Genomic DNA, 66,873 nt, shown 5'->3' on the forward strand with positions numbered 1-66,873 from the left:
TGCCACACACTGAACACACAGTTCAACATAAATTCACATAGATCAACACTCTGTCCTTACTGAACTACAACCGGAACACAAACAACTTTCTCATCCTCTCATCCAGCAACATATTGAAAATGTTACTGATGACAAAAGAGAAGATGGTAAATCATGGCAGAATGAAAGGAGGGACTCACCAGACAACTGCGACGCAGACTCTGAAATACAAAAACAATGTCTTGAGACAACATTCTGGGTTTAAATTTTAGGTCGCTACTTATAAAATTTGTATAATGTACAATAACAACATTACAGGTTGCAATGAGCTTGTGATGTGTTCATTTTGCAGGAGATGAAAATAGATGGAGGGAACATGGGGTTAGGGAACATGACACACGTCCCAGTGAAACTAGCATTAGCATTAGCCTGTGACTGTGACTTGTTCGGGTGAAGGAGATTGCTGCTTGGGCCGGATCACCTCCACACGTGGTAACTCAGGCACAATGTTTTAAGCTATTACGCATTTAATTCTGATATTTAGAACTTGATTAATAAGCTTCCTTTTTGTGTGTTTCCTTCATTGCGCTAAATTGGTTTAGTTCCCTGTTCTTGTAAGTTTTTTAACGTTTCTTTTTCTTTTGGGTTCTCTTAATAAAAGAACGGAAGAATTTAGGCAGTTTTATTTTTTGTACTTAACGAAAGAAACTAAATTCCAATAATTCATTACAGAGTTTTATTTTCCTGGTACCCCTACGAAGGAAGCAGAGACTTTGACTGGAGTCCCAGAAAGGTAAAGGTCCCAGCACAGGATGTTTACCTCCTGATGGTCCTCTGGCTGGGTTATGCTAATGTAAAGCTTCATTTTTAATTTTTTTTTAATGTATGTCTTTCATTGTTTTTAAAGCTTTAATGTATTTCATTTATTAACATATTTCTTATGTCTTTGTAAAGTTTTTGTGTTCCTTTAATTTCTGTAAGTTCTTTTTAAAGCACAGTTAATTGCCCTGTGTTTGAGTGGCGCTCTATAAATAGATTTGTGTTGCCTGGCCTTAATGATGTAATCACATTTCATCGTTTTTCTTTAATCCAAACCAGTTTTTCTAGCTCCAGGTGTGTGTGTGTGTGTGTGTGTGTGTGTGTGTGTGTGTGTGTGTGTGTGTGTGTGTGTGTGTGTGTGTGTGTGTGTGTGTGTGTGTGTGTGTGTGTGTGTGTGTGTGTGTGTGTGTGTGTGTGTGTGTGTGTGTGTGTCATAAAGGCGCTATCTAGACCTTTATGTCATCAAGACACATTAACAATAGGGTCCACTCAGACCGGGCATTTACATGCATTTCAGGTGACCACATCACAAGTGACAAGTCCTGAAGATGAGCGTGAACAGGAAGCAAAGCTCTTCCGCTCAAACCACTCCCCGAGGTGCACAGCTGACAACACAGACTTTGAAATTCCTGGGAGGGTGACATCGCAGGAAAATACGTCATACGTAATCGTCATCAGTGCGCTGCATGTTTTTGTTTAAGACCGAGGTGTCCGAACTTTTTTCACCAAGGGCCGCACATAGAAAAATACACTAACAGCCGGGCCATACAGAGAGAGAGAGAGAGACAGAGAGATTTTAGGGGCCTCCCCTGGTAAGATTTTGAAAAAGTAGACCTTGAATTGTGCATTCTAATGCATTCCAGACAAATAAATACTACATTGTGACATGTGATCAATTGTAACCGGTTCATATTGAATGAACCAAACACCAAATATTTTATGGAAGTAGCATACTTGTTCAAAAGCATATAACCGAACCAATATAAAGATGTATGCAATATACACGTATATAATATATACAAAGATGTATACAAAATAAATCCAAAATAGAATTTGACTTCAGGGGCCACACACAGTCCAGTTTCATCTTACTGGTCCCGCCCACTCAAGATGAAACTGGACTTCAGGGGCCACACACAGTCCAGTTTCATCTTGAGTGGGCGGGACCAGTAAAATATTGCTACAATAACCTTTAAATTTACACTTTTAAAAACTTTTGCTTTGTCGTGGCGCACAGTGTATTGTAATGAAATGGTTTATAATTTGCGGAGATGCAGTCTTACCTGGAATCAGCAGAGTCAGCACCACTGTCACACACATCAATCCGTGCGAGGCCATAACTGAAAGTTCAGAGCTGCAGATTTGCTGCTGAATAAATAAGCTTCCAGGACCCGCCCCCCCCCCCCCCCCCCCCCTCCCCACACACAGAGGTGTGGCCACACCTCTGTTCTGTCACCTGTCTTTGTGTGTGTGTGTGTGTGTGTGTGTGTGTGTGTGTGTGTGTGTGTGTGTGTGTGTGTGTGTGTGTGTGACTCATGTTCAGAATTCCCATCAGAGGGAGCGCTACATCTTTAGGTTTCTCTCACTCCTGAAATAAAATAAAATAAAATAAAATAATTTCTCACTTTTGATGGGAGAAAACTTATAATATAACAAACAACTTCATAAAAAATTGGCTTTTAGTTTTATAAAGCCAATATACATAACAAAAGTAAAAAAGCAATATCAGACCAACAAGGAAGCAAAAACTCCTACAACACTTCAAACAGGCACAAGACGACTCCAGAAATAAATAAATACAATCATGAAGACCCTTAACAACAAATAGAGAATGCATTTCCTGACACAAAATAATGAAATGAACACATATGGTGTGAAGGCAATACTAAATAGCCACTAAAGAAATAAAAATTATCATCATTCTGCGGTTTTTGTTTTGAATTCGCAGAAATTGAAAACTTAAACTATCGTAAATGCTCAGTGAAATCTTCCGTACTTTTCCTCTGAGGGTTTCTTTTAGGACGCAGCGATCAAATATGAAATTATATTCATGAAGAAATGGTTATGATAGAATCTCCAGGTCGGATGTAAAACGTTTTAACTTTGCAGGTTGATGATGACCACGATGCCGCAGAGAAGCAGTTTCATCAGGTTCAGCTAGTCAGACTGCCTCTGACTTATTGTTTACTCATTGAAGTAAATGTCATCTACACAGGACAGTTCACCATCAGCAGAGGTAAGATTCCACTCCTGAACATCACAGGAATGCTTCCTGGAAGAATGGCAAAGACAAACAGATGTATTCTAAGCCAGGGGTCTCAGACTCGCGGCCCGGGGGCCAATTGCGGCCCTCGGGTCAATATTTTGTGGCCCTCTGCTTCTAATCAAAGCTTTGTGTTAGTGCGGCCCGCGCATTTTTTTCTCGCACGCATCTGGGGGTTTTATATTTTTTTAACACCTGTGGGCTCCGTAGCTCAGGCTTGCGAGAACAGCGCGAATCACTCAAAAATGTTTGGATGAACGAGTGGAAGTAAAATATCATGTCAACTAATGCTATACTGTTTTATTTAGCCCCAGCCATGTCTTTTTCAAAACCTGTCGTGAAGAGAAAAGTTGGCGATGAGCACAGACAATTTCAGGAGAAGTGGGAGCTGCAATATTTTTTTTGTTGAGCACAGGGGCATCCCAACGTGTCTAATATGCACGGATAAAGTTGCGGTGCACAAGGAGTATAACATTAAACGTCGTTACTCAACTAAACACGCTGAGGAGTATGCAAAATACCTGGGAGATAAGCGAGAGGACCGGGTCGCCAAACTTAAAACATGTCTACTGAGGCGACAAGATTTTTTCAAGAAAGCCAGCAAAGAGAGTGAAGCGGCTGTCAAAGCTAGCTACGTGGTGAGTGAGATGATCGCTAAAGCAGGAAAGCCGTTCAAAGACGGCGAGTTCATCAAACAATGCATGTTACGGGCTGCGAGTATGGTCTGCCCGGAAAAAAAGGCTCAGTTTAGTAACATCAGCTTTTCAGCAACACAGTGGCAGAGCGCATTTCTGATATGTCAGGTAACATTTATGATCAACTGCGTGAGAATGCTAAACATTTCCATTCTTACTCACTCGCTCTTGATGAGAGCACAGACGTCACTGACACGGCGCAGCTCGCAATATATGTCCGTGGTGTTGATAACAATTTCGAAGTTACGGAGGAGTCGCTCACAGTGATTGCAATGCGTGGCCAGACCACCGGTCAGGAGATATTCCGCCAGCTGTGTGATTGCATTGAGGATGCCGGCTTACAATGGAAGTGTTTGGCTGGAATAACTACCGATGGAGCGCCATCAATGACAGGGAGGAAAAACGGACTTGTAGCACTTGTTCGAAGAAAACTGGAAGAGGAGGGTGTGGAAGATGCCATTGCTCTGCACTGCATTATCCATCAGCAGGCCCTTTGCAGCAAAATCCTGAGGTTTGACAATGTGATGTCTGACGTCGTGAAATTCATCAACCATATCAGATCCAGGGCTTTAAAGCACCGGCAGGTCTGCGACTTTTTGGTCGAAATAGAGTCAGAATATGAGGACCTGCTCTACTTCACCGAGGTACGTTGGCTCAGCAGGGGGAAGGTCTTGAAGAGGTTTTTTGAGTTGAGGGCACAAGTGAAAGCCTACATGGAGAAGGATGGGATGACTGTTCCTGTGCTAAGCTTAGCTTTTCTTGTTGACATCACACAGGAGCTGAATGTACTGAACAAGAAGTTACAAGGCCAGGGCCGGCTTGTCAGTGTTGCATATGACAGTGTCAGAGCATTTTCCACAAAACTTGTGTTATGGAAAGCCCGGCTTTCCCAGACAAACCTCTGCCATTTCCCAGCATGCAAGGCACTCATGGATTCAGGCACAACATTCAGTGGTGAGAAGTATGCCGATACTATCGGAAAGCTACAAGAAGAATTTGATCACAGGTTTGCAGACTTCAAGACACACAGAGCCACTTTTCAAATTTTTACTGACCCCTTCTCCTTCGATGTGGAGGATGCCCCCCCCTGTCCTGCTGATGGAGCTAATTGACCTGCAGTGTAATACTGAACTCAAAGCCAAGTTCAGGGAGGTGAGTGGAAAAACAGTGGAGCTTGAACAATTTTAGAGAAAACTGCCCCACACCTTCCCTGAGCTTTCTAGGATGTTCAAGCGGACCATGTGCCTTTTTGGCAGCACCTATCTGTGTGAAAAGCTCTTCTCCACAATGAACTTCAATAAGTCAAAGTTCAGGTCCAGACTTAAAGATGAGCACCTTAAAGCTACACTGAGGGTCTCAGTTGCCTCCTCCCTCAAGCCAAATGTGGCTCAGCTGTGTGAGAGGAAGCGCTGCCAAGTCTCTGGTAGCAAGGAGTAGAAGGAAGTAATGAAGCCTATGTTCTGAAGAACTGTTCGTGTTCTGCATGTTCTGACTTGTTAAGATTGAGAAGATTGGATCAGTTGATCTTTTTTTTTTGGAATACTTGAAGCCTTTTTTGTGATGCAGCCTTTTTTTTGTGATGCGATGTTTCAAGTGAAAACGCTTCGTTTTTGCGTTTTCGTTTCAGAAAGGTTTCGTACTTCCAAGGCAACGTTTTAAATAGGGATGTCCAGAACACACTTTTTGGCCCTCGGTACCGATCTGATTTTTCAGAATTGAGTATCGGCCGAAACCGATGCTTTCCCGACCCGATACTTACATTGCTATTGCAGATATACTCAACAGTCTATTTTTGAAGCAACTAAGATGTCTGAAGCTAAAAGCACTATTGGCAGAAGCTTTGTTTAGCTAGAAATGATTGTAAAACTCACTTATTCAATTAAACTTCTTCTCAGAATGACTTAAGAACTTATTTAAACTTTATTCAGTCATAACAACAAAAAATAAAACAATTACACTCTGCAGTCTTGCATCTCTTATCTATGTTAACCTAAACAACTTCACCTGGATTCTGTGGCAAATAAAAAAAAAATTAAGGTCTATGGTACCGCTCCGCCTGCTTCTAGCTTCTGCAGCTCGACTGGAGCTTGTAGTCCGTGATTGTTGTGGTTATTAGGTGACGTTGCGGACCGCAGTGGGGGGGGGGGGGGGGGGGGGGGGGGCGATTACTTCATCTTTTTGTCCACGGATGATTGTCTTTGCTCGGCGTACTCTGCCGCATGTTTCCTTTTTAGATGTCTTATCAAATTAGTCCAAATGCCTGCTGGCAGCCTAAAGCCGTGATGTGCAGTCTTAGCGTTTCTGCTGTCAAAAGACTTGCGCCCCCCCGTCCCCCCCGTTTACACAGACGGAGTCGGAGGGCTCATTTAAAAAAAGTCCCACCCTGGGAGTCATTTTCAAAAAGTTGCATTTCTGTGGCTCCACGCATTGCAGTCGTGTGAACAGACAGACCAAAGTGCAACGACAGTTTTGTGTTTTCACTTGAAAACATTGTTGTGTAAACGGGGCTTCAATGTGCTTTTAAAAATCACAGATTGTGCATCGACAATAGTGAACCTGATGTTCTCCTCTCGTATGCTCCAAACCTGTAAACACCCCCCACGGCCCTAATTGGTGGAGTGCGGACTGACAGATTGCTCAGTGCCCAGATGTGTTTTTTTTTTTTTATAACTCATCCCTGCTTTAAACTTCTTCACAACTTGCTTTGGTCTTCATGAGGTTCTGTTATGAACATCCAAGGCCGTCGCAGGTCAGCTGGATTTATGCTGCGAGTAGATTGCACACAGGTGGACTCTATTTACTGATTAGGTGACTCCTGAAAGCACGTGGTAGGACTGGATTTTTTTGTTTGCAAAAAAAAAAAAAATAATAAAATGTGAAAACCATGTTTCATTTCGCATTAATTTCACAATTAGGCTTCTTGCTGTGTTGGTGGACAAGTTGATGTATTATTTAACTGCATAAACTTGATCCAAGCAGAGAGCAAAAATGTGACTGTTCCTGTTTTGATTTGTTTTCTCTTCAGTTGAGGAAGTTTTCTATGACAGGAACAGACTCAACAACATGATTCCTGCACCTTGAATGCAGAAGAACAACAAAAACCTGTCTGATGACTCCTCTGGTTTTATCTAGGTTTCTTGGAAGATGTGCGGCTGTTCGAGATTAAACCTCTCCGATGTCACCTGAGACTGTGGAGATAATCTGTGGGAACAAAAACTGTGAAATACAACCCGGGATCCTTTTTTTTTTTCAAATTACAAGCACACTCTGCTCTGTAAAATTCTGGTCCTGTTATATGAGAAAACATTCAACAATAAGCAGCTTGAATTACTTCCCAACGCCATAAAGCTCTGCGATTTCACAGTTCAAAATTTCTGCCTTTGATGCTTTTCCATACGAGCTGCTGTCGTGGTTCCTCCTCGGCTGACGTTCCAAGAGAACCAAGGGAAGTATAAAATGTGAGGTCGGCAGACGGCAGGCCACTGATTGGCCCGGCGCGGGACGACTCAGATGAGTCAGGAGGCCGTCTCGTTCACCCGCCATTTTTTTATGACCCGAGCACAACAAGAACGCTCACAAACAGAAACAGACGCACGGAAATAAACCCGTGCGGCGAGGTGCAGACGTTTCTTCGTCTGGTGGCGACCAGAGGATTGAGGAGCTCGACGGAGCGACCCGCTACGAGTATCGGGAGGTCTCCGAGCCGCGGAAACCACCGGTGTTTCGGATTAAACGGCGTTCGAACCAGGCCTCGAGCCCGCTGGTTCCTCCCGGTCCTTTGATCCTTTACTTGGTTGTCTATAAAGAGTCTCAAGAGGAGAAAGATACATTTGACCATTTATGTAATAAAGAAAGCCCGATGCAATGCGCAGCGCTGGACCCTGGACATGTCTCACGCAGGAGGACAAGCAGAGTGTCCAGCTTCCAATGTTCAGCATTTTTCTTCTGGGTGGGGGCCACCAGGCGTCTGTTGCCAACCAAAATCAGACGTTCTTAATCAATGTGCGTCACGAAAGCTGTGTTCGTGTGTGTGTGTGTGTGTGTGTGTGTGTGTGTGTGTGTGTGTGTGTGTGTGTGTGTGTGTGTGTGTGTGTGTGTGTGTGTGTGTGTGTGTGTGTGTGTGTGTGTGTGCGTGTGCGTGTGTTGTTATCCGGAGTAGGTGTGTCCTAATCTTTTGCTCTTCCATCATATGTCAGGCTGATAGTAGAATAACCTTATCCTTGAATGAGCGGCCAGAATGAACAGCCAGAATGAACAGCCAGAATGAACAGCCAGAATGAACGACCAGAATGAACAGCCTGAATGAACAGTCAGCGTGAACAGCCAGAATGAACAGTCAGAATAAACAGCCAGAATGAACAGTCAGAATAAACAGCCAGAATGAACAGCCAGAATGAACAGTCAGCGTGAACAGCCAGAATGAACAGCCCGAACGAACAGCCCGAATTAACAGTCAGAATGAACAGCCAGAATGTACAGCCAGAATGAACAGCCCGAATGAACAGCCCGAATGAACAGTCAGAATGAACAGCCCGAATGAACGGCCAGAATGAACGGCCAGAATGAACAGCCAGAATTAACAGACAGAATGAACAGCCCGAATGAACAGTCAAGAATGAACAGTCAGATTTTCAATATCTAAGCATATGCGTAAACCATGATCATAGTATTGCCAAAGTGATATCCTTCACAGGTTTCTATGTTTACTGGTGATCGACTTCCTCCAGCGTCTCGTGTCACAGCAGATGTTAAAAACCCGACCAGAATCCGTAGCTGTCCCGGCGAATGCTGTTTAAACACATTTCCATTCAAGTTTAAAGTATCGTTTATATAATCTGAATTTCATCTTTTCAAATGTGTCCATTGTAATGTGCATTTTAACATTTTAAATGTTGCACTGGGGGGGAAAAAAGCCCCTATGAAAATAAAGTAATAAAAATAATAATTTCAAAGTACTTTTAGCTTAAAATAAATGAAAAAAACATCTGCCAAGGGAACAAATTTTTTGCTATATTTTATATTTTACCAGCTTGGTGTCTTATAATAAGGCAAAAATTATAAAAATCGAGATCATATTTCTTGTTCAAATTACTCCTCTGCTTGGAAATTGTATGAAACGTAAAAAACCCAACTAAGTTTCTTCTAAAATACAACTCAAATCAAGACCATTATATTCAAGATGCATTGTCTCAAAACAAATCCCTCCATCTTGCTGGAACATTACTTGTTAGGTGAATTTATCTTAAATCAAGTGGGACGAGACATTTTGACTAAAAACTAGACCTGATAAGATTTTGAGGGTTTTGCTGAGTGTATATTGTCAAACGTGTCAGTTTTACATATGATACAAGGCAACCCTCGTAAACGAGATCTCAGTGGGTCGAACTCCACACAGGTTCGAGCTGTAATGTGAGAAATAGCTCCCCCTGCTGGACCTGCTTCCTCACTACCACCTGAACCATGAAACACCAGCTCAGGTTTTAAATGTCTGTTAATGTCGCTAAACCACTGAAATCCTCAGCCAATTTTATTAAATTTTTTTAATTTAAAAAATCTAATTTAAAAAAAATGGAAGTTTGGTGTCCGACGTGATTTCTGTGTATCTTTTCATCTTCTGTGTGGTTTTTACTCCATTGTGTGACACTGTTTGTATAGTGATTGTGCAATAAAGTCAACATGGCTCACCCGATAATTAACAGGGACGGGAACAGATGTGGAACAAAGAAGAGCTGGATGAAGACAGACATTAAGAAAAATGTAAACAACATAAGTATTATTTGGCTGTTTGTTCAGTGGCTCGCTCACATGCTGCCAGATTTTAGTCCACAGTACAAAGTCGCTTCATACGAATACAAAGTCACTAAATGTGAGTGAACGAGTGTGTGTGTGTGTGTGTGTGTGTGTGTGTGTGTGTGTGTGTGTGTGTGTGTGTGTGTGTGTGTGTGTGTGTGTGTGTGTGTGTGTGTGTGTGTGTGTGTGTGTGTGTGTGTGTGTGTGTGTGTGTGTGTGTGTGTGTGTGTGTGTGTGTGTGTGATTAACAGTCTAAACTGCGTCGGGACTCGTCAGGCAGTGGGAAACTGCGATCTGAGAGGGATCCAGTCACTGTTTACCATTGAGAAACAAGAGATTATCTGAGTTCCGAACTAAATTGAGTCATTAGGCCTGTAATATATATTTGAACAGTATCTAAAGTGCATCGATTAACTTGTAACCGTGACACGTTTACCACTCACACAGGGCGGGACTCTGAAACCTTTATGAACAAAAAAAGCCACTTTTGCAACTTTCCACCAAATTGATTTTTTTCTGGAGCTACAATATTTAATTTTTTGAAAAATTGTATGTAAAATGATGTATAATATATATTAGTGAGAAGGGGTTACCTTTTTTTTTTTTTTTAAATCCATTTAGATGTTTCACTTTTTGTTGTTTTAGTGATTTTATTGTTGTTTTAGCCATTTTTCACGGTTAGAAATTTAAAAATAGTCAGTTTTCCTTTTTGTAGAGACTGATTTGAGGAATTTTAGATTTAATTGTAATTTTTTTTGTGCCGTTTTCTGTTTAAGTTTTTTTTTTTTTAACATATTTTTTGCTCGACCTTTTATCAGCTATTTTTAGCCGGAAGATAAAAGAAGATTTATTTTTAAATGTACAATTTGCAAACAACACGAAGATAACTTTTTATTTTTTTAAACATCATCTTATTTTAGTCTTTATTTTTCAATGCACAATGCCACGAGATAATTAAGATGTAAAAATTCCAGGAAGTGATTGTCTTTGTTCTGTCACTTATCAGAAACGTTCTGGTTCCTCTGGTTTTTCTCTCTCGGTGTGTGTGTGTGTGTGTGTGTGTGTGTGTGTGTGTGTGTGTGTGTGTGTGTGTGTGTGTGTGTGTGTGTGTGTGTGTGTGTGTGTGTGTGTGTGTGTGTGTGTGTGTGTGTGTGTGTGTGAGGATGACAGTGCATTCCTGCATCTTCACCTGACAGTTACATTTTGCACCACTTCCAGGGAACCGGATCATCGAGTTCTTGTCAGGGGGAAAAAAAAATAAAGTTGTTCCTGGAAACAAATAAAATAAAATGAAGTCTCACCTTCAGAAAGCTTTGCTCCGTCACGTAAAATTTAGAAGAAAAGAAATGACGTTTTCCATTTTTAAAACGATAACACAGTTCGCACTGTTGTATATTTATGTGCGAGTTGATTATACATATAAACACTTTTACGATTTACAATATAGACGTTTTAGAGCCAATTTTAGCAGTTTTCACTATTTCGATGCATTTTCAGAGGATTTTGCTGTTTTATCCATTCTGGATTTTTTTTTTTTTTTTCCATTTTAACCATTTCTATTATATATATCTATTTGGTATGTCTTCTCTGTTCACCTTATTTTATTTATTTATTTTCAAGATGATTTAGCAAATTTTGCCTTTTTAGCGATTTTAGCTGTCAGCATTCTTTGTGTTTTTACACCAGTTTAATCTATTTTAGTCGTTTTCACCATTTGACCTATTTCACTGCTTTTACCCCGTGCGAAACGTGCGACACCTCTCAAACAAACGTAAGTGTCCTCAGGGGGACGTCCAGCTCTTTGGTGAAACGCTTAAAATATTATATTTCTGCTCATTTGTAACCTGCTTCCCGCCAGTGACGCTCCATTTTTAATGTTGGACCGGTAACCGAAGTGTTGACCTCTGTTCTACTGAACGTTTCTTCCTGGAGGTTCTGGTTCTGGTCCGATCTTTATCAAACATCCCGTTCATTATTCAGAAGAGTTTCTTAAGACTCATCTCACATTCAAACTGACACGCCCCATCAGCGCCACTTTTTGGTTGTTGTTTTTTTAAAATAATAAACCTTTCTATTGTAGCAGTTCATAATTTAAATATCCTTTATATTTGTTTGTTCTTTTCCAGAAACCAAGATCCGTCTGACACTTTCCAAAATCTGTTTTGTAATTCTTCCTCTGACACTCTCGTACTGGCGGTGTTTCTAAAACTTGTGGCCATTTGTGACGTGACTCAGTCTTAATGTAACTTTACTGCAGGTTGTGTATTAAAGGGCCAGAGGTCAGGGGTCAGAAACGAAGCATCGTTTTCCAAGCTTTGGCACACTTTTTCGTCACACGCTGCCCTGACAGGATTCCCCCGTTTGCACGCGTCATCGTTCTCTGGCAAGTAAGTCGATGACTCAGCTTAATTGTCATTGTTAAATTCAAAGTTAACACCACAACTTCTCCCGTCTTTCTGTTAAACTTGAACGACTTCTGTTGCTCCATGCCCAGGCTATAATTATCTCTTCACTGTTCGCTCTAGATCTCAAACCGTATCACTTGATGTTTATTTAAAAGACAAGATGAAGAAGAGCTGATTAGAAGACGCCGAATACAAGACAAAGTGGTTATTTTCAGACCTAAGTCCCGTTACAGGACTTCAGAGGGTTTGTGTTCAGCAACATATGATTGTTTGTGAAGTTCTGAAGTATCTTAGTCACCTGATACCTGAAGTTGATCTGTGAGCAGTTAGTTTTATTTTAAGTGAAACTGTTTTCAACTCTTCCTCCTTCAGGTATTTCAAACATCGGCTCCTTCAGCGTGTGTGTGTGTGTGTGTGTGTGTGTGTGTGTGTGTGTGTGTGTGTGTGTGTGTGTGTGTGTGTGTGTGTGTGTGTGTGTGTGCGCGCATGCGTGCATGCGTGCGTGCGTGCGTGCGTGCGTGCGTGTGTGTTACCACAGTTACTCCTTTAAAAAGTAACTTAGTTACTTTACAGATTACTTGTATGTAAAAGTAACTAAGTTAGATTACAAGTCAAAAAAATTTTTTAGTGACTTTCAGAAGCTGCCGACAACACAACACCCTCCACCGTTGGTTTTGCCAAAAACTCAGTTCTGATCCCTGCCTGGCCTCCCACGCCGTGTTTACACGGATTTTAACCTTTGACCATGATACTTTGTTGTATTCATATCCGACTCGCACTTTTATTAAACCATTTTCACAATGACTGCTTTTTATTTTACCCGGTGATGTAGTTGTAGTCTGTTTATCACCACTTATCTATTCATTTATTTGCACTGCCCGCTCTATGACACCTCTTTGTTGCCCTTTTAGTTCCTCCTGTTCGTTTCCTTCTCCTTTTCTTCCTCCTCCTCTTCCTCAACCTCTTCGATCCTCTTGCTCACGCTCCCCCTCAGACCAGCTTATGTTCATTCTCTCCTGATGAGTCACTGATAAGAACGTTTCTTGGTCGAATCACATCCATTCTAACTGGAAACAACCCGCCTCTTTTCAAAAAAATCTTCAGGAACTTCAGGTGGTGTAGAAAGAGTTCCCCCATGCTGAATATTTCTCCCTTTTGCGTCTGTTTGTGTCTCTGTCGACCTGCTTGTCAGCATTTTTCCCTCCTGACCTCTTTTTGTTCCTCTTGTTTGATGTTCTTTGTTTGTTCCGTCAGAGAAAAATGGCCGCTGCTCCTTCACCGTCACTTATTTCACAACGTCTGTCAGCCTCCATCGCGTTAACTGAACACATCCACCGGGATACTCCGCGCAGAAACTGGCCCGACGTCTGCGTTCGCCGCGTTTTCTAACCTAAAAGACTCTTTAAGGAACTTTCATTTGTTTTGTACTTTTCCTGTTGCTCTTGTCTCGGACAGTCAATGTAGAGAATGAATAAAAAAATATTATTATCTTTTTTTTTATTTTTTTTAAATAGATTCCATCCAAAGGTTTCTTCTTAGGATTTAACGTGCGGCTGAGTGTGAGACACTCCCCTGAAAACACCGTCAGTACGACTTTACTTCAAGTGGCATTTGAATGGAAATGTATGGAAATGAGTGTTTGTGAAAGAGGATTTGTTTTTGTTGACTGGAGGTGGAGAACATGCTGCCCTGGGGACTTGTGACGTTCACTCACGGCTGCGTCCACGCAACAGCACCCACCGGCCATTACATTATGACCAACTTACCCTGGACACCTCTGGAGATGTGCAGCACCGACACACGACTTCAGCACCTCCACAAGCCATTTCTGCTTCACGACGATCCCCCCAAAAACAAGTCTAATTTTATGTCTGAAAGTAGCCCCAACCCAAATGTTTTCAGAAAGAAGCACTGTAAAATATGTCCATAACTGTAAATGACATCTGAAAATAGTCCAAAACTCAACTGAAGTATTTCAAAAACTGTTTGGAATGTAGTGAAATTCATGTAAATGTAAAAAAAAAAAAAAAAAAGAACAAAAACAGCTCAAATCTTACAAAACATTTCCAAAATTTAAACGAGTAGTCCAAAAGATGTCCATATCGATGAATAAATATCCCAAAACTTATGGGAAACTAAAATATCAGAAAACAGCCTATAACTCATCTCAAAAAGAAAATTAATCCATATAATCCTGCTAAAAACAGGTCTCAATAATATTGTGTTCTAAGCCGATCTTTTCATACTAAACGTCTCTGTTGATTTGTGATTTGGATCAATAATTATCCACCACAGTTAATTATCCTGAACAAAAACCTTTATGAAGATGACTGATTCCTGTTTTCTGAAGGCGTGTTTTAGCTTTTGTGGCAGTGTGTGTGTGTGGAAACTCCACTCGGCGGGTTGTTATGTAAAACTTTGTTGACACTGACAACATAAAGCTAAAATATAAAGCTTTACTTGAGCAGAGTGGTTACTGATTACTTCAGGATTACAGAGAGGCGGGGAAACGCAGCGCTGCCCTCTGGCCTGCCGCTTAAGTGAACTTGAGAACAATGCAAGGTGAGTTTAGGTGTTTCACCTGGCGCTGACGTGAAACAGGTGATTTGTGACGGGAGTGGCGTGCGGCAGGTGACAGAAGGCGTGTCTGTATGTCCAAAGGCAGGGCGGATTCTAGAAGCTTATTTATTCTGCAGCAGACGCAGGGCTGAGCTTTCCAGTCATGGTTTCCTACAGAGTGATGTGTGTGACAGCGGTGCTGACTCTGCTGATTCCAGGTAAGACTGCATCTCCATACCTGGATCATTACCTCACGGGTGTGTGTGTGTGTGTGTGTGTGTGTGTGTGTGTGTGTGTGTGTGTGTGTGTGTGTGTGTGTGTGTGTGTGTGTGTGTGTGTGTGTGTGTGTGTGTGTGTGTGTGTGTGTGTGTGCGTGCTTTTTTTAAAGCAACTACTTATTTTTCTAACTGTCTTTCTGTTGGCGGCTGCCTTTTTTTGTTTTTAAAGAAATTATGAGGCTGTTAAACTCACCGCTGCATCAGATCAGCCTGAAGTAATTTTATTCTTTATTTCAAGTAGAAGTACAGATACTTGTGAAAAACCAATTCTGATTCAATGTCATAAATTCATTCAAGCGGGTTTGGAAATGTACCAAAAATGTGAGTTTTGAACGCCACCGATACTACATCCTTTTAAAGACATTAAAGTTCTGAATGAGGGGGCAGATTGTACTAAATAAACCTAAAGAATAACAGTGTGACTGGACTTTATAAAATACACTATGGGTTCGTCACTTTACGTGATCTGGCCAAGATGCGTCACAGAGGATTCAAACACTCCCCATGATACACCACATTACACATATTCATACCATTTAACCACACTTCACTTTTCATACCACTGATTTCTTTTCTCAACATACTGTGAAGCCGCTATTGTTCTCTATTTGTACTACATTGTATTGGATTCTGCTTGTGTAACACAAGAATTTTGCAAACAATAAGTCTGAACTCATTGATGTGAACATTTTATAATTAACAGTTTAAATTCAGTTTAAAGACTCTTTGTTACACCACAATTATTGAAAGTAAATACACTAACATTGGCCTCCAATTGGGTGTTTGTTTGTTTGTTTAAAATCAGGCACAGTCTGTACACACACACACACACACACACACACACACACACACACACACACACACACACACACACACACACACACACACACACACACACACACACACACACACACACAGCGTCAGTAAACAGTGAAGGCCTAATTTGTATGACCACTGTCATAGAGACTACACAGGCAGTAAAACCAGTCTGATGGGAAAAAGGAAAATCCCACTGTTGCCACAGACATTGAACTCAGCACAGGAATACAAGCACTTATACAATTGCTGTTTCAAGTCTGTTGGTTCTTTTGTGTTTTCAGAGTCTGCGTCGCAACTATCTGGTAAGTCACAGCTTCTTTACCTTCACACACAATATCATTACAATATACTTTATTATATCATATACATTAAACGGTGCGTTTCATGGAGAAATGCCATTGGAAGTCTGTCAAACTTGAGTCATCTTGAATTGCTGAAGTCTCACACCACATGAAAGTTGATGGCGCCACTTTGATGTTGGGTCTATTCAAAGGTTTTGACCTAATGTCTGCTGACTTACAGTCCCTCACTTCTTGTTTTTATGTGTGTTCAGTGTGTGGCAGAGCACCTCGAAACACCAGGATCGTTGGAGGACAGGTGGCCCCTGAAGGCAGCTGGCCCTGGCAGGTCAGTCTGCTCAGGTCTGGGAGCCACTTCTGTGGAGGATCCCTCATTAACAATCAGTGGGTGCTGAGCGCCGCTCACTGCTTCGGGAGGTGCGTAGACTCAGTTCCAGACATCTCCAAAACTAATTACGCATGAAAACATTGAGAGGCTGACAGTCAGGAGTTCTACAAATGGTTTCTGTTTCCTCTGTGACTCTCAGCACCACAGCCGACCAGATAACGGTGTACCTGGGTCGTCAGAGTCAAAGCGGGCCAAACCCCAACGAGGTTTCTCGGAGGGTCTCAGAGATCATAAGTCACCCCAACTACATCACAGAGACCAGTGACAACGACATCGCCCTGCTCAGGCTCTCCTCACCGGTGACCTTCACCGACTACATTGTGCCCGTCTGCCTGGCGGCCTCAGACAGCTCCGTCCACACCGGCGTCAGCACCTGGGTCACCGGCTGGGGCACATTAAGAGAGGACGGTGGGTCAGATGTAAAACGCAGTTACTTCAGTGTGTGAAAAGTTAAGAGGCCCATCCTCTGGCTCCTCTATGGGACGACCATAAGTCAACCCCTGGACAGCCTAAAGATCATCCCTACAGTTGGTCCTGGGTCGACCCCAGGGCTCAGGGCTGCAATCCCAATCAAGGTAGGCCCCTCCCTTTGACTCCTCCCACAATTGGGCAGCTCTGTTCTGGCACATGGTGCCAAGTGAAGAATTCCTTCATCCTCTTCCTAAGATTGGCATGTGTAGTGAGTCTGGATTTGGGGCAATAAACTTTGAACGCAATTTTTTTTGGACCAAGGAGACCATGTGAAAGTGTTGAAATGCTGGATAATATGACTCCTTTAAGATTTCAAAACTGAGAGGCATTATGTAATTCCAGCACTTTGTTTTGGTTGTTAGTGAAGGAGCAATTCTTTAGGTGACTGTTACTGACTGCTTGTTAACGTGTTGCTTATTGATCCGACTTTGTGTTGTTTTAGGTTCTGTTTCTAATGACCTGATGGAGGTGGAGGTGCCGGCTGTCGGGAACAGACAGTGTAATTGTAACTATGGAGTGGGTCGCATCACAGACAACATGATTTGTGCTGGAGAAGCAGGGAGGGACGCCTGTCAGGTAAATGTTGACCAGACCGTTTCATTCTGGAGTGTTTCTCCGGTGCAGGCCCCCGCCCTCACTGACCCCTCATGTTTCTGCTCCATCAGGGGGATTCAGGAGGTCCACTGGTGAGCAAGCAAGGGGATGTTTGGATCAAAATAGGAGTTGTGAGTTTTGGAATCGGTTGTGCCAGACCTGATTTCCCAGGAGTGTACGCCCGAGTGTCCCGCTACATGAGCTGGATCAACAATCAAATCTCCAGCAACCAACCGGGCTACGTCACCTTCACATCCACGGGGACCGACAGTGACCTGAGCGTCACTTGTACAGGCCTCCCACCTCCAGCAACCACCACCCCTACTACCACTACACCCCCACGTGAGCTTATATCTACTTCAACTCTTCTGTATTACATGCAAGTTCACTTCAACTGAATTAGCTTGTCTCAATTAGGAAAATGTCTTCAGTGTTTGGATCTCAGATTATGTCATTCTAAGTTTAATAATCCATCCGTCCATCTATCTTCGATACTCCATCATCACACCACAGGACCAACAGAGAGACAATTACACATATCTACACCAACAGGACATTTACCGATCAGGACTTCACCTGTTTGATAGAGCTGAAAGTTTGAGTCAAGTTGGGTTCCTTTCCCCAAAACAATTAATTCGCTCTCTGTCGATCCCGTCCAGCGGTGGTGTGCGGTCAGGCCCCATTGAACTCTCGTATTGGCGGGGGGGGCTCGGTGGCCTCAGCCGGCATTTGGCCATGGATGGCGAGCCTGCAGAGGAACGGGGCGCACGTGTGCGGTGGAACTCTAGTGTCCGAGAACACCGTGATGAGCGACGCCGGCTGCTTCTCGAGGTGAATCAGAGGGTTTCAACCTTCATGGAAGTGCGTTCAGTCTCTCTTGAGATATTCCACTCACGGCGGTGTCTCGTGTCCCTCAGCTCCACGGTGGCTTCCGAGTGGACCGTGGTGTTGGGTCGACTGCAGCAGAGCGGCTCCAACCCCTTTGAGGTGACGCTGAACGTGGCAAACATCACTCTGAGCAGCCTGAGCAGCTCCAACGTGGCGCTGCTGGGTCTGTCCACCCAGCCCACCCTGACCAACTACATCCAGCCCATCTGCCTGGATGATGGCCGCACCTTTGCTGTGGGAAGCACCTGCTGGGCTGCCGGCTGGAACTCGGGGCGAGGAGGAGGTGAGTCCGGACAGTGACTCTGCTTGATGTCGCCTGCTCTGAGGGAGCATGTGATCCATACCGGTGGAGGTCATTCACCTACACATTACAGTTTCTTCTTCCTCTTCTTCTTCAGCTGAGGAAGTTCTACAGGAGATCCAGACTGCAGTGGCCAACTGTGGGAACGCATCCTCCGCTGACAACATCTGTACCTCCAGCTTCACCCAGGAGCAGGTAAACTATTACTATGATTGTAGTTTTAAATCGTGAAATGAAAAATAAAAATGAAGTCCCCCAGACACTGTATTGACTCAGTTGGTAGACCAGGTAGGTCATCTTCCAAAGGTACGTCCATCTCCATCAAAGTGTCAGAGTGTCATCAGGCAAGAGACCAATCTCTGTTAGGACTGTCTCAGCAGTATGAAGGCCTCTGACACACAGACGAGTTTCAGACCTTCTACACTCTGATGGACTGGTTTTGCATATATTTTTGGACTAGTTTGTGAAAAATTTGTGGACACATTGTAGACTGGCTCGGTACTGATCTTGGACTACATTTGGACAGATCTGAGACTAATCAAGAAACAGAAATGGTTTGAGGTGTTTGACTTAGCATCCAGATTTTCAACATTAGGCCTCTGCGGGATGTACAGGACTAACCAGTCTGATCCACGGAGGCTCACAGCAGTCAGGATTTAAAGGATCTGCAGCTGACATGCTGGTGCAGAAGCACAGAAACACCTTCAGAGGTGTGGTCGAGTTCATGCTTCAACGGGTCAGAGTGGACGACCGTAAACTGAGTTGTCATGACTTGTACCTCACGTAAATGAAAGTTTTTTTCTCTAAAAAGGACCTGAGAATTCGAAGTGTGTGTTTTCTTATTCAGGGCGACGTCGGTGGTCCGTTGATGTGCCAGCAGAGTGGCTCGTGGTTTCAGGCCGCCGTGTTAACCCCTCAAGGCAACAGCTCCAGGGCCGTTCGAGCCGACACGGTGATGGTCTTTGACAGAGTCAACCGCTTCAACAGCTTTCTGATACAGAACCTGGGCACGTTTTTGTCTCCGAGCGCCAGCGGGGGCGCCGCCGCTCATGCTGGCTCCATTTTCTCCGTCCTCTTCAACCTCCTGGTTCTCGTCACGAGTCTCCAGCTGTTTTTGTAGGGACGTCCAGCCTCATTTACATGAAGTGACTTAAACAAAGGAATGTGAGAGACACTACGGCCATCCAACCGGATCCATTGATCTGAAGGGTCTGAACCTTTCAGGACTCCATGTTCTCTCTAACATCAACTCAACCAGAAAGCACTGCGATTCCATCCAACCTGAGAGCTGCATTCGTCTGCATTTAAATTTTTTCCCCATTATTTGTTAATCAAAGTGTAGCTTTGGGATTCTGACCGGAGGTGGTACTTTTTTTATCGTGTGTCATATTTACTTCAACCGAATCTGTAGTTTATGAGTTTTCGTATGAAAATCAGACTGCTCACATTTTATCTCTAACATTTATCAAAAACGTGAAAGGTTTTGTGTCGTGAAACAGCATCACAGTAAATATTCATCAAGTGATTCACTGTTAAACTCTAAGAGGTTTAAGAAGTTATTATTTAAAGGCGTTTTCAGTAACGCTGCGACTTTTTGAAGGAACTAATGTTCGGTAAGAGCGGCGGTCGTTGAGTCGAGGTCCGTCAGGGATAGGTTAGGAACCACTGCTACCGTCTTATGTGAACAAGCTGGTCTTGCTGGCGGTGGCTCCTCTGAGCTGCACTTTCCCTGAAAGATTATTTTTCTAATGAAGGAGTTATAAGCTGATGTTTATTTTTAGATGGAGATTTTAATTGTTAATCAGTGCAGAAAGAATCTGTGTGAAAACTCTATTTTTCTAACTTTTACTCTCCCGAGACGGAGCAGTGGGTCTTTAGCAAAGTGACGTGATGGACGTGAGGAGACGTCTACCTCAAGAACAGGGTGACGAAGATCCACCCGTCCATCGTCTACCTCATCAGAGACCTGCTACCTCCCGAACAACAATCGTATGTCACAGAGCGACTTTGTTCCGTCGCTCTGTGACATACGATTGTTGTTCGGGAGGTAGATGTCTTTACAGGGGACGTAAAATAATCCTGTAAATGTATAAGCTTCACTAAATTAAATGAGAATATTGACTGTTGATTGTTTCCTGAATCGGTGAAATGTACATTTATACTGAAGATGATTTAATTCAATCAAAAAAAATAAAACTAAGTACATGTTGCGTGTGTGTGTGTGTTTGTTTACCTAGAGAAAGCCATACTTGTGCGTCCCAAACAATTACAATAGAACATTATTTTTCTCACAAACAAAACTTCCACGTTTTCTGCCTACATCTTCTTCGCCTGCTGAGCCTCAAACTGTGCTGCAATGTGAGCTCCCTCTAGTGGTGAGAATTAAATATAAACTGTGACTACAACGACTCGAAAACCCTACCTATCAGACATGTTGAAGTTAAAAAGCTCAGAGGAGGAGCAGCTCTATGGCTTCAATGTTTGGTAATTATGGAAATTGACTATTGACGTTGAGAATCTTTAACATGTAGATTCGTAGAGGAAACGACTGTGGGGACGATTCTCAAGACATCAATATTTTCTTTTCGTATAATATGGAGGCGACACATATAATCTCAATAACTGACGGAGAAAGTGTTGAATTAGAGTTGCTTCCATTAATTTTCAAAAATGTATGCTTCTTTGAGTATGTGTTCGCTTTTCCATTAAGATTTCTTCTTTCTTGCTCGAACCAGTTGATTTGCAACCGATTCCTTTTTTGGGATTTCACAAAGATATAATACCAAACAGCTCAGAGGGAGTTCATATCCAAATATTTGTCCTAATTCTTTGCTTAGACTCATCACCCCAGATCTTCATCATGGAGTCAAACTCAAACAGACTTTATAAATTCATGTCACACAACGTAGCAGCTGAATAATAATTCTCAGATTGATGAAATCACACATTCTCTACAAGTCTTTAAACAAATTAAGATATCAAACTACATAGCAAACAGAGATCTCAAACACGTAATGAAAGGTGAGGTACTGGCTTATTTAAACTAACTGTCACACGCAAGGTTCACCACAGCCTTTATTTTCACCATTTTAAGTTGTTTTTATTACATTTACATGATATGTCTTTCAATGAAAAAAGAACACTTCTTCCATTTTTGGCATTATTTCCTTTCATCATCATGATCTAATCTGTGATGTTTAACAATTCAGATTCATAATATAAAAAGCTTTAATCTATAAATGAGTTTAAAAATGCCCGATTTTATATCAACATCAGCTTTTATCTTGTTAAGCCCGGTTTCCACTGGAACAAAATGTGCCAGTACGGTTCGGTACGGTTCGGTACAGTTCGGTACGGTTTGGTACAGTTCGGTATGGTTTGGTACAGTTCAGGTTTTCGTGCGTTCCCACTGACAAAAGTTGTGGATGGTACCAGAATAACAGTACCAAAGGGTTATGATTTTTCGTCACCCTTCCGTCAGGGTACCTAGCACTACCGAGCGGGTCCGATAAGGAGGAACGCAGCCGACTGTTGATTGGGTTGATCTCTCGCCCATCTTTAAGTGGAACTTCTCCTGTGACCTGTTTGTTTGTTTTTTGAGACAGGTGGACGAGGCCTTTGTGGGTACGCTGCTCATGTACTCTCTCTTAGTAAGAAAAAAAATCAAGGAAACATAAACTACCTGTGTAAAAACGATGCCTTTGTCTCTCGTGTCCTGAAATATGTTCCCTCCCCCTTTTTTGGGTCGTAACACGACTGTTGCAACGTCACATATCTGCAGCGCTCACAATCCCACCTACATTTTGACCGCACCCTCTGCGGTGGAAACGCGCAACAGATTTGGGCCTGGGTACGCTAGGTCGAACCATTCCATTCCATCCCGGCACATTTTGCGCTTTGGCTTTACATTAAATAAACATTCAACTCGTTCATACTAAGATGTTTTGTATCTCTACAAAACTGCAAAATGAAAAAGTTAATATTCTAGAATAGTTTGGATCATCTAAAATGAAACCGCACGTAGAAACACAAAAGACTCTCCTGTTATTTACACGATAAAAAAAAAATAAGGCACCACAACATCCTGGCAACGAGGAGGTGATTCTCACTCCGACAGGAGTCGAAGAAAGGAGACTCCTCTCTCACTGTGTAAACTCTGAGAGAATAAAAAGTGTGAAATATAAAAAGGAACACCTTCAGTAGTGAGGAGATGTAATCAAATGTCCCTCCTCTCCTCCCGCCTCTACTTGATGCGGATCTCAAAGCAGAGGCAGTTACAGGACTCACACTCCGGAGGCTGGCAGGTGCAGGCGCAGTCCCACCGGGGACACTGTGGGGAGGAGACAGCAGGACAAGAGGCTCACAGGAAGGAAACAGGGTGGAGTTCACTCGCTCACAGGGAGACAAGATATAGTTTACTCACAGAAGGAGTGGGACAGGATGTAGGCAGGAGGGCGCCGACTGTCGGGATCCTGCAGTCGCACATCTCAGCCAGTCTGAAGCACTGCTCGCACACGGAGATGTTGGGGCAGCAGTCACAGCAGTCTGCAGAGCACTTGTCCTTTTAGGAGACAGAGACACACACATCTTCATCCATCCATACATCCATCCGGGTTCAGAGGTGGATTTCACCAGCTGAAGCGGTTTATGTGACACGGTGAGGGGCTGCAGGGAGGAAATAAGAGTGCCAACCTGCAAACAGTATCTGATCCAGAAACCGATCCCCAGGACTATCATGTACAGGCTCACTGTGATGATCAGAACCGCCGGCAAGGGGATGGACAGCTGCCAGACCGGCTGCAAGTGAAGGAGACACAGTTGACATCAAGCAGAGTCCCTTCTTTTTATAGTCTTTACTCTGGCTCAGTTTTATCATGAAGGAAACTGGAGGAGGTGAAGGAGGAAGAGAGAAGATCAGGAGATGCTAGAGGAGGAACAGTAGGAGGAAGAGAGGAGATATCAACCAAGCAAAAATACTTTGCTTTACCTCCATTGTTTCTTTTCTTTTTCTTTTTTAAAAGGAGTCATCAGCTGTGAAAGAAACAGACAAACATGTTTTCAATGATCGTGGACTTTTCTATCATTGTGTATTTGTCTGATCTGGTTTTATTTCTCTTTATCGATCCCATCTCTTTGCAGCAGATTATACAGTGATCAGGAAATGTTTGAAGCAGTATCTTGTCTTTTTTTAATGTTAGTAAAATACCAGTGTTCACAGATCGTTTACATAGTTGTTTAAACAACATTCAGTGAGTGTAGAGGAGATTCAAGGAAGGCTATGGTTTTACAAAACATTCAGTTTGTGTTTTTGATGTTTTCGTTCATCCATTCCGAAATAAAATACCAGTATTTACCTAAAAAAAAAAAAATGTTTTGTTTTTTATATGAATTAGATACACGGAGCTGTACCTCGCCACTCCGCCGGAGCAGAACCAAACGAATCGGAACCAACACGGAACCATCCGGAGAGAAGTCCGCTTTTACAGCTTCATAAAAAAGACACAAACGAACAGTAACAAAGCGTCTGAATCCGCCATCAAATCAAACGCAGGCGGACGCCATGACAGTAGCTGCGTTACCATGGAAACGGACGGATCACCGGAAGGGGCCTAAAAGGCGAAGGAGAAAACAAAGTAGAAAAGTCCAGAGGATGCGTCTCTCGGCCTCCCCTGTGATCCCAGCGTCTTCCTGGCAACAGACAGTGGTGCCTCGCCCATCCGCTTTGTATGGGAAATCTTCCCGCAGTTTTTCGCGAGCTTTGGACATAAAAACAAATTTTTGATAATTATTTAGTTTAGATTTTTTTAAATGTTATATACAACCTAAATTGCTTATTTAAACTTTTTCACTGCTCTTTATCTTTGTTTCGTTTATTAGGGATGTAAATGTGAATAATTCCCTAATGATAATGTTTTTATTGACTGTGTTGATTTTGGAATAAACCATGTTTGTGATTTTCAACTTCATTAAAGTACATTTACAATCTTCCAATGACTTGTTGTTGTACATCAATTACTGTGTGTTTTTGTTGTTGTGTTGTTTGAAATGTTTTTTTTATAAATCGTTAAATTGAAAAAAAGAAAGAGGTCGGCTATTATTATGACGCGTCATTTCCCCTTAAAGGTACAAGGGCCCGGCGCGCAGTGATGACGTTGGTCCCCAGCTCATGGATGGGTTTGTTTTTATCAAGGCAAGCTAAAAATAATGGAGACGTTTCTAGAGCTACTTCAGATGTTCGGCCTGTTCCAAATATTGCAAATGGCAGGCCGGAGTCAGTTGCAACGTGCAATTCACCACAGGCGGAGACAAAGGCGGATTACGGTCAGAAAAGCGGCGTATTTCGCCGCCGCTGTGATAACCGCGACTCCCCGCAGAGCGATATGGGTTCGCCCTCGATCCCAGCACTGGTGGGACACGGTCGTGCTCCGGACCTTCACCGACGACCAGTGGCGCACACATTTCCGTATGCGACGTGCCACTTTTGATGTCCTCTGCGGCAAACTTCGCCCTCATTTGGAAACAAAGCAAACGCATTTACGCGACTGTGTTCCGCTGGAGAAGAGGGTCGCGGTGGCCGTTTGGTACCTCGCGACTGGCGCCAGCTGCAGCACGCTGTCCGAGTTGTTTGGAATCGGTAAGGCGACCGTGCACAACTGCGTTTGGGAGGTGTGCTTTGCCATAAGGACATTGCAAGGCCACTTCATCAGTCTGCCTAAGGGGGAAAAGCTGCAGGAGATCGTGGATGGGTTCGAGGAGAGCTGGGGTTTCCCTCAGTGCTGCGGAGCAGTGGATGTGTCTCACATCCCAGTGTCTCCTCCCAGCAGCAATGCCAGCGACTACTACAACTGCAAAGGAAGCTACTCCATTATATTGCAAGCTGTAGTGGATCATCTCTCCCGGTGAGTAATATATATCCCACTTCCCCTTGCTATATGTTTCTTGTACTGTCGTGTGAGCAAGTCCCAGTAAGGACTCGTACTTGTGTTGGTGTATTTTTTTCCCCATCTCCAGATTTATCAACATCAACGTGGGGTGGGCTGGCAGCGTCCATGACGCCACCGTGCTTCGAAACTCCACCTTGTTTGAGCTGGCAGAGAGCGGCGACCTTTTCCCGCCGGTGAGCCACTTTAAAAAAAACAAAAAACAAAAAAACACAAGCTCAGTCTTCATGTGATATGTTTTGATTTGTCGATTTAAAAATAAAATTTCTTTGTCTTTCCGTGTAGGATACGCAAACGATTGAGTCGACGCAGGTGCCCCTGATGCTGCTTGGAGATCCCGCGTATCCTCTGCTGAGCTGGCTGATGACGGGATACCAGGACGACGGACGTCTCACCACAGAGCAGAGACGCTTCAACTGCAGACTGAGCCGCGCACGGGCAACAGTGGACTGTGCCTTTGGGCAACTGAAGGGAAGGTGGCGGTGCCTACTGAAGAGGGTGGACGTCGACATCTCCAAGGCCCCCACTATTGTCAGCTGCTGCTGTGTCCTGCACAACCTGTGTGCCCAGAACGGGGATGACTTCATGGACGCGTGGTTGCAGGATGTTGAGGAACTCGTCTCAGTGAGTGAACCCGACGTCCCGACGGATGAGCAAGAGCAACCAGCTGCCGTGAGACAGGCCCTCGTGGAGTACTTCTCCAGACAGAACGATTAGATCAGTCGATACTTTTCATGGCTTACCGCAGTGACAACGTGCATTGTATTTTTGTTAAAAGCTTTTGTCTTTCATTCAACATTTCCAATTAAAAAAAAAAAGTTGTATTCTGAGAAACGGAACAGAATCACTTCCAGGTACGACTTTATAAGCTTTTACAATCCCGTCCCAGCAAATTCAACTGTGAGGATTAAATGTGTGTAGTAGTTCAGTTTTGTATCCCAGCAAAACTTTGTCACTTTTGGCAAAAGTAATAACGCACATATTGATAGTTGCGAAACAGAGTCAGCAAGGTCAATGAAGCTCTTTACAAAGATTTTTTTTTATTTGTGCCTCAACTAAGTCAAAACAACACTCTAGGTATCAAAGTAAAGTTAGAATGGTTGGTCACGTTGCCAAAAAAAAAAAAAGATATACTGAGAACAATGCACACGTCATTGCTGCAGCGTGTCGTCGGACTGGGGCCCTAAACCTGGTGAGGTTATGAATGAAGGTATAGAGTCAAGTTGGGACACGGAGGAAAGAAGGGACTCGGAGGAGAGAGGAGACTCGGAGGGATGAGGGGACACGGCTGCGCTGCAGTGTGGCTGATCGCTGTACTGTTCAAACGACGGCTCAGTAGCCGGGTCAGGCTGAGGCGTCGGCGCCGGCCGGCAGCATGGCGACGTGTGTCCGGGGCAATGCTGGGCGGCTGCGAGGGTCGCTATTTGATTCATCATCATCCCGAAAAGCTCCTTTTCGTGTTGGTGCTGAGCCTTCTGCATCTGCAGCAACGTGGGGTCTTCTGGGCACTGACTGAGGGCCTTGATGAAGGACTCCAGCGTCACCTCAAAGCGCGACTTCTTCTTTCTTGTTCCAGTTGGTCGCTCTGCCGGCCTTTTTCTCCTCTCGGGAGCCGGAGCCGGAGCCGCTAGCTCCACCTCCAACGCACGATCAGAACCTAAACACAGACAAACATCAGCATTCGGGTTCTCAAACTTTTCACCACGCTGTGCGACTGCAGTGTCCTTATGAACGTTACATTACAACAGAGGTGGAAAGTAAACAATTACATTTACTCACGCTACTGTAATTGAGTAGTGTTTTGTGGACTTACCTTTTTAAGTGGTTTTGAAACTCAATATTTCTACTTGAGTACATTTTTATAAAAGTAGTACAGAATTCCGCTCTAGATATACTCATTTGTCAAGCAATGTGTAAGCCCGTCACTTAACAATACAGATGTCCTGTTATGCCAACAGTGAATAACAAGCTTTTATTTTGACATACCCAAATAGGAACACCGTGGCACCGTGATCACTACACTATTAATTTGACAGGTAGAGCACAGTTTCATATCAAAGAATGTCGTTTCTGTCTTAAAAACACAGCGATGGTACCTGAGACTAGAGGTTGGTCTTCTTTGGGTCTTTCAGGGGAAGTCACAGCACTTGCGAGGGTGAACCATTTTGAGTTATTTATTATTATTTACCATATTTATAAGTTATTTATCTTCTTATTTTGGGTTTAATGGCAGTTTGCATCCATAAAGATGCATTACCGCCATTTGCTGGTTCTTTCTATCTACATTGTTTCCCACTGTTCTCGTCGTCCCTGATGATCGATTTCCTCTCTTATCAGCAGGTTTTTTGTCCCTGATGACCATTTCCCATCTTCCTCTTCACTTGGGTTCGACAGCAGTTATTTATTTTATTTACTCATCTTTTTCTTTTATCTTTCGTTCGCCTTAATTTTCTTTTTTTATTATTGTTATTAATGTCATATAGTGTGCTATTTTGTTTGTTATTTTCATTATGTGTGTTCTAGATTTTTATTTATATTCTTCCATCCCATAAAAACTGTTGTTTTGGTGCGGAACAAGTACTTAAACAATTGAACTGCCCATTATACTATGTATAATTGTTGGTTGTGACAAATAATGGACTTGACAGTACAGATGTACAGTTTCACTGCCATTGCAATTTAATTTGTAAAGTTGTTCTTGTCATTAAAAGACAATTACTTTGAGATTTATCTTCTTGCGCACCTCAGGACCGCCCAATCTACATTTTAAATGAACTACTAATTACTTTTACTTGAGTGAATTTCTATGACTGGTGCTTTTACTTGCACTTAAGTTAAATTCTATAATAGAAAATTTTACTTCTGGCAATCATTCCACCACTGCAACACAGCGTACCTTCGGCACGTGCAGGAGATGTGTGCTCGTGCTCGTGCTCCCCGTCAGCAGTGTCCACAGTCGCCTCGACACACGTCGAGTCCGCAGAGTCCAAGATTTCGCCCTCCCCGGGACAGAACGCTGGCCGGTCACGCAGCACCCCGTCCAACTCCTCGAAAAACGGACACGATATCCTTGCCGCTCCCGAGTTGTTCTTGTTGTCCTTGGCCTTCCTGTACAACATCTTCAGATGCTTTATTTTCCTCTGGCATTGCAGCCAGCTTCGACCGTAGCCGTTGTCCTCCATTATTTTGGCGATGTCTTCAAAAACGGCCCGGTTGCGATACGAGTCACCCAGTTTACGCTGGACAGTGTCCTCGGCCCAGGCCGCTATGAGGCACCGCGTCTCCGCAGACCCCCAGGCACGGACGTCTTTTTCCATTGTTAGAATATAGGATATTTGGAAAGACAAACCGCGGAGCGACGCATTCGTTCACAGGAAAACACGACGCGAGCTGATGACGTCCATGCATTTGACCGTGACGTAGCTTCCGGCTACGCCACGGTCCTGGGATGCGTTATTTACACTACAAAGCACATGTAGTCATATGCGACAAGATGCCTGTTCACACTTGTTTTTCATTTCAATTGTAAAGTACTTTTATTTGTCCAATATGCTATATATATATATATATAAAAAGCTGACTTGACGCGCACTACAAGCAAGCAAATAGAATTGAAAAGTATAGAATCTTTGTCATTGTCGGCAGTGCAACATTGAAAAGTGTCAACTGTTAAAATACAGAAAACAAAGGCATAAAAACAGATCCTCGTCACTCACATACACAAGTACATTCCATGGTATAGCAGTAGGAAGTGGTTGTTCTTCCTCAACAGCCTCAGAAAGTGTAGTAGTCTCTGCTGGCCCTTCGTGAGGAGCCCAGTGGCGTTCACTCTCTAGGTCAGGTACTTTGTGTTTTATGTTTATGCCAGGTGTAAACTTAAAAGTCAAATTGGGCCTTACAGCTAACCAGTACGAAGATGTCCACACTTGCAGGTCACATGTAGACTCAACATTCCTAATTTTTAAAAGCCAGCACAAGATTTAGCAGTATGTAATTTGTATTTGCAATATACATTTTGTTCATAGTCACTCTGAAATAGTTTTTTTTCCAGTCATCTTCATTGGAGAAGAAATGCGCAGTGACCAGCCTCACCACAGTACAAATGAAAAAACAATGTCAATATGGTGTAAAGTGAAATCACTCACACGAGAGAAACTTAAACTGCAGGAATTTTATTGAACCAAATGAGAAAAATTTGCAAAACAGACTCTGGACCACCCGCAGTCACAGTGAGCACAGTGTGAACTGGCCATGGCTTCCATTGTTACTGTATCAGCATCGCTAACTTGTTCATAAATTATTGCATTGCAGGAAAATTAGACTTGAAGTGTCCATGACGACAGCGAGGGTTTCGGTGGCAGATTTACAGAAGAGCCGGAGGAGCACCGGAGCGGGACACGTCTCCATAAACTCGGATTCTCTTAACATGCAACTGCCGTCTCCAAACCGGCGGGGGACGCGTCCGACCGCGAGCCGACTTGGCCGGCGTCACAGACCTCGCTCACACCACCGACAATACTTAAAACTGGCAACAAAGAGGTCAAAAACTGCCAAAAACAAACCGATCGGCCGGAGACCAACTCAAACAACAATGACCCGGGCAGAATGAGGGGAGGTAAACAACTTAAAACCTTCCCTCCGACAGCCTGTGCGTCTCCTCCTTGGCGGTAAACACCGTTGACACCCCCTCCGCCCCCGTTCCCCAGGACACCACGCCACTCCAGCGTACGGAGACTCATCGTTTTATTGAAGTACAAAACAAAAAACGTTACATGAAACGGTGCCTCCTTACTGTGGCACAAGACCTAAAAAATAAAAAGGAGATAAACAAAGGGCGGGAGGGAGGGGGGGCATGGAAGGAGGAAGTGTGTGTGTGGGGGATCATCACCACTCGTCCCTGATGGTGTGTGGAGCTGCGGTGGCGTGTCTCTGTGAGAGCGCGCGCGCCCCCTGGTGTGGTCGGGAGTCGGCGGAGTTACAGAGTCCCATGTTTGTTTGAGAGGTAATTCACGTGTTAGCTAAGAGGAGCTGCAGAGGGGGGAGGGGGGGTGGGAGGAGCAACAGCAGCACATAGGAGGAGGAGGAGGGGGGGGGGGGGTTTAATGGCCTTCCAGGAGAGCAGGAGGAGAGGAGAGGGCTGCGAGCAGCTTCTAAAAGCCGTGGACTTTGAGCTGCTCCTCCTTGGCCAGGTCGATCTGCGGAGACACAAACAAGACGCCAGTCAGCGGGGACGACCTCTGACCCCCGGGGCTCTCCGTGCGGCGGCGTGGATACTCACATCGATGAGGAACTGGCAGATATTCTTGCGCTGGTCTCCCTGAAGCTGGATCACTTCACCATACTCTGGGTGCTCAATCACTGTCCCATTGCAGGCAAACTTCTGTGGAGGCCAAAGAGAAACAGTCTGAGTCCCAAAACATCATTAAAGATCAGTCAGAACATGGCCTGCTTAGGCTCTTTTCTGCATAAAGTTCTGGTTCTGTATGAGACCGGGTAATATGGTACAAATCTTCTAAGTCAGGGGTGTCAAATATCCGGCCCATGGACCAGAATTGCCAACAAGATGCAATTTTTCAGATGTGAGAAATTATGACATTGACTGCAATGTATTTATTTGACCACCCGGGGCGCACAAGGGTTTGCATTATGTGGCGAATCAGTTCAGGTGATCGGGGTTACTGCAGGTGTAGCAATGTGTCGACAATTATAATTTGTTATTCCGATATATCTCTATATTTGAGTTCCAACCACATATGGCCAAATGTTTAATGGCATTGAAGATGTAAACAGTTTATTAAATATCCACTGTGATTGATAAGTTGTAAAATTCAAATTCCAGGTTTGTTGTGCATTTAGAAAAGAGTCGTAATGATATTTCAATACTTCGCACCACAACAGATTGAGAGTTCTAGTTATTCATAGATCAAAATGTTATCATTTACTGGTCTGGCCTACCCGAGATCAAATTGCACTGAAGTAAAATTAGTTCGACACCCCTGGTCAAAGCCAAAGGTTGGTGGGTCAACCAATGGCTGTTGATCAGTCATTAGGATATTTAACTTCAGGAGATGGTTTAAATGTTTGGGTGTGGTGTGAACGCATTTAAAGAATAGTAATGAATTTGAGATAAAGAAGTCTTCAATAGCATCTTGTTGCCATCAGCGTTAGTCATTGTCGTCAAACAGTATGAGGACCTGAATCTCCCGTTTGGACACTCGAGTGCCTCATTCTGCCACCGTCGGGATAAAAACATGGAGGCTCCTCTGTCAGGTTGCTTACCTCAGCAGCACAAAACAGTTTATGTTAATGTCCTTATGTTTGACACACTCCTACGTGTGTCAAACTAAGTGGAAATATTTGCACGATGAACAGGTCTGACTTTATTTAACACAACAAGCCAACCATGACTCAGCATTTTAATCCTCCCAATAATCTAACCTCGGCTTACACAGCGAGATTATAGGAGACTGCAGTCTCTACAAGTTGTGAGTCTCCAGGAGTTATTTTACTGACATTCAACAGCCCCAATTGTTTAACTCCATCGATAATTTCGGTATTTGTAATGCTAAATAGTTGAAAGTAGCTAAAAGGTGAGAAAACCTTTCACACTTCTTAAATTATAAAAAGTTGAAGGCAAAGCTTTATAGTGTGCCACTTATCAAACGACATTGTTTCTACTCATGGCTACAGGACTAGAACTTGGAATTTTTAAGATGCACATGACACAAACGAACCAAGTCCTTATTTTGTCGTTCCTACATGAACCTCCTATGCCCGGCAGCGGTACCTTCTTGAAGGCCTTGACTAGCTTCTTCTTGTCATAGTCGGCGGAGATGCCCTGGACAGTGGTGAGGGTCTTCCTGCCGTTCCGCTGTTGGATTCTTATGTGGATGTAGTCCTCTGTCCCGGCTGGGAGGCGGTCATCACCCTTACTTGCATCAGCAAAGGGGTCTGCACATGGGAGGGGAAAAAGAAAAAAAAAAGTTAACATGTTTTAATAAACATATCCACAAAAAATAGGCCAGACTAACACACCCCAGATCACCCGGCCTGACATGCACTAAGTCACAGAACTGTGTGCAAGTGTGGCAGATCACATGATGCATCAAGGTTATGGAAAAAATTAATTAAAACACTTCCAATTATGTTGGGCAAATGCATACAAATCGAGTCACTTTATTAAACATCTTTGGGAATTTAGACATCCTATTTATAGGATACAGAGGGCAGCCACTTTAAGTGGTTCCAGGTAGCTGATGGGGGTCAAAGGTCTTGATCGGAGACCCCCAGTGGTGACCTGTCCACCATGAGATTTGAACCCCCTAACTTCTGATCCCAAGCCAACTTCTCTAGCCTCTAGAGTCTAGGCAACCACTGCATCAATAAACCCAACCATGTATACTTAACAGATTTAAAACTTATGTGCTTTTAATGGACCATATTACAGTGTTAGCATGATGTAATCATACTTTTATGCAACCTCCTCTATGGAAGGCTCCGAAACATTGCCATCAAAAATTGGGTCAATATTTGAGTTGTCCAATATTTGGAAGAAGAAAGCAACTAAATCTCTTGGTATAATTTTAAACTGCACATCCTTTAAAGTGATCTACGAGAGATGTGTTTACCAGGGAAATGGCAAACCGTCAACAGGACTATTCCAAATCGAATAAAACAAATTTAAGGCATTCCCATTAATCTTCACAACAACCTTCCATACGTGTGAAAAATTACATTTAGCGCCATCCCGCCCCATCTGAAGCAGAGTAAACAGATTTTCCCGAGGCCTCTTATCTTTTCTTTGGCAGGCTCGTGTTTCAGGTGAACTGCGCAGACGTCGGCGCTAAATATACGGCTCCATGAGCCGCACTAAGCCCGCGATCAGCCAATAAACAGCAGCGTCATGGCAGACACTTTCCCTCTCGGCAACTCACTCAGCCAGCACTGTGGAGGGGATAACTGAGGGGGAAAATGGCGATCCGAGGAGGAATGGGGGGGCTGAAAAATCTTCAGCGGGTGCGGTCAAATCTGAAGAATGAGCTAACACGCCGGAACCAGTAGCCGACATCGGGCCTAATGGCGGCCGCGTTCACGTTAGCAGAGGCCTGCTAGCTCACTGAAATCACTGCTTCGGAACTGCCACGTCTCTACGAAACACGTATTTAACCACCACACGTGATTTTCTAATGGCTAAATACTTTGGAGAACAATCAACACAAGAAACTACGATTTGATGCGACAGTTCTAAAAAAAATAAACCCGCCCGATTTTTAGCAGTGCTAGTTGGCCCCTCGCCCTTCCCCCACCCTGCGCCGATCACTCACCAAAAGAATTGAGGTTCTGGATACCGGACATACGATAAGATTTGCTTTCCTTTCGGATAATAACTTGGTTAGCGAGCGGTTCGTCGGCTAACTTTTACAGGTTTCGTGTGGTTTCGGGGTGTCGCGGGTTTCACGGGGAGAGGACGACGGTCTGCTCCGGAGGCTCACACAAAATGGAGATGGTCGAGCTCCGGACGGCTGCAAAAGCAAGTCTTTATAGCCCCGCCCCGAAGCTGACGTCATGACGCTGTTGACGTTCAGACGCGCCGCCGCCGGCGACCACGCCCTGCTTTATGTCCGAGACGTTCCAGGAAAGGTAACGTCATCGCGTCAGAGGGTTTCTTATGCTTACAAAACAAGAATGACGTTGTTTATAATTTATTGCGCGATTTATTACGGATTATTTCGTCTTTTTGATAAATAAGGCACCATAAATATCTTGATTATTTAATAATACAGAAAAAAAACAAAAACACAAAGGTCTTTGCTCTTCATTTCAATCTGACATATTCATTTTACTTCATTAAGTTTCTCCATAATCTGTTAAATGGTATTTATTAACATTTATTTCAGGATTCAAACGAAATCCTTTGATGGGAAGATATATATATATTCTGCCCTTTTATTTCTCAACAATTACCTTGTTATAGTTCATTTAAGAGTTACTAAAAGAAGAAATATAATAAAGGGAAAAAAAAGCTTTTTTTTTCTTTTTCAACAAACATTTTACCCAGACAAAGTCATCAGCTGCTTACCAATAGTATAAAATCAGAAAATATATTTATGTATTTAAATGCACAACGAAGCGAAATAAGTTGATATAAAGGGGCTGTAGACGCGAAAGCAGAAGTTTTTTAATCATATGACAATTGTTAACCCTTATGTTCCAAAAATGTAAAAGAAAAACAATGGCTTGAAAAAAGGCACTTAAACTTAATTTTTTCAATAATGTAATATTTTTTGTATTCCATGCTTGTTTTTAAGTTTGACGCTGCTAAGTGAAAGTCTGTGCTGCCAATGGAACATTTAAGTTAATTTAAGTTTTGCGGAGAAAGTCCTGGAAAGAATCCATGTACCTTAGACATGTGGGGAAGCACTTTGATTTAAAATTTTAAAAAATGTACTTCATGATGACGATGATATGACTTAAAATTTTTGTAACTGTCATTTGTTTTGCATTTAAGTTAGCTGTAGACGTTTAAACAGTCAGAAAGTTGTGTAAATTCCCCAAAATAAAGACTGAATTCTTCAGAAAAACATTTCTTAAAGTCAAAATATCAAAGAATAAAAATAATGAGACAATTATCAGGAGCAGTTGGCATACCTCTACACCGAATGTTAGACAAAAGTACTCACAATCTTTCCATGAGTAGAAGTACAGATTCATGAAAACACTAGAAAAAAAGTCTTGATGCAACTTTACCTAAGTGAACGTATTTTAGTACAAATTCTGAAATGTAAAAATGATTTTAGAATAATTTGAATGAAACATTAAAATTATTTTTTTCTGGTGGCGTTGATGGTGCGCGCGCACACACACACACACACACACACACACACACACACCGTCTTCGACATGAAAAGTAGCAGAGTACATTTTTCCTTTTTATTAAAATCAACTGACCTGTCAGATTTATCAAACACAAACATTTCTCAAAAAACAGAAGATACTGTTACAGATCTTTTTCTCAGGGTTTTTGTCCTATGAAATAATCAGCCCAAGGCTGAAGGAACAACATGACATCATGTACACAAAAATGACCATCCCACCAGCAGGAAGCTGAGGCATGGAGCACAAACGTCCTGTTCGAACACCCAGAATGAGAAGAACAAGCAGGGCTGTAATCTATTCTGTGACCCACAGATGATTCAACGTGACCGTGAGCTGCTAAAGAAGACACCACTCTGATTATCTATCAAACTCAGGAATGTAAATACAAGGAACATTTCTTCATCTTCACCGTTTTGTTATAAAAGGTGTTTCACAGAAGAAAGCTTGATGCTGGAACTAATATTGTGTCACTGTTCTGTGTCTAAATCAGGTTTGAAACGGCATAACAAGAATATTCTACTAACTTGGCAAATTAGAATTCATCTCTAAAGAATCATGTTTTCAATCAGGATAGACAATCAATAGACAACCAGGGGTCAGGATAAACTCACTGAACGAGCTCCATTTCACAATTTCACTCACTGGTTGTCAAACTGAGGTCCCGGACCAATCTCAGGTCATCAGAAATGTGCTCATGGACAGACCAGCCAATCAGCTGCTGACATTGGTCGCTATGGTGACAGACTAGATGAAAAGAAGAGCCTCAGAAACTTCGTCTGTGACTCAGTGTTGACAGATTGGAACAAAACTCATCAGATAGAGGGAACTGAGGTGAAATGAGGGGAAGGGCAGTAAAATGTCCTGCAGGGGGACATTGTGGCGGAGACATTGGTCACGGTGAAACCAGAACCATATGCCCCAACCCTGCTCAATTTGCTCCGAACACACCGCTGCCGAGGGGGCGACGAGTCCACGGTGACCATCAGAAACACTGAAAATATACCTGGAAGATTTACATAGTTTTTAACCTTTGAGCACCAAATTAAAAAAAACTTGATATAAGTGCATTATCATTATCAGGTAACATTTGAAGCAGTCTGGACCCTCTTTGATTTGTAATTCTTACAAAAATATACATCACATATAACGTCATATTTCGCAACCAAATCAAAGAGGTACAATATCAACTGCACGGCAAACACTGAATGACATCCGCAACTTTACCAGTTACTCATAAATGCAGGGTGTCTGGGTGTTGCTATGGACAATAAGAACACAGAGTGTCAAGACTCCCAGTACGTATTCTCCTGGGACCTGGAAGTTTTATCGTTGACAGTGAGCGTAATAACAATTCAACTTCAATGTCTGTCCATATAAATGTCTGTGTACTCCTATTGTTATAGCGTGTTGCTCTCGTGTGTGGTTTACTTATTAAATCAAACAGCAGCACCCACTAGTGGCCTTACATGCGAGCTATAGCGGTTTAAGTGTTTCTGCTATTTCCATATGAATACGACATCCTTTTCAAAATGTTGCTGTGCAAATGCAAAACCTTTCTGGAATAAAATAGCAAGAAAAGTTTTCAGTTGAAATGTTTGTGTGAATAGAAAGTTAATATAAAAGGATCAATAAAGTTAATTCCGCTCTACAAGCCACAAACTCTCAGAAGGTATCATATTAAGACCTGCCTGTCACTGCTGCATGAAGATTCACTTCATCTCTTTGATGCCGACTGGCGCTGGCTTTCAAACTTCGATCCTCCTCTGGAGGACGGACTGTAGTACTTGGATTTGGATTTGGATTTGGACCTGGATCTGGAACTGGACCTGGACCGGGACCGGGACCGGGACCTGGATCTGGATCTGGAGTAGCGTGTCCGTCTTCGGGGAGGAGGGCAGCTCCTGCTTGGTCTCACACTGCAGCTGCAAAGAGTCAGGAGACGGCATTACTGTGTCAGACTGATTAACAGAAACATTCAAAGTGTTCTAATGCACATAGACCAGGGGTATTTAATTCCGGGCCTTGAGGGCCAGTGTCCTGCATGTTTTAGGTCTCTCCCAGTTGCAACACACCTGAATGCAATAAGGGGCTTGCAATTGGGCTGTCTCTACAAGCTCATTAGACTGAGGTTTGCTGAAGCTTGGAGAGACCTAAAACGTGCAAGACACCAGCCCTCGAGGCCCATATTTGAAGACTCCTGTCATAGACACAGTGATAAGGAATTTTTAGCCCTCAGATTGCAGTTTTCAATAGTGTCGAAGTACTCGAGTACCCTCGTCTTGGTCTCGAATCCACCTTTTCAAGGTCTTGGTTTTGGAATGCTCTAACCTTGGTCTTATATCAGTCCCGGCCCCCTAAATTCTTGGTCTTGACCCATAAAGTCTTGGTCTTGTCTCGGGGTGCTCTGGTCTTGGTCTTGACTCAGTCTGGGATTACATGGTCTTGACTACAACACCAGCTTGCCTGCAATGATCACCAGGAACACACATATGCCAACACTGTCCTTAAACTATATGAATTATGATGGAGGCCTGAGGCTTCAGTGTACTCCCTGGAGTACCGCACTATTAGTAACAGGAGGCCGATGTCGTACTGAGCCATGTCCACCCGGAGCGTCCGTCCGTCCAGCCGCACTCCGTCCAGATCCTGCATCGCCTCCTCCGCGTCGCGTCTGTTCAAGAAGCGGACGAAGGCGAAGCGGCGGCCCTGGGGCATGTGGATGTCCCCGATGGGGCCGTAACCCCCAAAGACTCGCCGGAGGCTGTCCATCGTGGTGTGCGACGATAAGTTACCCACGATGAGGGAAATCATCTCATCAACCCTCGGAGCATCTCTCCAGGAGCTCATGGTGCTGCAGCCGGGAGGTCCCACTGTGTCCCCCGGACAGCTCCGAGCACCGGCTGGAAACAATCCTCCGAGTCTGTAAACACACACAAATCACCCCAGAGTCATTCAGACTGGACTGAGGGACGTCAGGAGCAACAAAAACCATGAAATAATAGCGACGTCCAACGAAAACAACCTGAAGTTCCCTATCTACCGACCGGAAGCTTTTCTTCTTCTCTTTTGTTATTTTCTGTCTCAGGCTGACAGCTCTCGGTCACAGCGCCCCATATTGGACCGGGCAACACTGACACCCTACTGTTAAAGCGGTGCGGTAACGCCTCCGCCCTGTTGGACCGGGCAACACTGACACCCCACTGTTAAAGCGGTGCGGTAACGCCTCCGCCCTATTGGACCGGGCAACACTGACTTCCGGGAAAATACAAATATTGGGACAGCGGTGTTTTCCCTACACGTTTCAGCGAGATCCTGTATATTGAAGACTTAAGGATAGACATAAGTGGAGAGAAATGAAAAGTTTAAGTCCCAAATGATTAAAACTACCTGAAATCACAAAAGTGTACGTTCATGTCATTCCCACATTAATTTATATTGATTAGCGTTTATTCATTTTACATCACACTCAACGCAGTGAAAACGTTTTTCTGTCACAGTAACACTACACCTAAGTGGTAATTAAATTATTGGGACTAAATGTGGTGTAGTCTTGTGGTGGACAATATAGACTATTGATTTGTAAACTAAACACAAGTTACCTGTTATGCGCTATTTGTTGCACTTTTCTTGCAATATTTTTCCCACAAATGTTTGCACTATTTTTGCACTTGTTCCCACTGTTTTTACACTATTTGTTGATCCATGTTGCTGCATTATGGCTTCGCAAATTTGATTGCACGTTTTCGCACTGTGAGAGGAGCAGATCTTCAATTTTATTGGCCACTGTATGATAATAATAAAGATTCTATTCAATTCTAATCTCCGCCGGAATATCTAAATTCCGAGGATCCCAGAACGCACCACAGACCGCTCGGGTCCGGTCAGCTGACTCTAGACTCACGTGACAGTTTGTTCATGTTTATCGGGTCTCATTCTGGTTCTCCTGCTGCGCCTCCTCCTCCACCTCCTTCTCCTTCACCGAGGCCCACCATGTCAGAGTGACTCCGGGGTCCACAGTGAGGATACAGCCGGCAGAGGAGTCACTATGTGGGGGAAAACACGGTGACTCCGCGCTAAGAGGAGCAGCCGGAGGTTAGCAAACCGGCTACACGACTGTTGGTGAGGTTTTACTTTTTTTTCTTTCACCTAAATATGTTTAATAAACAATACACTTTACTCACTGCTAAAGTTTGTTTTTATGCGATCTGGCGCAGTTTAAATGAATTTATTTAGAATGTCATGAAATCATCTCGAAGCCAAACCACGTTTACAAAACAGCAGATTTAAATTATTTTCCCTCACAGTCAAACATGCCTTCATGACACAACTTCTAAACACTGCTGAATGCCGAACACAATGTTCACTCTGTGATTCGGCACGAATAATACAAACCAAACTACAAAGACTGACAGGAAAATGTGTTCATACTGAGAGATTTCACCCGTTTAGCTCGTTCTCAAGTCAATGAGTACAACTTGTTTTCTAACAGTGACACACAAATACACATGAGCCTCAACATGAAGTAAATTGTCCACTTTAATAAATTTGCAGCATGTATTTAAATTCTATTTTTCTCAGCTGAGGGGTTGATGGGAAGTCTACATTTACAATGTTTAAAACGGCAGGTTTTTGAATGGAGTTTGGTTGAATATAAAAGTGATTCAGTTTTTCTTGTGATCATTGGTGTGTGTGCTTCCCGTCTTTCTATTTTCAGACAAGATTGTCCCTGCAACCTTTTTTTTTTTTTTTTAAATCATCTTCACTTCCTCAAAGAAATCCACACCTTCCAAACTGCACCATGGGTCCCGAGAGGAAGGGGCTGGTGAACATCATCATCCTCGGCTTAGGCTTCATGTTCATGTTCACCGCCTTCCAGACCTGCGGCAACATCGAGGTGACTCTCACAGGCACACACACCCACACCCACACCCACACCACTGTCAGAAACTACACAGGCAGAAAAACCTGCTGACGGGAGAGCGGAGAATCCCACTGTTATCACGGACATTGAACTCCGTAGTGCCAAATAATTTGATCTCTCAAAATGAATAAAAGTATATTAGAATAATGATTTCAAATCGACTCAAAATGACTAGAAAATAACCATACCCTGATAAAAAAAGAATATATTCATGACAAACAAGTAGCTTAAAGTGAATTTTAAAAATACGCAAAATCGATCACAATATTTAAATCTCAAGTAATCGGTGACCAAATATTAATAACAATTATAGAAGAAGACATAAAATGATCAAATAGTGACACTAAATCAGCACAAAGAGATATCACTGCAAAAATGTTCCAAATCATTAAGAGATAGACTGAAACTAACTACAAAACAACAGAAAATTAGAGATAACAGACTAACTACAAACAGAATTGCACCCAGTTTTCTGTGAGTAATGAGATCTGTTTTCCTTCCAGCAAACTGTGATCAAGAGTTTCAACAGCACAGAGTTCCATGGCAGTGGATACACCAGGTAAAAACAAACACACTCATACATGGAGACACGCGCACACACACACACACACACACACACACACACACACCTCTGATATTGTGGATTTGTCTCTCCCAGCATGGCCATCATCTACGGAGTGTTCTCTGCCTCCAACCTCATCGCCCCATCAGTGGTGACGCTCATTGGCCCCCAGCTCTCCATGTTCTTCAGCGGGCTTCTCTACAGGTAATCACACCTACTCAGACACACACACACACACACACACACACACACACACACACACACACACACACACACACACACACACACTGACTCCTATTGACCAGAGTTTTCATAAAAAATTTCAAATCTGGTGTGAAATACCTGGGGAAAAAGACACAAAATGAACAGAAATTGACCAAACTGACCACTAGAAGACTTAAAATGACCCTGATGTGCGTTGTTGTAGCGGGTACATTGCCATGTTCATCTATCCGTTCACGTGGAGCTTCTACACAGCGTCTGTGCTGGTCGGGATCGGAGCAGCAGGTCAGAAAACAGTATGACACCGTCTTTATACCTGCAGGGGTGTGTGTTTCTGTGTGTGTTGATCTGTGTGTTTGTGTGTGTGAGACAGTGCTGTGGACAGCTCAGGGAAACGTGCTCGCCATCAACTCCTCTGACCGAACCATCGGGAGGAACAGCGGCATCTTCTGGGCTCTTCTGCAGTTTAGGTACACACACAGGATTCACTCAGTGTCAGAATTGTTGCATTATGAAAACACGTTTCCAGGCCTGGACAAGGTTTGGATCGACTCCGATCTGCTTGACTCATCCTGCCCGTGTCTTCTGCTCTGCAGCTTATTCTTTGGGAATCTGTACATCTACTGCGCCTGGCATGGACACGTCCACATCACAGGTCTGAGTCTCTCAACACGGCTGTGCTTCTTAGCTCCTGATTCATGTGTCTTAACAGGAACTCAGGTTTCTGCTCCTGCATGTATGACATATAAGAATAACTGATGTGTTTAAAACTATTTATTGTGTGTGTGTGTGTGTGTGTATCTCAGATAAAGACCGTCGCACCGTCTTCATCTCGCTCACGGTCATCAGCCTGGTGGGATGCTTCCTCTTCTTCCTCATCAGGAAACCCGAGCCTCCTCCTGCCTCCTCCTCGGAGGTGACGGAGTGTCTGCTGCCGACAGAGTCTTTGGAGAGCTCCTCGGGGAGGTGAGCGTGGACACAGACAACATGGCCGCCCCCTTCTGTCTTCTTCTAAACCAGCGGCCTCTTGTGGCTCTTCACCTCTTCTGTGTAGATAAACATTTTGCTTTTAATTTAATTTTGTGTGCATAACACACTTTTTCTAATTTCCACAATAAAAACAGCTAAAAAGGGGCAAAACGGCTAAAATGGCCAGAGTTACTAGAAACTGATAAAATAGCTAAAACTACTGCAAAAAAACTATAGGAATGAGGGGAGAGGAAGTTGAAATCAGATGCAGTGAAGCTTTGATTGACAGGAGTGATGTGATGGTGCGTTTGTGTCTTGCAGCTTGAATCCGCCAGGTCTCTGCTCGCAGGCCGCCGACGCCTTCGGTGAGTCGACTGAAATCCTCTCCATTTAAAAAAAAAACAAAGAACCTGCTTCGTCTGACGTCTTCTCTCTGCTCCACAGTTCAGGCCTGCAAGATGTTCACCACCAGAGAAATGCTGCTGCTCAGCCTCTCCATCGCCTACACAGGTGAGCGAAGTCTCTCCTTCACTCCTGTCCGGTCTCACTTTCTCACCGTAACTCACAGACTCTATGTGATATCGAACAGAATCCAAAGCTATCGGAAAGCAAAAGAACAGACCTGAGTCATCACAGTGACCTGGTCTGTTGCTGAGTCAGTCAGTAATGTTTGAGATGTGAAGCTTATTTTTCCGAGTGACCCTGAAGTGGTCCTCCCCGCAGGCGTGGAGCTCACCTTCTACAGCGGCGTGTACGGCACGAGCATCGGAGCCATGACCCGCTTCGGCCAAGACGCAAAGAGTCTGATCGGCATCTCCGGAATCTGCATCGGCATCGGGGAGATCCTAGGTGAGGAGAGAAGGAGGAACAGAGGAGTGTTTGCTGTGGTCTGTGGTCGGTGCTGACAGACTGCATCCCTGTGTGACCAGGAGGGGGCGTGTTTGGCCTGCTGAACAAAAGCAGCAGGTTTGGGAGGAACCCGGTGGTCCTGCTCGGCCTCATCACTCATTACGTGGCGTTCTACCTGATCTTCCTCAACATTGCCAACGATGCTCCTCTGGCTCCCGAAGCAGGAACTGACCTGCAGGCCTTCATCACCCCCAGGTACCTGAACACACCACCACCACCTCAAGGTACCTGAATACATCACCATCTCCACATACCTGAACACATCACCACCTCAAGGTACCTGAACATACCACCACCTGCCAGGCCCTGTACACACCACTACCAAGTACCTGAACATATCACTAAAATGTACAAAAGTTCTTTAAAGTGTCAGATCGGAAGAGAAACTCCACACCTCACCTTTAAGTGAGCATTATGTTGTGTGTGTAAAAAAAAAAAAAACTAAAGTAAAAAATACTCAATATTCATAGAACTTTACAACATAGAACTTTCCTGTAATACCCATCTGTACCAGCAGATGGCGCAGTGAGCCACGATTCTTCTCTTCCTGAACAGTAAAAATAGTGACTCACAGTCTCCACCTGGTGGACAGAGGAGGAATTCCTCCAAGTGAATACTTTAGCTTTAACCAGCCCGAGAGTGACTCCTGTCTGAGCTGTGTCTCCGTTTTGCTTCGTGTGCGTGTGGCAGCATCGGCGTGGCGTTATTCTGCAGCTTCCTGCTCGGTCTGGGCGACAGCTGCTTCAACACACAGCTGCTCAGCATCATCGGCTTCACGTTCCGGGACAACAGCGCCCCCGCCTTCGCCGTCTTCAAGTTCATCCAGGTGAGCCTCACACACAAGAAGGCAGTGATTGTAATCCATGTGAAGTCCTGAGTACCTGGTCCTGACCCGTCTTGGCATGTTGTGCAGTCCATCGCGGCCGCTCTGGCCTTCTTCTACAGTAACTACCTGCTGCTGCAGTGGCAGCTGCTCATCCTGGTGGTGCTCGCCTTCTTCGGCTCCACCTCCTTCTTCTTGGCCGAGTGGGCGGCCGAGGCGTCGCGGCCGCAGTCCGACTACGACAGCATCTGATCGGACGCGGTTTACGTTTGATTACCACCGAGAACAAAACTCTTCCTGACTTTCATCCGAATGGTAGACGCACGTCGGACTCTTCCCCCGCATGTTGGTTTCCTGCTCTTTGTTTCACGTGTGAGAAGGAGGAAGCACTTTAATTTAAAGCCTGTTCGTTATACTGAGGGAAGCACATTATTATCCACTCATGCAGCTGGGAACTGGGAAAATTCCCATTTAGGAAGGGTTGTATTTCCCAGTTAGAAGTGCATATGATGACAAAAAAAAAATAAACACTTAAAATGAAGCACTATCGACTTTCCCCACACCTGCACAGGGAGAACACAGACCCAGACTCAAACCTGGTTCCTTTTGGCTGTGAAGCAACAGTGCAAATCACTTCAGCACCGTTACAGTCAAGATTCAAAAATTGAGGCTGGACTCTGAAGCTGCAGAAGATATTAAAGTCTATTTCAATAGAAACGCATTACAGAAGTTTAGATAATTTAGCTGTAAGGAGTCCATCACTCTTAATCTTTAAAAAAAAAAAGGGGGGGGGGGGAGAAAACCTGAACAAGGCAGAACTATTGAGATTTAAAGGGGAAAACAAACGGAGTTCGCTATAAAGATGATTTAAGTGTCCTTATTCTTTCTGAAAAAAACTGTAAAACATCCCTGGATTCATTCACTGTTTCTGATCCGAGACTCAAACATTCAACATTCCCACAGTTCATGTTTGGTCTGATCACATCAGTTTGTCACATGTCGTATCACATCCGTGTGATAGACTCTCCTCTCACCCGTTTCCATTTAAAATCAGTTTTGATGCCAAACCAACACTAAGAAGAACGAAAGACGAGCCTCATTGTGACATGTCGCTGTACTCTTCTTCAGTTTTAGACACTCAGCTCTTTGTTTGGCTTCATTTCCGGCTGGATTAAATGCGAAGGGACGAGTTTCTCTTCCGAGACGGAAACATTTGCAATCAGGGAAAATAAGGGAAACGCAGGTGTGCGCTGATTTTATACATGAATGTAGGAGAATGACTTTGCTTGTTTTTATTTTGAATAAAATGTCATTTTGAAAGTGATTTGTGTTTTTTCTTCATTTTTCCTGGATGAATCATAGACTGTGTGACGTTTGTTGGACAACGCTATACAATAAACGGTTGAACCACAATGTAAGAAATACAGAATGTATGTGAAAGAAATTTTTTAGTTCCAAATAAAACCCGCAAAAAACAAACCAGGATATAAATACTATAACACCGACATACGAGGTTGCTTTGGCTGAAGTTGTATATTTTATAACAAGGAAGACAAAGTCGTGCATTACAATGCAGGCGGGATAATAGGCACCTGGTGCACTTCCACATGAGCGCCTGCAGGATGACCGATCCTCTGACATGATTCAACCATCCATCTCCAGCAAATACCATCATTGAACACATGAAGCCCATTCGCCTGCAGACAGGCTGAAGAATATGAGTCTCGGTTGGTAACGGACACCGAAATTGATCGATTTCAGAAAAGACCAACCCATTATCGGGGCGAGGTCGAGGCCACCTCTCAAATTGGGAAAAAAAAAAAAAAAAGCAGGACTCACCAACTTCTCCACCTCCAAGCCGGTTCAAGATGATCACAACCAGCCAACAAGGCCTCCAACACCCTGCGGTCTGCCGGAGCTGGAAAGGACACACACTCATCTTATGCACAACGTTCAGGTCTATCGTCTCAATTCAGTCGCTGCAAAGATTTTAAAAAGAAAATAAAAAAAAAAGTCTCTTAACTTGCGATCTTTGCCTTCTTTGTCCGAACAGCAGCAGCAGCAGCAGCAGCAGCAGCAGCTCACGTCAGCTTGACCTCAGCACATGTTGAGCTTCTCTTCCGGTTCCGAGCGGCTCCGCTTTGCTGCACCAGCATCTTCAATATCTGGTGACGCCTTCCTGGACGTAAACCCAAAGTGTGCCAGTGAGACACTTCTCAGCTTTACCTCGGTTTTGTTTGGCACGTGGCTTCATTTGCATACATCCACAGGATTGGCTGGCTTTGCAATTTGTCACTTTGCCAATTGTTGTGCAACTTAATAGAATTTCTATTTTTACAATGAAATTTTAAAAAAACAAACCTAAATGAAATTGTATTTTTTTTAAATATATAAGGAGTGGAAAGTAGAGAGAATTGTGTGAAAAAGTAAAGAAGTAGAAGTAAAAATTAGGCTGACAAATAATTACTCCAGTAAAGTATAGATACCAAGTTCTACTTAGGTCAGGTAGTATTTCCATGTGACTCACCTGCCAGTGGAACCTGCTGGGATCCAATCAGAACCCTGAGATACTGGACGAGGAGCGTTGTGGGAGAAAAACCTCACGCGAAAGAAGAACAGGCAAACTACACACAAGGGTGAGAAGGTTGTTTTTTTTTTTTAATACACATCATTGATCAGGTACAAATCTGAACATTTTCCTGGCATCTAATAATCTGCTGACCAACGACCCAGTTCACTCACTCCCACACACACTTCAGTCTTTACGCTGGATCACATAACATGTCAAACAGTTTATTAATCAAAACAGTAGCTGCTGAAGTTTCTTGATTTGGTCTCTGAAGTCACTTCTTCTTCTTCTTCTCCTTCTCCCAGTCAGCCGAGTGGAAACGTCGCAGCCGAGAAGCTCCGAGCCTCCGTCTCACTTCTTCTTGTTCTCTTTGCAGGCCACCACGTATCGCTGCGCCACGTTCAGGGGGGGCGAGTAGCCGTCGGCGTACGAAGTGTCCTCGAACAGCACCGAGTAGTCATCCTGCGGCTACACACACACACACACACACACACACACACACACACACACTTACACAGTCATTGACAGTGAAGGGAGAGCGTGGAGAGGCCTCTGCGGGGGTGGGGGGGTCAGACTCACCCTGTGAGGAGGAGTATGGATCAGAGCTCGGTAGAAGCAGGTGGTCTGAGGGTAGAGAGCCAGAACCAGCTGGTCCTTACTGAACAAGGCCTCGGGGTCCGTCTCCGGGTTGGCTTTCCACTGGGGGAGAGGGATGATCCGACGTCTGCTCAGAGTGTGTCTCCTGCGCACACACACACACACACACACACACACACACAAGTGTTGAGGTTCCACCTTTCTCGGTGCCTGAGCATGACCTTTGACCCCCAGCAGCCCCCAACACTGTGACAGCCCGCTGCTTCTAGTTCTTACTAAAGGTTATCAATATTATGTACATGTCATGTACATTCATGTGTATGTATGTATATGTGTATATGGGTTTTAAAAATATATATATAATCTTTGTGAGACATTGTCTAGAGAGCCTTGTTTAGTTTTTTTGTGATGGGGTAAGTGTGAATAAGCTCTTGCGTCAACCTTCACCCTTTCGGCTGGTTAGCTGGACAATGAGTGTTGTTTCTTCTGTTCGGTATTCTGAAGACGGCTGAAATAAAGATTCTAATTCAAAATTCAATTAACAGTGAACAGGAAGGACAAGGAGTTTCCCCAAGAAGGATTAATAAAGGCGGATTTTTCTCTTTATCAAAACCCTGTGCTTTCAGTGGCTCTGAGCGCTGCAGTCGTGTGAATGGACAAACAAAGCGCAATGAAAGTTTTGAATTTTCACTTGAAAACGGTTCTCAGTCTGGTTTCATGTATTTTTGTAATTCAGACCTTTTGGTGTTAAAAATGTGCTTGTGTCACCCCATTTTTTATTTTTTTTTAAATGATCAACACACTTTATCTTCTCCCGAGCATCACAGTTTCCTCTCAGAAATAAAAAGACAAGAGATTCAAGTGGAGGGACACTCACTCTTTTCCTTCTTCATCGATGTCGTCCACTTCGTACCTGCAGAGAAGACAGAAGACTTTGATTTCAAACTGAGATTTGTTCATGAGGAGAGCAGGAGAGAACTGGCTGCAGGGAGAAGGCTGCGTGAAAACATCCTGAAGCGAAGGAAAACGGGAAGCATGCTGGGATGTCATCATCAACACCACTATCATCTTCATCGTCACCATGCTGCTGCTGCAACATCATCCTCATCTTCACCATGCTGCTACTGTAGTATCGTATCTGATCAGTGTGCTGCTCTCACTTGTTGGTGGAGTGGTTGTAGCTGACGACCTCGGCCAGGATCCACTGCTCGTCTCCGTCTAACGTCTTCACCCTCGCCGCCACCTTGTCGCCCTGTTTGGCCACGTAGTCGCTGCTGGCCGGGGTGGCGCCGCAGAGCGGTGGGGGGCTGCGGGTGACACAGGGGACAATGAAACCGTCTGCGTTTCTACCCACAGACATTCAAATGAAACGGGAACTGCGGCTACCTCTCTCCCGGCTTCCCGATCCACAAAGGAAGCGTCATGGCCGACTGCTGCAGGAGCGTCATCAGAACGCCTCGCCGCATCGTCTTCCTCGGAGGGTCGCTGTCACTGTAGACGCCCGCTATCCTAGCAGCTGCAACACAAACAAATAAAACCCGGGAGGTGATTAAGTCTGATATGAATCCACTGGTCTGACTGCAGGCGCGGGAAGATGAGCAGACGTACCGATCCTGCGCTCCTCCAGCAAAGACTTGATTTCTGCGATTTTGTCCAGAGCATGGCGCAGGATGCTGCAGAGACCAGGACAAGAGTGAAGGAGACGGGAGACGTCCGGGGCTACAGCTGGCTCCGTGTCAAAAACAAACTGAAACTTCACACATTCAACGGCCTGATGATGACGAGAGTCTGACCTGCACTCGGCCTCGGCGTCGGCTTTGGCCGTGGTGTACAGTCCTCTCAGTTTGGTCCGGTAATACGGAGACGCTGCAGGAGGAAAAACACACCAACAGCTCAGACGAACTGTGGAAAAACATTCAGAAAGGACACGTGAAAACCCGAGACACTAACTTTTGTTTTCTGTCTGCATCCTCTCGTGTGTTTTCTGGATGTTCAGCAGATTGTGTTCACTGCGAGACCTCTCCTCCTGAAACACACACGCCGATTAAGAGTATCAACCACAAACGCAGATGTTGTGTTTTTCATGACTCTTTTGCTTACCTGAGTCTGTTTGATGAGCTGATGGAGCTCTGTGAGCAGCTCTGCTATTTTGGTGTCAGCTGACATGTTGAAACCTTTTGGGACAGAAGCACAATTTTTAATGCCTGCACAGGCTACAAAACCCTTGTGCAGTGCATGGATAAAGTTGAATGGACCTGGATTAAATCATTTGAGGTTATTTGATCACAGTGTACCCTCGGATTATCTGATTGGGGATGAAACGGGAGTGTTTGCATCCCAGTAGTAACATCCCGACATAAAGACGAATTAAATGCATCGTTTTTAATTGAGTACGTTCCTCATTGACAGCATATGAAGAGTAATCAGAGTAAATAAAGTAACGTGGAAGACGCGAGCTGAGTCAAACTGCTCCGGGTCGCTAATTAAATCAATTGAACAAAACCTGAGCGATTTTTCAATCGGACTGTGTGATTAAGTCGAGAGAAAAAAAGCGTTTAATACGCTTTAAAACATCAGGTACAAAACTCACCGTGTTCACGAGTCGGTTTGTTTACAATGTGGAGGCTAATGCTAACAAGGGTTAGCCTCTTCTTCTTCTTTGGTGCAGAGCGGCAGATTTTGTTGCTGTTGTTTTTTTTTTACTCACACTGACTCCAGCTGGACACAAAGCGGTACTGCAGCTGCATCAACGGATTTTGTTTATCTAAGCTAAAAGTTATTTTGCTTCATCAGTGTGCTTTCAAAAACTACTTTGAAGTGTTTTTTTGATTACATTTCTGAATGTTATGGTATTTAACAGATTGAGACAGAAAACAATTAAAATAGGACACCAAGAGACAAGACAAATGTTTTTCTATAGCACTATTCAGACACAATTCACAGTGCTTCACAATGAAATAAAAGAAATACATTAAAACAAGGCAGTTAATAAAGGCATCAGCATGAGAATTAATGAAGTAAAAACTTTATTAAGATTCAGGTAATAGAATGAGTCAAATGTATTGTTTAATGGAAAACCTGAGCAAATAATAATGTCTTAAGATCTGATTTTAAACAAATGAATGTGTTAGCAGGGAGTTTGTTCCACGGGTGAGGAGTGTAGGAACTAAAAGCTGTTTCACTTTGTTTACTCCTGACTTTTAGTAAACCCCTTCCTGAGCACCCCAAGAGTCCGGATGCTTCATATTCTAGCAGTAAATCTGGGATGTAATGGGAGTAACAGTGGCACACGAACAGTACCATGAGGCGCTCCAGTGCTTTACAATGAAGGAGAATCAGCTCCGTGTAAAGTTCCATCTGAAGTGTTTTCGCTGCTTCAGCAGTCACAGCGAACAGAGCATTCGAAGTCTGTTTTTACTTAGCCCTTGTCTTCGTCCAGCACGGCTTTTATTGACGACACTTTGTCCCGTAAACTCGAGGTCACGAACAAACTGTGCTATCTTAACACGCTGCGAGAGCAGCCAGTCCACAAACATCCTGTGAATGAATGACCAAACGCCAGCAGGGGAGGAGACGCCGCCACCAAAAGCTGAAGGTTGAAACACGAGGGGATTTGAATTATAATTTTGAATTTCTTCAGAAAACAAAAAAACACATCAAATGACATTCAATTGTCCAACTGATCAGGTTGAAGCAAAAGCTTATTCACACCGACCAGATCACAAAAAAACAACAACAACAAGGCTCTCCAGATGTCACACAATTAAAAAAATAATAATAATATCACTATTTTTACAATACACATTCAATATATACTATACATACAGTTTATACATGCATATCAAACACATGAATGTACATGACATGTACATAATATTAATAATATACTATTTCAATTTCATCATTTACATTTTAAATTCAAAATATGGTGTGGTAATATTTTAATTAATAATATCCTCTATCACGATATATACCATTTACTTTGTTTATTAAGTTTTAATATATTTTACACCATTATATACATATTCTATATTATTGCTGTCCTCGGTAAAATTGTTGCTCTGACATATGATTTGAAAAGCTTTTTAAATTTTTTCACGTTTTATTTCATCCTTTCAAGCAGTTCCATAATTTGACCCCTGCTATTTGTTAAACTCGTCTTTTTTCAGTGTCATTCTAGCATTTTGCATCTTGAAATGTAGTTTTCCTCTTAATTTTAATTCCCCTTCTTTCTCTAAAGGCCTTTTCTGCGACTCTTGGCGTTGCACCTTCGCTTGTATATCATCTGGACAGTTCCTCTTTCACCAGTCCGTCCCACTCAAGTTTTTGAATAATGTATTATATATTTTTTTTATTCCCATTTGATTCCAGCATGTGGAGACTTTAAAGATCCCATCGTCTACTCATCAAACACCTCAGAGAAGACGCAGTAATCTGAGTACTGGAAGCAGTATTTACTCAGTTTGTGAAGATCCTGGTTTGGTCAAATGTTCCCGGATGCCCGGCTGCAGGATGTCATTTATAACGTCCTTTTCTTTTTTTTCTTTTTTTAGAAGAAGAAGAAGTCCAAACTCAAATTCACACAAATATCATGAGACTCAAAACCAAAATGCCTCGAGGTTTTTTTCTTTATTTGTTTGTAACGTTTCGGGAAACTTTTTGAGGTTTTAGCTCTATTTTTTGTTTGTTTTCCGCCGCACACCAGAGGTTGAGTCAGGTTTATTTTCGGTGTCGTCGTCAGACGCCGAACAGCCGGGAGTCGTTTCTGCCTGTTTCTGCCTGTTTCAGCTTGTTTCTGGTTGTTTCTGGTTGTTTCTGGTTGTTTCTGTGTTTTTCTCCGGGCTGCGGGAGTGACGGGACTCCTCCTGCTGCAGCTTCTCAGGAAGTCGCTCTCGGGTTTCGTGTCTGCTCAGTAAATATTTACAGCAGTGTCTGAGCACACACACACACACATACACACACAGACACACACACACACACACAGAGTAAACCTGCTCATTATCAGCGTGACCTGCTGAACATTAACTCGCTCTCACTGATCAACAACAGATCCAGGTCACCCGTTAAAAGTCATGATCACATTTAAACATCCCAAAGTCAAAGTTTAGTTGATTCACGTTTGGTGGCGTTAACCCTTCACCTCACCGTTCAACCGTTTGGTGGATCCGGCACCTCTTGCGTAGCTGTTAAAATTCAAATCTCTTTTCTGTATTGGCAGGATTCGGCTTTAGTTCACTGATTTCCAGCTCACCTAATAATTATTTAGCGGCATCGCGGTTTCTTATCAGAGCGCAGTCGGGATCCTGGACCCTGAAATGTCTCAAAGGTCGCGGCAAACGCCGCAGGTCAGCGTAGCTGATGGATATCTGATGAAGATATCAGACACACACCTGTTGTGTTCTGAGGGGGTTTGTAAAGTCAGACCGAAGTTCACTGCTCCCACATGTCTGAGGTCCGCGTTAACACCGTTCACACTTTGGGCCATTTTCTAGTGAAGCTGCTGTAGGTTGCTGGGTTTCTCTCCTCTCTTTCAATTCAATTCAATTCAATTCAATTTTATTTGTAAAGCGCTAAATCACATCAACAAACATCTCAAAGCGCTCTTACAATAATAGAGTACAACAGAACCCAACTAAACCTTCCAAAGCAGCAGATGTAACAAGCAACAGTGGAAACCAGGAAAAACTCCCTCGCATGGAGAGAAGTTCATAAGAAGTCCCTCTTCAGGAAGAAAGCGTGGGGCGGACCCTAGACTCTGGAAGGACGGCCATCCGTCTTGACCGGTTGGGGGGGAGAAGTACATGGGATAGGACAGGGAGAGAGAGGAATAGAAGAAGGAGAGAGAGAGTGGCAGACAGGCCAGATAAGTACAAATACTAAGAAAAGTCTATGATGAGCGTTGGTCTGATGATGAACCAATCTCAGTCTGGAGTTTAAGGGCCGTGCCGTTGCGGTGGGGTCCCGGTGCTGTGGTGGGGTCGGGGTACTGTGGTGGGGTCAGGGTACTGTGGTGGGGTCCCGGTGCTGTGGTGGGGTCGGGTAGTAGGACCGTGGTAACTCCACCCTGGGAGTCTTGGGTCTGATCCCCTGGATCCTGCTCCCCTCCTGTCAGTATCTGGTGGCTCCAGTAATGTTGTTACACAGAGAGAAAGAAAGAAAGACAAGAAACAGAAGCTCCAAATGTAGAGTTCCTCCCTTTAACGGGAGAGAGAGAATCCCCTCAGCAGTCTAGGCCTAGAGCAGCTCAACTTAGTGCTCCTATTTTATTCCTAATGAGAAACTCTATCAAAGAGGAAGGTTTTTAGTCTCCTCTTAAATAAACTAATGGTGTCGGCCCTATTCACCATTACATGCCACCAGCATTCTCTCTCTCTCCTGTCGTCTGCGCTCTCTCTTTCTCTCTCTCCTCACAAAATATCAAAATTTAACTTGATAGAGGGTTAAAAAAAAAAAAGAAGAAGAAGAAGAAGCAGCATGTGTGAAATCTGCAGCTGCTGATAAAGAAAGAAAACAGGACTGAAGGTCACACGTCGGCCAGGACGTCGGGATGTAGGCCATCCGACGAAACACCCGTCAATCTTCAACATTTAACCGCCATTTCGTCAGGTTCTGACCGAAGATTATGGAGAAAAGAAAAGCCACAGCTCAAACAGGAAAAGTTTGAGATTCTCTTCCTAAAGTCAGGCTGTGTGAATCAAACCACGAATTTAAAAAAAAAAATCTGTCTTTTAAAACGATAAGATTGTGACACAAATTCATTCGTGACATAAAAAAAAAAAAAAAAAAAGATCCTCATAACAAACTAAAACAACATTAATTTTATTTAAAAGGTGAGAAGTTCAAACTTTACTTTCTTGGGGTTAAAGAAAAACAAAGAAATGAATTGGAAAATATGACGTGTCACAAAATGTGAAAGAAAAACTTTGTTTTAAAAAATCAAATCAACTTTGTTTTGGTTCCTATTTTCAATAGAAAAACTGCCTGATGCAACATTTCTACATCAGAAACATGATACAGGGAGGAGGAGCGATGAAGAGGGGAGATGAAGAGGAGGAGGAGGAAAAGGAGAGATGAAGAAGCGGAGGGGGAAAAGGTAGAGGAGGAGAGATGAAGAGGAGGAGGAGAAAGAGGAGGAGGAGGAGACATGAAGATGAGAATGAAGTGAAGGAGAACGAGGAGGAGGAGGAGAGATGAAGAGGAGGGGAGAACAAGGAGGAGGAGGAGGAGAGATGAAGAGGAGGGAGAGAACGAGGAGGAGGAGGAGAGATGAAGAGGAGGGGAGAACAAGGAGGAGGAGGAGGAGAGATGAAGAGGAGGGGAGAACGAGGAGGAGGAGGGGAGAACAAGGAGGAGGAGGAGAGATGAAGAGGAGGGGAGAACAAGGAGGAGGAGGAGGAGGAGAGATGAAGAGGAGGAGGGGCAGACATGAGGAAGAGGAGCAGAGGACACTATAAAAGCCACACAAAGAGGAAAAATCTGCAGCGAAGAATTTTTTTCTCCATTTGAAAGCTTCTTTTTGTTTTTGTCCTCAAACTTTCCTCCTTTCCCGCAGGAACCAACATGAGTCACGTGGACGTGAAGAATCTGAAGCCGAGCAGCTTCGAGGAGGAATATTACGACCAGTACGAATATTATAACTTAACCGACAAATACGCAGGTGAGCTTCACTTTAACACGTTTTTAACCCCCAGTGCTGAGTCAGCACGATTTCATGTGTGTGTGTGTGTGTGTGTGTGTGTGTGTGTGTGTGTGTGTGTGTGTGTGTGTGTGTGTGTGTGTGTGTGTGTGTGTGTGTGTGTGTGTGTGTGTGTGTGTGTGTGTGTGTGTGTGTGTGTGTGTGTGTGTGTGTGTACAGAGGGCTCAGCCCGGAAAGGTCGCACCAAGAAGGAGTCCAGTGAAAACACCAACAGACCGAATCCCGGCGGTCACGAGCGGAAAATCTCGGAGAAGCTGCAGAACAGCGAGAAGAAAGCCAAAGAGTGAAACTCTGAGGTCACTTCACACTTTGTTCTCCTCTACGTCTCTTCTCTCGACGTCCCACTCGCGCCCCACTGTGACTAATAATAACTAATGCGATGACTAATGACTAAACCCAAGAACCGCTACTTTACTCCGCGGTGACGTCACGGGGTGACGCCTTCAATCTGGCAGCAGTGTAAACACTGGAGTCGAGTCACGTGGTGTTGGATTAAAGTTATTTCATGTTGGGTTAATGCAGAGTTCGTTAATGTTAAGGTATTTAATATCATCTTAAGGTTAAGTTAGTTGATCTTGAGTTTGGTAATATGAGGTTAAAATCAGGTTTTTTGATAATATATTAAGATTGTGTTAGTTAATGTGAGGTTAAAGTTGGTATATTTAATATTTTCTTAGGTTTATGCTAGTTAATGTGAGGTTAAAGTTGGTATATTTAATATTTTTATGGTCAAGTTAGTTAATGTGAGGTAAAGTTGGTTTATCTAATATTTTCTTAGGTTTATGCTAGTTAATGTGAGGTTAAAGTTGGTTTATCTAATATTTTCTTAGGTTTATGCTAGTTAATGTGAGGTTAAAGTTGGTATATTTAATATTTTTATGGTCAAGTTAGTTAATGTGAGGTAAAGTTGGTTTATCTAATATTTTCTTAGGTTTAAGCTAGTTAATGTGAGGTTAAAGGTCGATTTTCCAACGTTATCTTAAGGTTAAGTTCATTACTGTTGGGTCTTTACACAATGTTCTTTCTGGTAGGTAAGTTTTTAAGGTGAGTTAATTAGGTTTATAATGTCTTTTTTAATTAAGATATTTACTGTGTGCCAAAAGTTAAATGTGTTTAAGTTAAGTTTATCAATGTCAAGTTACTTAATGTTGAACTGGTTAATGTTGGGTTAGTTAACATCAGCTTAATGGTAGTTAATATCTGGTGACTCACTGTCAGACAAGCTGAAGCTAGATTAGTTAATATTGAGTTAGTGTTGATATTTGGTTAGTTAATGTTAAAGTTAATGGGTTAGTTCTTGCTTGGTTAATGCGATTGAGGTTGAACTTTTGAATGTAAATGTCCACCAGCAGGTTTTTCTCTCTTCTTGGACTCCGATGTTAACGTTTGTTCTCCTGCTGAGTGCTGGTGCTCAAACTTCTCACAAGGAAAAACTCAGAAGAAGAAATGAGAGACGGTTCACGGTGAAATTTATACCTGATACGCATTCGCAGAGGAAATCGTGAAAAGTTTTTTATGTGTGTGTGTGAAAAGTTACAGGCAGTCAAACTGAACAGCTTCAAGTTTGGTGTGAACGTTTGGTGGTTTTTTTTGGACTCAGGACTTCTCGGACGGATCTTCCCGGAAACAGACCTGGGCGTCATGGCGACGGACGGAGACACAGACCTGGGCGTCATGACGACGGATGGAGACACAGACCTGGGCGTCATGGCGACGCGGCCCGCCGGCGGACGCTGACCCCGCAGGTGTAGACGTTGCTGAGAGACGCTCACCTGTGCAGGCGTGACCTCTGACACAGGACGACGGCGGCGGCGGCAGCGGCGGCATTAACGGCAGTGGCAGTTTGGTGTTTTGTTTTTTATAAGGCGTTTTTTTAATAAACTTCCTGAGATGACTTCAGCGTGGATTTTCAGTGGTTTGTCAGACTTGTGTACAACACTCACGGCTTGAAGCTCGTCGTGTTTATTTCTGTTTTTTATATCACTGATCATATTTTAAAGGAAACTTTTGATTTCTATCATGTTGATGAATCAGCATTTGTCTCTTTGAACTCCTTTGACTCTCAGATTTATTTTGAATAAATAAATGAAGAGTTCATTAAACATGTCTGAGTGTGCAGTTACCACAACGTTTCATTTCCTATAGATGTGACACATTCCTACAGATATGATTAAATAATTATACAGATCTACAGACGCTTGTCAATAACTAACAGAGTCATTCAATATGAAGATGGAATATACATCAACAAACTATAAGAATCAAAACGGCTGAAATTAAAAGAAATATATATATATATATGTTTACCAATTTTTACTTCACAATAATACATGGCTCATACACCTTCATCACATTGGAGAATATATTTCACCAGTAACTATATCAGACATCTAAACCCTCAGCTCCAGATTATATATCGTACAATCATACAGCTGAATATATAAACACCAGTATTATAAATGCAAAGTGGAGGTGTTTGTTGTTTCAGGTCAGTCGAAGCAGAATGAATCATCCTCATGTTTGTTACTGGAAGTTTTCTGTCAAATCTGAACTCTGCAGACTGAACCTCCGACTGCAGTTTGTCTCAGAACAAACTCAGCAAAGCTCCACACAACCATGAAAAGCCTCTTCGGTCATCTGATGACCTGATGCAACCCGTTAGTGTGCAGGACTGCAGAGCCACCGTCCACCGGGAGGGGGCGGCAAAGGGCTTACAGTCCGAGGACTGTGTGTGTGTGTGTGTGTGTGTGTGTGTGTGTGTGTGTGTGTGTGTGTGTGTGTGTGTGTGTGTGTGTGTGTGTGTGTGTGTGTGTGTGTGTGTGTGTGTGTGTGTGTGTGTGTGTGTGTGTGTGTGTGTGTGTGTGTGTGTGTGCGCAGGAACATCTGTGCCCAGTTCCAGGGTGTTGAACCTGCTGCTCTGGAGCCACATGAGGCTCTTCAGCTCCTGGTTATATTATTTATTTGGTAATACTGGTTATATTAGTTATATTAGTAATTCTAGTTATTTCATTTGTATTAATGATGCTGGTTATGTTAGTTTTATTGGTAATGTTCTTATGTCGTTTTTGATTGTAATACTATTGGTAGTACTGGTTATATTAGTTATGCAGGTTATTTCATTTATATTGATAATGCTAGTTATGTTATTTATAATGGCAATACTGGTTAAGAGAGCTACATTGATCATGCTGGTTATCTTATTTATGATGATAATCCTGGATTTATTAGTTATATTAGTAATGCCGGTCATACTATTCATTATTACAACTCTGGTTATGTTATTTATGATGGCAACACTGGTTAAGTTAGTTAGGGTGTAAAAAACTGTTATAATAGTTATATTAGTAATGTTAGTTATCTTATTCATTATGGAAAAGCTGGTTATATCATTCACAATTGTATTACTGGTTATATTAACTACATTTATAATTTGGGTTATTCTAGCTATAATGGTTATGCTGGTTATATTAGCTAAAAAGGCGATGATGGTTATACTAGTGACATCTTCAGTTGTTTGCTTAAACCCAGAAACATGAATCAAGATTATTTATAGCGCTTACATAACCCGCCTCTATAATCCAGTTTAATGTTTCTGGACCACTATCACACACACACACACACACACACACACACACACACACACACACACACACACACACACACACACACACACACACACCTCCTCTTCCCCCTCATCGGATATACCAGTGCTTTTAGAAACTCCCTCGGTTGCCTAGCAACTGGTAGTGAGGATTGCCAAAACAGACGAAGATCACTGGTTTGTTACGACTGTGTAATGTGATATTGTGTAAATGTGAGACGTTTCCACTCTTGGTTGGTCGTCTCTCTCTGAAGTCAAGAAGATTTACTTTAATAGGATCTAATTTTCGCTGAGTTTTTCACTCATTAATTTTCAGTCTTTGAAGTCTGAATAGGAGCTTGGTTTACTTTTCAAACTGATTTTTTTTTTTTTTCTCTGTCGATTTAATTGATTTGATTTTTTTCCCCCATGGTTCAAGATGAGAAGTTCACAGGGATCAGCTCAGCGAGTCTTAAGAGGGTGAATTTAATGAAAGCACTCGTTCAAAAAAACAACCAAAACATAAATGTGGCATTAAAAGAAATAAAAATTTGAAAAAAAATCCCACCATCATCTGGTCATCATGTCTTCATCCTGTGGTCATCTTCTTTTAATCCACTGGGGTGGGGTGGGGGGGTGGGGGGTGGGAGGGGAGTTATGAACACATGTCAGGTGAATGAAAGCTGAACCTGTGACAGATGTTATTAAAGTGAACATGAAGCCGTGTGAGTGAAGGTAATAACAAGCTGCTTGAGGAAAGGCTTAAAAAAAAAGAAAATCTACCTTTTCCTTCAAGCAGAGACTTGTAGGGTGAGATTCACTAAGATCTACAAGGTCTCACCCATAGCTCACACTTTCGTACCGCGTAATGCAGAGCTTTCATTGTGTTTTGGGGGATCAGTTTACACGACGACGCGGCTCAGAGCCACTAAAAGTGCAACGATCTATAAAGTGCTGCTATTAGATTAGCCTCGACACGCTACACCGCTACGATCAGCGTTATCGCGACAGGTTGCAGTGCAACGAGTAATAGTTAAGCTTTTATCGCTGGTGAATTTTCATCCCCATCTGGTTTGTGCCGAAATGAGCTCTTCCACTTCATCGGCTGAATCTTAAACACTCTGGTGTTTCCGCACATTATCCAGATGAGGCTCCTCAAATTGAAAGTTTAAACGTTTTCAACGCGTCGTCCTGCTGCTGGAAAACCTCCGAGAATCACCGAAGTCAGAGGACGAGGAAATAATGAGGCCCCCGGGGAGCCGCGGCTTCAGAGGGGGGCGGGGCTCCTCACCTCCGTGACCTCGCCGCCAACGTTCCGCTCTCATCCCGACCACCTTCCTGTTAACACCGCTCACTCAGCGGCGCCGGCACCTCCGCAACCCGGGAGCTGGCGGGAAGCGTCCATTAGACCACCGAGAAAACCCCACGACTTCTCCACAAAGTTCCTCTGGATCAGAGATCAGAGGGATAATGAACACAGATAAACACGCAAAGAAAGGAATCATCACACTTCAACACACACACACACACACACACACACACACACACACACACACACACACACACACACACACACACACACACACACACACACACACACACAGCATAGGAATCATTCATTGTACCAAACACACACGTTCACCTGTAAATATACTAATCAGGGCTGAATTTTAACGTGTTAATTATGATGATTTGCATGACAAGTGACAATGATGCTCGGAGCCACTGAAAACCTTTTGAAAATGGCTCCCAAGGTGGAACTTTTCGAAAGCGTGCAGTGGAAACGGGGGGAAACACAACTTCTTTGAAATAGCTCCAACTCGGTCTCCATGGAAACGGAGGAAAACACAACTTTTTGGAAACGCTCTGATTCTGTCGCCGCGAAAACGGGGCAAAACGCAACTTTTTGAAAACGCTTTAACTCTGTCTCCATGGAAAACGGGGAGAACACAGAACTTTTCGTAAATGTTCCGGGTCTCCATGGAGACAAAAGAAAGTGTAACTTTTCGAATACACTCCGACTCAATATAAACGCTGCTACTGCACATGCGCACCACAGCCAGAGCAAATAGTCCCTCTGCTCACGCTCAGTAGAGGGACAATCACAACAATGTTTTCCTCCAGAGTGTCATGACTCCCAGTCCACATTCCCCTGGGACTTGGCAGCTTATAGATTTTATACAAATTAAAAACCTGAATAAAGAATATGATGTGAAGGTGTTAACCTATGAACGTTTATTTATTGATTCAGCTTGAACTGAAAAATGCTATCAAATATGTTGATTCTTCCATCAAATAGTGAGATATGATTTGATTATTAGAAAGCTTCTCAAATAATTAGAAATGTTACAGGAGGGGTCCATTTCAACAATGGTTTCACATAGAAGAATGAAACTTACATTTTCTGTGCACAAGTCTGGCCCTTTATTTGTGTAACAACCCAGAAACGAACCCACCTTCTTCAACCAGCTGCCCCATGCAGCCTCGCAGGCAGGAACCGATTCAGCTTGTTCCTAAACCTCACACCATTAAATATTAAAACCACAGAGGACAAAACATCCACACAAATACAAAACAGTAGCTGGAAAAACATAGAAATACTCAAGTACTTCCCAAAACAGAATAAAATCTAGAATAGCGCCCCCTTCTGGTCACAGTGGTACAGTCTGAGAGTTTAAAACCACCTGATCCGGGCCCAAACCATTTACACAGTTTTAAAGGAGATTTAAAAGAGATTAGCTATGTTCAAATCTTTATGTTTTGACCGGAATTCAATAGAAAAGTTTAATTTCTGTGCTGGTTGAAACATTTAGTGTCGTCTCAACAATTTGCGAAGGAGTCTTGGTTGATATTGAGAGGATATCATTTTAATTCAAGTTTGTGTCGTTCATTTCTCCAGTCATCCTTTCTGCTTTTGATCGATATGGTTAATGGGAACAAATGGTATGTTCATGTAAATCAGACTCATCAGTATGGTATCAGTCACTGTTTAAACGAATCGACCGTGAAAAACTTCGACCGCCTCGTCTACTGTTACTATCACTTCTTTACTGCCTCTTCCGGGGGCGTCTTGTCAACACTTTTAATTATGACTAATGTCTTTTTCTCCTCTGACAGTGGCCTTATGAAGAGGAGACAGTAGAGACAGGCACCAATATAAATGGACTCATCCGAAATCATCCCAGGAATGTGAATTGCCTCCGCAGGCTCCCTCCGGTCATTGGAAAGTGCCTCTCCGCCTCGTCTCAACCTCCTGAATCAGTTTCTTCTTTGACTTTCTCATGCTCTCTACAACAAGGTCCAATTTCCCCCCAGAAAGATCCATCTATCTTCCTAATCCTATTCATGGGGAACTGGAGCCGTGCTGCTACCCGAGGCAGGTTCCATGAACTAATGTTAACGACTCTCCTGCAGCCTACTTGTACTCAAGTATAAATGATCTGTGGTTAGTTCAGGGGTCTCTTTTAACAAATCCTCAGGGTGTGAGCGAGGCGGATCCAACAGCTTCAGATCTGTGCCACGGATATTTCATCAGTAACTGGACACATCCCTTTTGATTGTGTCCACCAGGGAGGATTTCAGCCTCACACGGGGCACATTTTCAGCCGTGTGCCTCAGAGGGAACTTCATGACACTAAACATTGTAGACAGGAGACACGTCGCCTGGAATCTAAAGTGTTGTACGCCACTGCACTGAACCTTCTGGATCTAACCCTTTCTCTTGTTTTAATCATGGGCTTAAAGGGCAGAAGAAAAATAATCATTTATTCGATTACTACTCCTAGACTTTATCCCTGTTGCCATAAATATCTCAGCAGAGAGGAGAACAAAGGCTGAATTGATTCTTTTTTCTTTCCCCCGAAGTCTTTATCCTCAACTCAGCACAGGTGTCTCTAACAGTAATGGAGAACAAATCCAGCTGCTCTTTTTAGCTCATGGCTTTATGAAGATTATATCAAATCCTCATTTATAGGATGTTTTCAAGTAAAAACAGTAAAGTGTTGCTGTGTTTCGACAGCTTGTTGTTGTTGTTATTGGAAAACAACATTTTTGACATACGGCTTCCACTGTGAGAACTTTTCTAAACGCTCCGCTGCAAAATGCATAAACAGGGCATTCATCATGTAGAAATTATCATATTGCACATCAAAATACATCGGAAAAACTCAGCAACACACACTTATAAGCCATTGGAACACACACCGAACACAACTCCGCCACCAAGCACATTAATTCTCAAAGATCAAATTCTGTATAGTGCCACCTAGTCAAACCGATCGCCATATTTCCATCACTAGTGCTCTGCTGCATTGTGCTACACAAACAAACGAGGTATCAAATAAAAGTCCAGACTGAGACGATTCCAACAATATCATTTGTGTCCTTCAACCAGAACCAGAGCAATAAACTGGTTTCAGTGAATCCAATATGTCAGTTTGTTCCAAAACTTTCTTCCATGGAGAGTGTCTCAGTGCATTACCTTCCTTGTTGTCAGCTATTGGTGTTATGGGGGCGGGGTTTTCTATTAATTCTATTGGCTCTGAAGGTTCGATGGGGGTGTGACGGGATCGGCCAATCAGCTGCTAGGATACCGTGCAACGTATCTGTGGCAGCACAAAGAGCTCTGCTTCACTCCATCAGAATCAAACTTGGCAAAGATTATCTCTACATATTTTACTGTTATTTCTTAATGATTTAAAGCTGCGACTGCATCATTAAAAATAGATATTCATTCTAAATTTAAAATTTTTTAGGGTGAAAATAATATCTTCCGTTCATGTGTCGTGCCATCTTCAATTACTCTGACCCAGTGATCTATATATACTGATACACATCTCACAAGTATTCCCTTTAATATAACACCGAAATGATTCAAGTACACCTTGTGGTTGCAGAGATATACTCTATTCTTTTTGGGTATGTAATTGTTTGAGTGGAAGCCTGAGGAAGAGGCTGGAGACTAATGGCTGCAGGAGGTTGAAGGGTTTGACATGTTTACATCCTTCTCTCTCCTCTGGTTACATTACAGGGTTCTGCCATGGGATCAAGGGCTTGTGGGCTTTGGTGTTGCACTTTCAATTGGTGGAGGGGCTTTAATCAATCTGTCTGTATAAATCATCATTATGTGATTTGGTTGCAACGATAAAGACGTAAAGGGGTAGGATTAAAAAAGTTATTCTTCTTCCCACCGCCCCTTTCAAACATGTAACGCACATATTGTAAAATTGGATTGTGTGTCGAGTGATCTCTGGATTACTCATTTGGACGAGAGTCTTTTTTTAAATTCATTGTGTTTGTTTCTTTTTTTGTGTACCTGTTTGGAAATGAATCAATGAATCACTGAACACAGCGACCACTAGTGGCCTGATGTGCAAAATACAATGTGAAACTTTTCATGAAAGACAAATACAAAAACGTTTTGGTCCGTCGTCGTCACGTAAACGTGAGCTAAATAAGAGACAACTTTTCCATAATTGAAAGTACTCACCGAGGAAATTCACTTTTTGCGTTTCGGATTCGATGCTAAATTGCCGACCATAACGCAAAATACACATGAGTCCATATTCAGGATAATGACACTTGAGTTTATGGTTCAGTTCCAGTATTCCCACATCAGAGAAATTTACATGAGCTTGTACAAAGGTTGTTTCTGTTCCTTTACATGTACGTCTAATATTGTCAGTGTCTTTATTACAGTGGTTTATTAGCACAAATGAAATGAGTGGACGAGCGTTCCCACTCATTATTGTCTTAAGAACAATAACGCCTCAGCAGAGATGACGTGTTGTTGTACCACAGCACTTGGCACAGAACAAACATTTCACCTTGGAAAAAAAAAAAAAAAGAAAGACTTGTGAATATTATATTTCAAGCTTTAAAGGAATAGAATGTGTAACACATATTTGGGAGTAACCCTGCTCGATGAATAAATCGCAGACTGAACCAGACATCCTTCACCTGTCAAGAGAGGAGACTGGATACAAGCATCATCTTCCTGCACTTCACCATACAGTATAGCTCAGCTGCTTTGAAAAACGTTATCTCTTCTCAGTCAGAATGACCTGCTCCTCACGGTTAACCTCACATGGAATGATGATATTAAATTAACATCTTTGTTAATACACTTGATCTCATGAGAGTGAGGCAGTTGGACTGGTTTTTTGGGCCAAAGTTCAGACATAATTTCCGATTTCAGGCCTGTGAGACTGAAGGTTTATCTAATCAGAAATCTGTGAGGAGCGAAAAGGTTAATAACACTTGAGAGGAACTCCTGGCTGCTCGGCGTTATCACTTCTGTCCTCAATCCCCTCCTTCATTACTGAGCGTAATTAAGAGTGAAGCAGCACGACGTGGCAGCAGGAGGAGGCGATGGGTCGTCCGTCCCACCGCCAAGACTCAAACTGGTTCCTGTGGTTCAGCCGGTACAGCGGGACCTTTTCCAATCCACAGGCTGGTAGTTCAATCCCACGTCTCAATCCTCTGCTTGTGTGGAAGTGTCCTTGAGCAAGATCCTGAATCCCAAACTGTGAATCTACGTGACTGATGAAGCCCATTCATGTATCAGCAAAGTTTAAAATCCTCATTCCTTACACGTACACACACACACACACACACACACACACGCACACACACGCACACACACACACACACACACACACACAGAAGACCTCATCACGATTGAACACACACACTGTTACCACCTCAGATCTAATAACTTCACAGTGCAACAATATGAGAAAAAGAAAAAGAAAAGTTGCAAAATCTAAAAAAATTAAAAGAAGAACATGAGTATCGTGGTTTAGGTCCTATAAGGTACAGAGTCTTGATGGAGGAGGTGGGGGAGGAGGAGGAAGAGCAGGAGGAGGAGGAGGAGGAGGAGGAAGATGCGTACGATGGATGCACACATATATCATTAGGCGTCATTAAACACAAATTATAGACAGAAAGAAGGAGACAGATGCTGCAGTTGGCACATTGCTTTGCTGTGGTTTGAAAGGGGGGATGGGTTGGGGGGGGGGGGGGGGGGGCGCATGGGGGTGGGGGGGTAATCTAATACGTGTGTGGTGAGATTAAAGACAGAGCTTCATGCGTGTTGACGTTTCAGATAAATGTGAAGCTCAGAGAGGAAATATTAAACACTGAGAGAAGGAAAGAAAGAATTAAAGAAAGGGTTAAAAGTCCAAATCCATCACTGAGACTCTCCTCCTCTCTCTCTCTCTCTCTCTCTCTCTCTCTCTCTCTCTCTCTGTTTCTCTCTCTCTCTCTGTTTCTCTCTCACTCTCTCTCTCATTTTCTCACCACCTGTTAGTACGACTCTTCTCGCTCTCTCAGTCACTTCTTTGTATTTCTGCTGTTTGTTGTATTTGTACAGGAATCAACTCACTCCTCCAGAGGTAAGAAAACATTTCTCCTCCTCCTCTTCTCCTCCTCCTCCTCCTCTTCAGAGGGGAGCAGCATTTCTTATTTCCCTGCTCCTCTTTTCTTTGGGGATCGCCTCCCTTGCAGCAGCTCTTTGCAGTGGAGTGCTGAAAAAGTGGATTTTAATTGAAGACAGGATTTTTTTTTTTATTGAAGGCAGCCTGATGATATTGACTTCACTGGACATTTTATTACATTTTATCATTCAGCTCAGGTACAATTCACGATTACATTTTGAATTTTGATTTTAATTATTCATACAAAAAAAAAGAAGGATTAGTGCGAGATGTCTGGTTGAACACTGTTTCGCTGTAACACGGCTCTGTTCAGGTCCACTGTGTTGTTATTTCAATAAATACATAGTGCGGAAAGCGCTCTGCTGACAGCATGAAATGTTGCATGTCAATGTGCAGCACCAGGGGTCAGCAGGGTGAAGTCCTTTTGAAACTCAAACTTTTATCCTAATGACATCTGTTTGAATTTTCATTGTGTGAACACGATTATGGATCGACAGAAGAAATCACCATAGCGTCACGCGGAACCCAAATGAAACCTACAGAAACTGAAACCTATGAACTAAGAAACAACCACCTGAACCAACTAAACTAGGAAAAGAGCTTTCAGAAACCAACAAAACCAAAAGTAAACACTTTTAAAAGAACTAATCCAATGTTAAAGCCATCTGAATTAATTAAACTAAAATTTTTGCATTCAAAAACAAATAAACTGTCATTTAAGACATCGAACCAGAAAGAAAACCAACATTTGAGCCATTTCAACACCCTAAACCGCAAAAAATGTAATCTAAACCATCTAAAGCAGGACTGTAAGAAATTAGTGATTTAAACTATTTAAAAATAAATAATAGACATTGTTAAAGCCATCTAAAGTAAGAAAAGATCAGAGCCATCTAAACCAATACAAATCTGGGAAAGAGACAACTGAACGAAGATAAGCATCATCTAAAGCAACTAAACCAAGGTTAGACCAATAAAAACATTTGAACCAAGAGCAACTAAACTATTATTAGACGAATCTAAACTCACTAAACCAAGGCGAGAGCCACCTGAGGCAATTCAACCAAGACCACAGTCTATTTAACCAACTAAATCAGAAAAAGACCCATCTAAAAGAAATAAACTAGCCATCTAAACCAAGAAAATATAGATTGGCACCATTTTAACCCACATAACCAAGAAAAGAGCCATGAAAACCAACTAAACCAAGGTTAGAGCTATGTA

General features: G+C 43.1%; 10 protein-coding genes across 24 annotated transcripts in view; 4 read left to right on the plus strand and 6 right to left on the minus strand.

Annotated features, from left to right (window-relative positions):
* The window catches only part of LOC308124384 (uncharacterized protein), a 9,070-nt gene extending 6,940 nt beyond the window's left edge, over positions 1-2,130 (minus strand). The window contains exons 1-3 of the mRNA XM_080487324.1: positions 2,082-2,130; positions 180-200; positions 1-9 (exon numbers count right to left, since the gene is read on the minus strand). The exon at positions 1-9 is cut by the window's left edge and continues 154 nt beyond it. Coding sequence (XP_080343450.1) covers positions 1-9; positions 180-200; positions 2,082-2,118 — 67 coding nt within the window. The 5' untranslated portion in view covers positions 2,119-2,130. The remainder of the gene's footprint in view (positions 10-179; positions 201-2,081) is intronic.
* A 12,487-nt stretch (positions 2,131-14,617) lies between these two features.
* LOC308124393 (polyserase-2-like) lies at positions 14,618-20,758 on the plus strand. Of its 2 annotated transcripts, XR_013936291.1 has the most exons (11): positions 14,618-14,728; positions 15,889-15,909; positions 16,161-16,323; positions 16,434-16,702; positions 17,208-17,341; positions 17,431-17,701; positions 18,019-18,190; positions 18,277-18,530; positions 18,646-18,743; positions 19,396-20,187; positions 20,596-20,758. XR_013936291.1 is itself a non-coding variant. In XM_080487345.1 (10 exons), exons 1-10 carry the CDS (start codon positions 14,674-14,676, stop codon positions 19,666-19,668), a joined length of 1,710 nt encoding a protein of 569 aa, XP_080343471.1. In that variant the 5' UTR covers positions 14,618-14,673; the 3' UTR covers positions 19,669-20,758. The 2 variants fall into 2 exon arrangements, 1 of the variants encoding a protein (XP_080343471.1); XM_080487345.1 differs by having other exon boundaries at positions 19,396-20,758.
* Positions 20,759-21,564: 806 nt separating this feature from the next.
* On the minus strand, positions 21,565-24,244 carry LOC308124425 (uncharacterized protein). 2 transcript variants are annotated; one of them, XM_080487398.1, is made up of 5 exons: positions 23,958-24,244; positions 23,536-23,579; positions 23,241-23,345; positions 22,972-23,109; positions 21,565-22,878 (listed from the first exon to the last, which is right to left on the minus strand). In XM_080487398.1, the coding sequence occupies exons 2-5, from the start codon at positions 23,539-23,541 to the stop codon at positions 22,792-22,794; spliced, it is 336 nt and encodes a 111-aa protein (XP_080343524.1). In that variant the 5' UTR covers positions 23,542-23,579; positions 23,958-24,244; the 3' UTR covers positions 21,565-22,791. The 2 variants fall into 2 exon arrangements, with proteins under 2 accessions (XP_080343524.1, XP_080343525.1); XM_080487399.1 differs by having other exon boundaries at positions 21,606-22,878; positions 23,903-24,125.
* Positions 24,245-24,686: 442 nt separating this feature from the next.
* LOC308124408 (uncharacterized protein) lies at positions 24,687-26,603 on the plus strand. The gene is made up of 3 exons (XM_080487366.1): positions 24,687-25,447; positions 25,560-25,665; positions 25,775-26,603. Exons 1-3 carry the CDS (start codon positions 24,753-24,755, stop codon positions 26,204-26,206), a joined length of 1,233 nt encoding a protein of 410 aa, XP_080343492.1. The 5' UTR covers positions 24,687-24,752; the 3' UTR covers positions 26,207-26,603.
* Positions 26,335-28,884, minus strand: LOC308124416 (uncharacterized protein). Its single transcript, XM_080487378.1, has 2 exons — positions 28,386-28,884; positions 26,335-27,146 (listed from the first exon to the last, which is right to left on the minus strand). Exons 1-2 carry the CDS (start codon positions 28,804-28,806, stop codon positions 26,641-26,643), a joined length of 927 nt encoding a protein of 308 aa, XP_080343504.1. The 5' UTR covers positions 28,807-28,884; the 3' UTR covers positions 26,335-26,640.
* Positions 28,885-30,215: 1,331 nt separating this feature from the next.
* On the minus strand, positions 30,216-34,005 carry eif1 (eukaryotic translation initiation factor 1). The gene is made up of 4 exons (XM_080487397.1): positions 33,814-34,005; positions 32,277-32,440; positions 30,768-30,869; positions 30,216-30,684 (listed from the first exon to the last, which is right to left on the minus strand). Exons 1-4 carry the CDS (start codon positions 33,842-33,844, stop codon positions 30,640-30,642), a joined length of 342 nt encoding a protein of 113 aa, XP_080343523.1. The 5' UTR covers positions 33,845-34,005; the 3' UTR covers positions 30,216-30,639.
* A 1,380-nt stretch (positions 34,006-35,385) lies between these two features.
* On the minus strand, positions 35,386-38,556 carry srsf2b (serine and arginine rich splicing factor 2b). 9 transcript variants are annotated; one of them, XR_013936293.1, is made up of 5 exons: positions 38,388-38,427; positions 37,959-38,285; positions 37,694-37,828; positions 37,054-37,287; positions 35,386-36,368 (listed from the first exon to the last, which is right to left on the minus strand). XR_013936293.1 is itself a non-coding variant. In XM_080487390.1 (4 exons), exons 2-3 carry the CDS (start codon positions 38,210-38,212, stop codon positions 37,080-37,082), a joined length of 462 nt encoding a protein of 153 aa, XP_080343516.1. In that variant the 5' UTR covers positions 38,213-38,285; positions 38,410-38,556; the 3' UTR covers positions 35,387-36,368; positions 37,054-37,079. The 9 variants fall into 9 exon arrangements, 6 of the variants coding, with proteins under 6 accessions (XP_080343512.1, XP_080343516.1, XP_080343513.1 ...); XR_013936294.1 differs by lacking the exon at positions 37,694-37,828 and having other exon boundaries at positions 35,387-36,368; positions 37,931-38,285; positions 38,388-38,431; XM_080487390.1 differs by lacking the exon at positions 37,694-37,828 and having other exon boundaries at positions 35,387-36,368; positions 38,410-38,556.
* A 687-nt stretch (positions 38,557-39,243) lies between these two features.
* On the plus strand, positions 39,244-45,095 carry mfsd11 (major facilitator superfamily domain containing 11). Of its 4 annotated transcripts, none has more exons than XM_080487357.1 (14): positions 39,244-39,457; positions 40,139-40,259; positions 40,790-40,845; positions 40,945-41,052; positions 41,276-41,355; positions 41,444-41,540; positions 41,667-41,725; positions 41,877-42,036; positions 42,361-42,404; positions 42,484-42,549; positions 42,763-42,888; positions 42,969-43,143; positions 43,639-43,774; positions 43,862-45,095. In XM_080487357.1, the coding sequence occupies exons 2-14, from the start codon at positions 40,164-40,166 to the stop codon at positions 44,021-44,023; spliced, it is 1,365 nt and encodes a 454-aa protein (XP_080343483.1). In that variant the 5' UTR covers positions 39,244-39,457; positions 40,139-40,163; the 3' UTR covers positions 44,024-45,095. The 4 variants fall into 4 exon arrangements, with proteins under 4 accessions (XP_080343483.1, XP_080343481.1, XP_080343482.1 ...); XM_080487355.1 differs by having other exon boundaries at positions 39,245-39,484; positions 40,080-40,259; XM_080487356.1 differs by having other exon boundaries at positions 39,265-39,484.
* Positions 45,096-46,398: 1,303 nt separating this feature from the next.
* sgf29 (SAGA complex associated factor 29) lies at positions 46,399-49,602 on the minus strand. Of its 2 annotated transcripts, XM_080487375.1 has the most exons (10): positions 49,528-49,602; positions 49,038-49,111; positions 48,888-48,963; positions 48,731-48,803; positions 48,546-48,610; positions 48,324-48,453; positions 48,098-48,244; positions 47,815-47,850; positions 46,920-47,082; positions 46,399-46,808 (listed from the first exon to the last, which is right to left on the minus strand). In XM_080487375.1, exons 2-10 carry the CDS (start codon positions 49,101-49,103, stop codon positions 46,692-46,694), a joined length of 873 nt encoding a protein of 290 aa, XP_080343501.1. In that variant the 5' UTR covers positions 49,104-49,111; positions 49,528-49,602; the 3' UTR covers positions 46,399-46,691. The 2 variants fall into 2 exon arrangements, with proteins under 2 accessions (XP_080343501.1, XP_080343500.1); XM_080487374.1 differs by having other exon boundaries at positions 46,410-46,808; positions 48,546-48,803.
* Positions 49,603-54,402: 4,800 nt separating this feature from the next.
* nupr1b (nuclear protein 1b) lies at positions 54,403-56,372 on the plus strand. Its single transcript, XM_080487400.1, has 3 exons — positions 54,403-54,594; positions 54,793-54,929; positions 56,234-56,372. Exons 1-2 carry the CDS (start codon positions 54,498-54,500, stop codon positions 54,918-54,920), a joined length of 225 nt encoding a protein of 74 aa, XP_080343526.1. The 5' UTR covers positions 54,403-54,497; the 3' UTR covers positions 54,921-54,929; positions 56,234-56,372.
* Positions 56,373-66,873: the final 10,501 nt, after the last annotated feature.

Source organism: Lipophrys pholis, assembly GCF_963383615.2.
Source record: "Lipophrys pholis genome assembly, chromosome: 19".
Classification (NCBI taxonomy): domain Eukaryota; kingdom Metazoa; phylum Chordata; class Actinopteri; order Blenniiformes; family Blenniidae; genus Lipophrys; species Lipophrys pholis.

Excerpts from the sequence above, each read along its gene's own strand:
- LOC308124393 (XM_080487345.1), top strand. The coding sequence starts at position 14,674 with ATGGTTTCCTACAGAGTGATGTGTGTGACAGCGGTGCTGACTCTGCTG. Across the intron at positions 17,342-17,430 it reads CAGGGAGGGACGCCTGTCAG|GGGGATTCAGGAGGTCCACT; the intron begins GTAAATGTTGAC and ends CTGCTCCATCAG. Across the intron at positions 18,744-19,395 it reads CCAGCTTCACCCAGGAGCAG|GGCGACGTCGGTGGTCCGTT; the intron begins GTAAACTATTAC and ends TTTCTTATTCAG.
- LOC308124425 (XM_080487398.1), bottom strand. Across the intron at positions 23,110-23,240 it reads GGATCAGATACTGTTTGCAG|GACAAGTGCTCTGCAGACTG; the intron begins GTTGGCACTCTT and ends GTCTCCTAAAAG. Across the intron at positions 22,879-22,971 it reads CATCCTGTCCCACTCCTTCT|TGTCCCCGGTGGGACTGCGC; the intron begins GTGAGTAAACTA and ends TCCTCCCCACAG.
- LOC308124408 (XM_080487366.1), top strand. The coding sequence starts at position 24,753 with ATGGAGACGTTTCTAGAGCTACTTCAGATGTTCGGCCTGTTCCAAATA. Across the intron at positions 25,448-25,559 it reads GTAGTGGATCATCTCTCCCG|ATTTATCAACATCAACGTGG; the intron begins GTGAGTAATATA and ends CCCCATCTCCAG. Across the intron at positions 25,666-25,774 it reads GCGGCGACCTTTTCCCGCCG|GATACGCAAACGATTGAGTC; the intron begins GTGAGCCACTTT and ends CTTTCCGTGTAG.
- LOC308124416 (XM_080487378.1), bottom strand. The coding sequence starts at position 28,806 with ATGGAAAAAGACGTCCGTGCCTGGGGGTCTGCGGAGACGCGGTGCCTC. Across the intron at positions 27,147-28,385 it reads ATCTCCTGCACGTGCCGAAG|GTTCTGATCGTGCGTTGGAG; the intron begins GTACGCTGTGTT and ends GTCTGTGTTTAG.
- eif1 (XM_080487397.1), bottom strand. The coding sequence starts at position 33,844 with ATGTCCGGTATCCAGAACCTCAATTCTTTTG. Across the intron at positions 32,441-33,813 it reads CCAGAACCTCAATTCTTTTG|ACCCCTTTGCTGATGCAAGT; the intron begins GTGAGTGATCGG and ends TCCCATGTGCAG. Across the intron at positions 30,870-32,276 it reads TAGTCAAGGCCTTCAAGAAG|AAGTTTGCCTGCAATGGGAC; the intron begins GTACCGCTGCCG and ends TGGCCTCCACAG.
- srsf2b (XM_080487386.1), bottom strand. The coding sequence starts at position 38,212 with ATGAGCTCCTGGAGAGATGCTCCGAGGGTTGATGAGATGATTTCCCTC. Across the intron at positions 37,288-37,958 it reads CTCCGGGTGGACATGGCTCA|CTGCAGTGTGAGACCAAGCA; the intron begins GTACGACATCGG and ends GACTCTTTGCAG.
- mfsd11 (XM_080487357.1), top strand. The coding sequence starts at position 40,164 with ATGGGTCCCGAGAGGAAGGGGCTGGTGAACATCATCATCCTCGGCTTA. Across the intron at positions 42,550-42,762 it reads CCTCTCCATCGCCTACACAG|GCGTGGAGCTCACCTTCTAC; the intron begins GTGAGCGAAGTC and ends TCCTCCCCGCAG. Across the intron at positions 42,889-42,968 it reads CGGCATCGGGGAGATCCTAG|GAGGGGGCGTGTTTGGCCTG; the intron begins GTGAGGAGAGAA and ends CTGTGTGACCAG.
- sgf29 (XM_080487374.1), bottom strand. The coding sequence starts at position 49,103 with ATGTCAGCTGACACCAAAATAGCAGAGCTGCTCACAGAGCTCCATCAG. Across the intron at positions 48,245-48,323 it reads ATCGGGAAGCCGGGAGAGAG|CCCCCCACCGCTCTGCGGCG; the intron begins GTAGCCGCAGTT and ends TGTCACCCGCAG. Across the intron at positions 47,851-48,097 it reads TACAACCACTCCACCAACAA|GTACGAAGTGGACGACATCG; the intron begins GTGAGAGCAGCA and ends TCTTCTCTGCAG.
- nupr1b (XM_080487400.1), top strand. The coding sequence starts at position 54,498 with ATGAGTCACGTGGACGTGAAGAATCTGAAGCCGAGCAGCTTCGAGGAG. Across the intron at positions 54,595-54,792 it reads CTTAACCGACAAATACGCAG|AGGGCTCAGCCCGGAAAGGT; the intron begins GTGAGCTTCACT and ends GTGTGTGTACAG.